General features: G+C 43.4%; 3 protein-coding genes across 7 annotated transcripts in view; 2 read left to right on the forward strand and 1 right to left on the reverse strand.

Annotated features, from left to right (window-relative positions):
• The first annotated feature begins 269 nt into the window (after positions 1 to 269).
• LOC124010188 (myosin heavy chain, fast skeletal muscle-like) lies at positions 270 to 24,924 on the forward strand. Its single transcript, XM_046322588.1, has 41 exons — positions 270 to 358; positions 856 to 901; positions 1,035 to 1,262; positions 1,793 to 1,939; positions 3,190 to 3,346; positions 4,686 to 4,713; positions 4,926 to 5,034; positions 5,154 to 5,246; positions 5,397 to 5,457; positions 5,587 to 5,685; positions 6,307 to 6,410; positions 6,708 to 6,846; positions 8,674 to 8,792; positions 8,961 to 9,110; positions 9,205 to 9,375; positions 9,577 to 9,880; positions 11,270 to 11,334; positions 11,428 to 11,515; positions 11,627 to 11,744; positions 12,064 to 12,187; positions 12,438 to 12,574; positions 13,257 to 13,512; positions 13,716 to 13,958; positions 14,737 to 14,913; positions 15,006 to 15,151; positions 15,325 to 15,415; positions 15,729 to 16,118; positions 16,241 to 16,367; positions 16,577 to 16,695; positions 16,843 to 17,039; positions 17,130 to 17,313; positions 17,416 to 17,581; positions 17,888 to 18,012; positions 18,182 to 18,490; positions 18,713 to 18,916; positions 19,019 to 19,144; positions 19,293 to 19,463; positions 21,237 to 21,341; positions 21,545 to 21,640; positions 24,034 to 24,165; positions 24,811 to 24,924. The coding sequence occupies exons 3-41, from the start codon at positions 1,047 to 1,049 to the stop codon at positions 24,829 to 24,831; spliced, it is 5,814 nt and encodes a 1,937-aa protein (XP_046178544.1). The 5' UTR covers positions 270 to 358; positions 856 to 901; positions 1,035 to 1,046; the 3' UTR covers positions 24,832 to 24,924.
• Positions 24,925 to 40,338: 15,414 nt separating this feature from the next.
• On the reverse strand, positions 40,339 to 53,563 carry LOC124010103 (crystallin J1A-like). 2 transcript variants are annotated; one of them, XR_006834369.1, is made up of 10 exons: positions 53,347 to 53,563; positions 52,943 to 53,009; positions 52,305 to 52,481; positions 52,039 to 52,137; positions 51,696 to 51,788; positions 51,429 to 51,585; positions 44,185 to 44,300; positions 43,985 to 43,998; positions 43,609 to 43,748; positions 40,339 to 40,697 (listed from the first exon to the last, which is right to left on the reverse strand). XR_006834369.1 is itself a non-coding variant. In XM_046322452.1 (10 exons), the coding sequence occupies exons 2-10, from the start codon at positions 53,007 to 53,009 to the stop codon at positions 40,593 to 40,595; spliced, it is 1,032 nt and encodes a 343-aa protein (XP_046178408.1). In that variant the 5' UTR covers positions 53,347 to 53,539; the 3' UTR covers positions 40,339 to 40,592. The 2 variants fall into 2 exon arrangements, 1 of the variants encoding a protein (XP_046178408.1); XM_046322452.1 differs by having other exon boundaries at positions 43,921 to 43,998; positions 53,347 to 53,539.
• An 8,378-nt stretch (positions 53,564 to 61,941) lies between these two features.
• vav3b (vav 3 guanine nucleotide exchange factor b) overlaps positions 61,942 to 71,361 on the forward strand; it is a 120,184-nt gene continuing 110,764 nt past the window's right edge. For all 4 annotated transcript variants that reach the window (XM_046322344.1, XM_046322347.1, XM_046322345.1 and 1 more), the window contains exons 1-2: positions 61,942 to 62,346; positions 69,380 to 69,496. In XM_046322344.1, coding sequence (XP_046178300.1) covers positions 62,143 to 62,346; positions 69,380 to 69,496 — 321 coding nt within the window. In that variant the 5' untranslated portion in view covers positions 61,942 to 62,142. The remainder of the gene's footprint in view (positions 62,347 to 69,379; positions 69,497 to 71,361) is intronic.

Consider the following 71,361-nt stretch of genomic DNA (forward strand, 5'->3'; position numbering starts at 1 on the left):
TTTTGCATAACCTTGCATAAGTGAGGGCTATTTATACTTTACAAACGTTTCGAATGACCAGTGTAATTGCGCGCAAAAAGACATGCCATTTGTGGACATTCCTGCAGTAGGTTACCTGATGCTCCTTAATGTATGTCTCGGAATAGCCTAGAACATATCAACAGTAAAATAATAAGGAGTGTGATGCTCCTTGACGTGGGAGGGGCTAGTGAAACACAGACACACAGAGGTCTCTCATCCAATCCATTTCCTTCACCAGGGTGGTCCATAATTAACTTTTGCTTGGTTGGCACTTCCAACCAGATATAAGGAAGCTGAGGCCCCAGCATCCATAAGTCAGATACCTTCTTCTTCTCTGGTAAGACTCTCTCTCAACCTCCTAAGATTTGTTTATTTGTCTCATCTTTGCGCTCAGCGTCTGAGGTAGTAGCTAACTGCATTGTCTGAATTGAGTTTTACATTAAGAAATATTTTGCCTGTCTCTTGTAATATTGACAAAATGCAATGAAGTGGCATTGATTTAAAATGTAAAAAAATATTTGTTTTACTTAAAATCTGGTACTATAATTCACAGTCAAACGTGGTGCTTCTGCACTTGTTTGTAAATTGAGGGGGTGGTCTCGAATGTAACTGGGTTTTCAGAGGTATTTATTTAAATTCTTGACAGAATGTCTAGTAACGTAAGTTGCTAAAATAATAATAATAATAAATTAAAAAGTTACCAGTTGAACCTGTAGTTGAATTGGACATGGCTGTAATGATTTGGGTTGAATGTTGGCATTCAAATTGTTTTCTAGCCTTTCAGGGGACTAAATGATAAGGCTTCAGAATTCACAACACCCTAATGTTTCACAGGCTCAACCAAGAAGTACAACTTCATCTGTAGGAGGGGAAAACGAAGGTGAGACATTGTTTGAGTCTTCATATAAAAACGATGAAAATATACTGTGAGGGATATCGCTCATCTAACTCTGTTGACTGTGGAGGAAGCACCACAGAGTCATTCTAGTTTCCTTGTTTCATCTCTTTCCTAGTAATCCGTCACCATGAGTACGGACGCGGAGATGCAAATTTACGGCAAGGCTGCCTTGTACCTTCGTAAGCCTGAGAGGGAGAGGATGGAGGCACAAGCCGCACCTTTTGATTCAAAGAACGCCTGCTATGTGACAGATGTCAAGGAGCTGTACCTAAAGGGTTTGGTCACTGCCAGGGCCAATGGCAAGTGTACTGTGACAGTCACGAAACCTGATGGGACTAAGGAGGTAAGTCTGATCTGAAAAGTATTCAAGTTGAAGTTTGTGCAATTACTCTATTTCTTGAGGGGGAAAAAAATTCATAAAAATTATAAAAAACAAAAACGATATGAAAATCAGTAACAAAAGACAGATTAGTATTGTTTTTGTATAAACAGAATATAACCTTCAAGCACACCATTTTTCTTACTGCTATTTAAAAATGGCATTAATTATTGATATTGATTAGTCAAGAATAACCATGTATGTGTCAATGGGTGACAACAGAGTAGTTGGATTAAATGGCAGTTTAATTGTTTTGAACTAATTCAGGAGCAAAACGCATTCAGTCCTGTCCAGTTTGGTCTGTGTGTAAGGTCCTTCTGTAGAGCTGTTGGTAGAGCATGGCGCTTGTAACGCCAGGGTAGTGGGTTCGATCCCCGGGACCACCCATACGTAGAATGTATGCACACATGACTGTAAGTCGCTTTGGATAAAAGCGTCTGCTAAATGGCATATATTATTATTATTATATTAATGTAGATTTCTGACTGTTTCAGGAAGGAAAAGAGTTCAAAGAAGCAGACATCTATCAGATGAACCCCCCTAAGTACGACAAGATTGAGGACATGGCCATGATGACCTACCTGAATGAAGCCTCTGTGTTGTATAACCTCAAAGAGCGTTATGCAGCATGGATGATCTATAAACATACACACACACATACATCAACATAAGTAAGAAACCTCAACATAATAAACACACACACACACATACATCAACATAAGAAATACACACTTCTAGGACTACACATACAGTGAGCTCCAAAAGTATTGGGACAGTGACAGATTTTGGGGATTTGAAATTATACAATGACTATGACGTTAAAAGTGCAGACTATCCGCTTTAATCTGAGGGTATTTTCATGAATATCGGGTGAACCGTTTGGAAATTACAGCACTTTATGTACATAGTCCCATTTTAGTGGACCAAAAGTATTGGAACACTTATGTATATTAAAGTAGTAAAAAGTTAAAGTATTTGGTCCCATATTCTTAGCGTGCTATGATTAAATCAACATTGTGGTTGGATGCATTTGCTGTTTGTTTTGGTTATGTTTCAGATTATTTAGTGGCCCAAGAATCATTTTGGAGTCACCTATTGTAAATAAGATTTGAATATGTTTCTAAATACTTCTACATTAACTTGGCTCCTACTATAATTACAGATAATCTTGAATAAATTGTGAATAATGATGAGTGAGAAAGTTACAGACGAACAAATATAACCCCCCCGCCCCCAAAAAAACTAACAAATGCTAACCTCCCCTGTTACTGTAATGGTGAGAGTTTAGCATGTCTTGGGGGTATGCTAACCTCCCCTGTTATTGTAATGGTGAGGGGTTAGCATGTCTTGGGGGTATGCTAACCTCCCCTGTTATTGTAATGGTGAGGGGTTAGCATGTCTTGGGGGTATGCTAACCTCCCCTGTTATAGTAATGATGAGGGGTTAGCATGTCTTTGGGGTATGCTAACCTCCCCTCTTATTGTAATGGTGAGGTGTTAGCATGTCTTGGGGGTATGCTAACCTCCCCTGTTATTGTAATGGTGAGGGGTTAGCATGTCTTGGGGGTATGCTAACCTCCCCTGTTACATTACATTACATCTGTTATTGTAATGGTGAGGGGTTAGCATGTCTTGGGGGTATGATAAATTGACAGTCTGCTCTTTAACCTCATTGTCATTTGTATCATTTCAAATCAAAAAGTGCTGGAGTACAGAGACAAAACAACAAAATATTTGTCACTGTCCCAATACTTTTGGAACTGTAAATTAAATGGTAGAATACAGTAGACCAACATAAGTATACCAAAGTACACCCACATCCTCACATGAATCCAGGTAAAAGTAATTCTGATTTACTAATCCCCGAATTCAAATGAATCCCTTTCATCCAGACCTACTCTGGGCTCTTCTGTGCTACGGTGAACCCCTACAAGTGGCTCCCCGTGTACGACGAAGAGGTTGTCAATGCCTACAGAGGGAAGAAGAGGATGGAGGCTCCACCCCATATCTTCTCCGTCTCTGACAACGCCTTTCAGTTCATGATGATTGGTACGAGCTCTCATGGATGGATGGATGGATGGATGGATGGATGGATGGATGGATGGATGGATGGATGGATGGATGGATGGATGGATGGATGGACGGATGGGGGTAGGGAATCTACTGTTTTCTCATGTATGTTAGTTTCATTAGTCTCCAATTGTAAAATATTGCTGTTACATTGTACAACCTTCAATGTTATGTCATAATTATGTACAATTCTGGCAAATGAATTACGGTCTTTGTTAGGAAGAAATGGTCTTCACACAGTTCGCAACGAGCCAGGCGGCCCAAACTGCTGCATATACTGATTGCACGGAACGCAAGTGACAAAATTTCACTCGTTAAAAGAAAGTCATGTTAGCAGGAAATATTAACTAAATATACAGGTTTAAAAATATATTCTGTATTGATTTTAAAGAAAGGGGCGGCAGCGTAACCTAGTGGCTAGAGCGTTGGACTAGTAACCGCAAGGTTGCGAGTTCAAACCCCCGAGCTGACAAGGTACAAATCTGTCGTTCTGCCCCTGAACAGGCAGTTAACCCACTGTTCCCAGGCTGTCATTGAAAATAAGAATTTGTTCTTAACTGACTTGCCTGGTTAAATAAAGGTAAAATGTAAAAAATATATATATTTTTTAAAAGGCATTGATGTTTATGGTTAGGTACACATTGGTGCAATGACAGTGCATTTCGCGAACGTGATTGTTAAATCATCACCCGTTTTCGAGAAGTAGGCTGTGATTCAATGAGAAATCAACAAGCACCCCATTGATTATATGCAATGCAGGTCACGCTAGATAAACTAGTAATATCATCAACCATGTGTAGTTTACTAGTGATTATGTTAAGGTTGATTGTTTTTTATAAGATACGTTTTATGCTAGCTAGCAACTTACCTTGGCTTCTTGCTGCACTCGCGTAACAGGTAGTCGGCCTGCCACGCAGGCTCCTCATGGAGTGCAATGTAAGGCAGGTGGTTAGAGCGTTGGACTAGTAGCCAGAAGGTTGCAAGATTGAATCCCCGAGCTGACAAGGTAAAAATCTGTTGTTCTGCCCCTGAACAAGGCAGTTAACCCACTGTTCCTAGGCTGACGTTGAAAATAAGAATTTGTTCTTAACTGACTTGCCTTGTTAAATAAAGTTAAACAAAATAAATAATGATGAATAAATCAAATCTGCCACAATCGGTGTCCAAAAATGGCAATTACCAATTAATATGAAAACTTGAAATCGGCCCTAATTAATCGGTCATTCCGATTAATCGGTCGACCTCTACTATGAATGCAATTATGTACCCATAATGTTGCAGGAGTATGATAAGCAAAATGTTTTTTTTTTGGTTACAGATAAGGAGAACCAGTCTGTCCTGATTACGTAAGTTTTTATAAAATACATGACATTAAGAATGACCCCTGGATCAATGTGCATCAATGTGCAATAATACATCAATGAGTGGGAATATTTGTTAATTATTTACTTCTGTTAGAAAATAGGTCAACAGTGTATATTTTAATGCTATTTCTTAGTGAAAGCCAATCTGAAGCAATCTGTGACTAAAGCCCCTCTTTCTCTGTCATATTAACCAGTGGAGAATCCGGTGCAGGAAAGACTGTCAACACCAAGCGTGTCATCCAGTACTTCGCCACCATTGCGGTATCTGGTGCCAAGAAGGAAGTCGACCCCAGCAAAATGCAGGTAGGTTGTGCCTTTTTAACACATTTCAGTTTGGTGTAAACGTTTTTCTCCAGCGGTGAATCTTGTTTCGAGAAAGGGTTTACCAGTTTCTAAGCAACTTGTGTGTTTGTCTCAATCAGGGGTCTCTTGAGGATCAGATCATTGCAGCTAACCCTCTGCTGGAGTCTTACGGTAATGCCAAGACAGTGAGGAATGACAACTCGTCTCGCTTTGTAAGTTTGAAGGACATACTGTGGAAGTGACATTATATTTGGAAGAAAAAAGACATGTCAGTAGTTCCTTATAGTTATAACAGTCCAACAAACTAACATGTCAAGGGGTTCTATCAAATACCTATTTCTAACCCCCATGCTCTACTACAGGGTAAATTCATCAGGATTCACTTCCAAGCAGGCAAACTGGCTAAAGCTGATATTGAGACCTGTGAGTTGGATTTTATTGTTTCTCAATGCTTTCTTTAATTTACACAGAATATTTTTGGGAGATCATGTCATCGTATGTAATGTTCTCATGTTCTCTCTCTCGCGCTCTGTCTCTCTCTTTGTCTCTCAGACCTGCTGGAAAAGTCCAGAGTGTCCTTCCAGCTGCCCGATGAGAGAGGCTACCACATCTTCTACCAGATGATGACAGGCCACAAACCTGAACTAGTTGGTAAGGAAAAGTAGAGGTTAGGGGGAAACCATCTCCATCTTGGAAATCTTCTCCAGCATCACCCCAACATCAACATTATGTGAAAATTGTGCATTTCTGTGTTTTGTAGTAAAACATATAGAGGAAGTGTTTCCAATGACATCATCAACCAATTAGTAGACAACTAGTAGATTCAAATCACTTGATGCACATCGATGATGTCATCGGAGACACTTGTCTTCCTCCTTTTTAACTACAAAACAAACACGGCAATTTCATTTTTGTTGATGTTGGGGTGATGCTTTATTTTATGTTGAGATGATGAGGAAGGAAGATACTGAGATGATGAATATTTTAGACATTTGTATTAAAATAATCATAGTCCATCTATTAATACTATTACAATGAGAACATCCAAGATAACAAGGCATCTAGACATGTGTCTGGTCTTTATAGATCTTTCATGGGAAAGACTGTGATGCACTACTCTAGGAGCTTGAGTCCAGTCTTTTGATGCTATTTATTATATACAACATATATCTTTGAGTCCATCTACTGACTAAAGGAGGGTGAGATACTGTAAAGGTAGGACAGTGGAATTCTACGAGATTTAACTGAGAAGCCGTTTTCCGTTGTGCACAGAAATGACGCTCATCACTACCAACCCCTACGACTATCCCATGATCAGCCAGGGTCAGATCACTGTGGCCAGCATCAACGACAAGGAAGAGCTGGATGCCACAGACGTGAGTTATACAAAGGGCTAACCAAACTCTAGACATGGAACGGGTAGGAACATTGTGCAATTCCAACTTGGTGACAGATGGGCACCTTTGAGTTAGTTGACATTTGTCTCAAACCACTTGTCACGCCTCCACACTTCACCAACACTTAGTGTTGGCCAAAGGTAATCATGTGAAACAGAGAAGCCAGTCAATTCTATCCATCCTGTTTGTTCTGGAGTGAACACAGAACTGTAGTGTTCTGTAACAGACCAACCTACTGTTGAGTTCATCACTGTTGTACTTCCTCTCTAATTCCAGGATGCCATTACGATCCTGGGCTTCACTAATGATGAGAAGATGTCCATCTACAAGTTGACAGGTGCTGTAATGCATCATGGCAACTTGAAATTCAAGCAGAAGCAGCGTGAGGAGCAGGCCGAGCCAGAAGGCACAGAGGGTGAGTCGCACTCATAGATATACCGTTTGATTTTATTTTATTAGTTGAAGTCGGAAGTTTACATACACTTAGGATGGAGTCATTAAAACCTGTTTTTCAACCACTCCACAAATTTCTTGTTAACAAATTATAGTTTTGGCAAGTCGGTTAGGACATCTACTTTGTGCATGACACAAGTCATTTTTCCAACAATTGTTTACAGACAGAGTATTTCACTTATAATTCACTGTATTAAATTCCAGTGGGTCAGAAGTTTACATACACCAAGTTGACTGTGCCTTTAAACAGCTTGTAAAATTCCAGAACATGATGTCATGGCTTTAGAAGCTTCTTATTGGCAAATTGACATAATTTGAGTCAATTGGAGTTGTACCTGTGGATGTATTTCAAGGCCTACCTTCAAACTCAGCCAAAGCCTCTGAAAAAAATGTAGACCTCCACAAGTCTGGTTTATCCTTGGGAGCAATTTCCAAATGCCTGAAGGTACCACGTTCATCTGAACAAACAATAATGGGTATTAACACCATGGGACCACGCAGCCGTCATACCGCTCAGCAAGGAGACGCTTTCTGTCTCCTAGAGATGAACGTACTGTGGTGTGAAAAGTGCAAATCAATCCCAGAACAATAACAAATGACCTTGTGAAAATTCTGATGGAAACAGGTACAAAAGTATCTATATCCACAGTAAAACAAGTCTTATATCGACATAACCTGAAAGGCCGCTCAGCAAGGAAGAAGGCACTGCTCCAAAACCGCCATAAAAAAGCCAGACTACGGTTTGCAACTGCACATAGGGACAAAGATCAAACTTTTTAGAGAAATGTCCTCTGGTCTGATGAAACAGAAATAAAACTGTTTGGCCATAATGACCATTGTTATGTTTGGAGGAAAAGGGGGAGGCTTGCAAGCCGAAGAACACCATCCCAGCTGTGAAGCATGGGGGTGGCAGCATCATGTTGTGGGGGTGCTTTGCTGCAGGAGGGACTTGTGCACTTCACAAAATAGATAGCATCGTGAGGATGGAAAATTATGTGGATATATTGAAGCAACATCTCAAGACATCAGTCAGGAAGTTAAAGCTTGGTCGCAAATGGGTCTTCTAAATGGACAATGACCCCAAGCATACTTCCAAGTTGTGGCAAAATGGCTTAAGGGCAATGAAGTCAAGGTATTGGAGTGGCCATCACAAAGCCCTGACCTCAATCCAATAGAAAATATCTTGGCAGAACTGAAAAAGCATGTTCAAGCAAGGAGGCCTACAAATCTGACTCAGTTACACCAGCTCTGTCAGGAGGAATGGGCCAGAATTCACCCAAGGTTGTGTTAGGCTACTTATTGTGGGAAGCATTTGGAAGGCTACCTGAAACATTTGACCCAAGTTAAACAATTTAAAGGCAATGCTACCAAATACTAATTGAGTGTATGTAAACTTCTGACCCACTGGGAATGTGATGAAGGAATTAAGAGCTGAAATAAATCATTATCTCTACTAATATTCTGACATTTCACATTCTGAAAATAAAGTGGTGATGCTAACTGACCTAACACAGGACATTTTCCATGGATTAAATGTCAGAAATGTGAAAAACTGAGTTTAAATGCATTTAGAAATAGAAACGGTAAGAGAGACAGTACCACATGAAAGTCAGTTAGAGATAAACGATGCAGACTAAATTCCAACCTCCACAAATGATTTGAAGCAATGGTTGAGGATGAAATTCAAAACTTATCCCACAAAAGAGTTTGATAAACTATGTTGTCAGTGTAACATCAGAAACAAGCTATCTTGAGTGCCTGAGTCTGTTGATGTTGGTTCTCTCTCCAGTGGCTGATAAAATCGGCTACCTGCTGGGCCTGAACTCAGCGGAGTTGCTGAAATGTCTGTGCTACCCCAGAGTGAAGGTTGGCAACGAGTATGTGACCAAGGGACAGACTGTGCCTCAGGTATGGTGGTCAAACCAGCGTCAAACACTTTCTGAGCACCGTAATTCTGTTGGGGACGAGTGCATTTCTTTTTTGTTTTACAGTACTTTTGTTTTTCCAAACACTTCTCAATTAATCACGAGACATGGTCAATATCTCCTGTATTCATTTGAGGTATTATCTTTGCAGGTTTATAATGCAGTCATGGCTCTGGCCAAGTCCATCTATGAGAGGATGTTCTTGTGGATGGTCATCCGTATCAACGAGATGTTGGACACCAAGAATCCAAGGCAGTTCTATATCGGTGTGCTCGACATTGCCGGGTTTGAGATCTTTGATGTGAGTACGAGACCAGAACAAGACAATTAGTTGTGATTGAGAGGGATTACAGCCTTGTACGATGAAATGATCCCTTTTGAAATTGCTTCAACAGTACAACAGTATGGAACAACTGTGCATCAACTTCACCAATGAGAAACTGCAACAGTTTTTCAACCACACAATGTTCGTCCTGGAGCAAGAGGAGTACAAGAAGGAGGGAATTGTCTGGGCCTTCATTGACTTCGGCATGGACTTGGCTGCCTGCATTGAGCTTATTGAGAAGGTAAACTGTCTGTGAAGATTATAATGGACCACAACAGCAAAGCTCATAGCGAGTGATGTGTGATATATTATCACAGAGGTACAATGTATCTGACGGTTGAGAACTCAATACGTCTCCATATATGTGACCCTAAAAGAATTGAATCCTATAATAGCATGTTTACTAAAGGAATAAATGTTTCTTAAACCTCTTTTCTTAAAGCCATTGGGCATCTTCTCCATCCTTGAAGAGGAGTGCATGTTCCCCAAGGCTTCAGACACTACCTTCAAGAACAAGTTGAACGACCAGCATCTTGGCAAAACCAAGGCATATGAGAAGCCCAAACCTGCCAAAGGCAAGGCAGAGGCCCACTTCTCTCTGGTACACTACGCCGGCACTGTGGACTACAACATCACTGGCTGGCTGGAGAAGAACAAGGACCCCCTGAACGAATCTGTCCTTCTGATGTATGGGAAGGCCTCAGTCAAACTGTTGGCTGCCCTGTACCCTGCTGCCCCACCTGAGGGTAAGACTAGCATCACGTCAAAAGATTTAACTAAGCACCAGTTAAAACTCAGACCCACATTTTCCTTAAAGGAATATTTCAGGATTTTGGCAATGATACCCTTTATATACTTCCCCAAAGTCAGATAAACTTGTGGATACCATTTCTATGTCTCTGTGTCCAGTAAGAAGGAAGTTAGTTATGTTTGTTATCTATCCTGCTGCCTAGCCACTTCACCATAACTATAGACCCAGACGGTATTAGATAGAACGCCACCACCCTACCCGCCTGTGGGGAAAACAACATATGGTTACCTAGGTTACCCTATTGGCTCAAAGTAAATACTTGGCCTTTTTCAAACAAAATTGACTTTTTGTCTGCTTGTTTTAGTCAATTACAAAACAACATTTATGCAAAGTACATGTGTAAAGATGTATTTTCAACATTGCCTACTCCAGAGTATTCTCACTACTTAAAATAATATAATATTGTAGGGCTTCCCTCATGCCCCTTTTCATGACGTTGCTAGCAGCCACATGAGTGAGTGGATGCTAGTTAGCTATCAACCTAGACCAACAATACAAACAGACTATACAGCCTCTGGTAGTGAGTGGAAATACAAAACAGACTTTACTAAACTAGTGAAATGTCTTATGGGTGATGAAATGTTTTCCACACATAAATGCTATGTGTAGCCTAATTGGACACCAGGTCCCCACATTTCCGTACAGCCAGAAACCACAAGGCTCTTCTTGCAGGATCTATTTCCCTGTGGGAGCATTGTGAACCGGGTCTGGATTTTTGACCTGGTTACAACACGGGAAGCTTTTGGGGATGTTTTGTTATTTCTGTATAATAAAAGATTTTACACCGGGGATCAATGGGATTTTTTTTTAAAAATCTCCACAATTTGTGGGTGTGGTCGAGGGGGAATTCAGTATTATTACGTTTATATTGACTGACTATATGTGCATATATACCTCAATGACCTTGTGTAGCTCAGTTGGTAGAGCATGGTGCTTGTAATGCCAGGGTAGTGGGTTCGATCCCCGGGACCACCCATACATAGAATGTATGCACACATGACTGTAAGTCGCTTTGGATAAAAGCGTCTGCTAAATGGCATATATTATTATTATTACCCCTGCAAATGGACTCAGTACTGGAACCCCGTGTATATAGCCAAGTTATTGTTACTCATTGTGTATTTTTACACTCTTTTTTTTTCTCAATATTTTTCTCTCTGCATTGTTGGGAAGGGTTCACTGTTGGTCTACAACTGTTGTTTAAGAAGCATGTGACAAATACAATTTGATTTGACTTTGAATGTATCACTATTTCTCAGGGTTATTCAGATAAGAGTGTTTATCGAGTTTATAGTTATCTTTTACTTTCCCCTCATGTGAACAGATACAACCAAGAAGGGAGGAAAGAAGAAGGGTGGTTCCATGCAGACTGTGTCGTCCCAGTTCAGGGTGAGCTTCTGAAATGTGTCTATTCAATCCTTCAAAAGGTGCAATGATAATCACGAATGATTTCTGAGAAAATGGTTTGTAACCCTCTTACAGGAGAACTTGGGCAAGCTGATGACCAACTTGAGGAGCACTCATCCTCACTTTGTGCGCTGCCTGATCCCCAACGAGTCAAAGACTCCAGGTGTATATTGAGTTAAATAGGACATCTTATCAGTACAGTATCACTAACCTTAACCATCTGAATCTTTAACCTGTTTATGAGTATTAAATGAGACTTGGTTTGTGTTTCCAGGTCTGATGGAGAACTTCCTGGTTATCCACCAGCTCAGGTGTAATGGTGTTCTGGAGGGTATCAGGATCTGCAGAAAGGGCTTCCCCAGCAGAATCATCTATGCTGACTTCAAGCAGAGGTACATGCATATAAACACTAATGTACACACAGAATTTCTGCTCCAAGGGTTTCCCGGCATCAGAATAGGCTCAGGGATTGACATAACTTTTTAGCAACTTATCTGCACCCGGAGGACACTTCAATCTAATTCTTCTGAGTAGTCTAAATGCTTGATATTGTGATCTTTTTTAATTCTCCATTCTGACAACTTAAATCTATAATCTGCTTGTCCCCCCAAAAATGTATTTGCCCCGGACAAGTGCCCTGAGGCTTACCTTTTACGTCATTTAACCAAGCTATTGCAACTTGGCATATGTTAAAAATGTCTCCTCATTCAGGTATAAAGTACTGAATGCCAGTGTCATCCCCGAGGGCCAGTTCATGGACAACAAGAAGGCTTCTGAGAAGCTACTTGGGTCCATTGATATAAATCACGAGGATTATAAGTTTGGACACACCAAGGTCAGTCAAATACAACCCAGCCATGGCTGACAACAAAACACAACTACAAAAATGTTAACCACAATGTAACTAATGGAGTATAAAGGTGGAAAAACATTGTACTGTTTATGTTTTGTTTTTCAAAGTCAAACATTACTAATAATATAGAAGATAAACTCAATCAGTCTACTGGTGTTGTTCCCCTCTTTTGTTCCCCTCCCTTTCTATGTGTTACCACTGTACTTCCATTGACCATGTTAACCTGTGTCAGGTGTTCTTCAAAGCCGGTCTGCTGGGTGTCCTGGAGGAGATGAGAGATGAGAAGCTAGCAGCTCTGGTCGGCATGGTCCAGGCTCTCAGCCGTGGATTCCTCATGAGGAAAGAGTTCACCAAGATGATGGAGAGGAGGTGAGGAAGAGTAGACATCTTGGCAGAAGCTTTCTGTGAACCACCTGTATGTAATTCATCATGATTATATACTGTATATGATGTGAGTTGATCATAATGAGAAAGTAAGTTTGGAAAGCTGTTCAGTTTTCCTTTCAGTCCTTGCATCAAGAACGCTGTCTATGAATTTACGAAGGGGGTTGGGCAATTCCATGGAAACGGAAACTCCCGACTTTTCACTTTAAAATGTATGCCAAACAAAGAAACATTCTCAAAATGTAACAATCCATACAAATCTAAGCACAATGATGTCACAATGCTTTCAAGAATGTAAATACAGCAAATACAAAATGTCAAATGTGCTGGAAAAACTGTGCCTTTACAAATTTCGGTAATAGAATTAAGGTAAAATCTCCTTTCGATTGATACTGTTAACTAACTTTGTATTTGCACAGTTCTTCCTGTGAAAGTGTTTTTGTGAAATGTGTCCTTGTGCATAGAGTCGTATGGTTTGTTCAACTTTGAAACCAATGGTTTTTATTTAGTAAATATTTTAAAAGTGAAAAACCTTTCATTGTTATGCCTGGTTACAACTGTATACCAAAAGTGGGACAGGGCTCCAAATTGTTATTCTTTGACTCCCAGAATGTAGATTTATTAAGCATGTTACTCAACATGCCAATCTATCCTTTCTGTCGACCAGAGAGGCGATCTTCTCCATCCAGTACAACATCCGCTCATTCATGAATGTGAAAACCTGGCCATGGATGAAGTTGTACTTCAAGATCAAGCCCCTGCTGAAGAGTGCTGAGACTGAGAAGGAGCTGGCCAACATGAAGGAGAACTATGAGAAGATGAAGACAGACCTGGCCAAGGCTCTGGCCAAGAAGAAGGAGTTGGAGGAGAAGATGGTGTCCCTGCTGCAAGAGAAAAACGACCTGGCACTCCAAGTCACATCTGTGAGTGAGCAACAACCCTCAAAGGGAACATTTACAAACACACACACTGTGAAAGAAGTATGTGGCTAACTCACACATTTTAATAGCCCATGAATATATTTAATCCATTTATATTAATTTGCTCTGATCTCTGACTAAATTATGTCTATATTTTGATACACAAAGTGAGGCCTCTGATTTTTTTTCTCCTGTTCTGAAAACAGGAATCAGAGAATCTGAACGATGCTGAGGAAAGGTGCGAGGGGCTCATCAAGAGCAAGATCCAGCTGGAGGCCAAACTCAAAGAGACGACTGAGAGGCTGGAGGATGAGGAGGAGATGAATGCTGAGTTGACTGCCAAGAAGAGGAAGCTGGAGGACGAGTGCTCTGAGCTGAAGAAGGACATTGATGACCTGGAGCTCACCCTAGCCAAAGTGGAGAAGGAGAAGCACGCCACTGAAAACAAGGTCTTGTGTTTTTACCAGAGACAGTCTAACCACCAAACAATAATCAACTGAAAACATAGCTTAACAGAAATGGAATTCAAGTCGCATTGTGGGTGCAGGAAAAATGAAAAATAGTAGAATTTAAGTTGCGTAGTACTTCCCACACTCATTGCACGTTCCCCCCTTCTTTATGAGTTCCACTCAGTACACTGGCATGATGTACACCGGTTGAATATATAAGTACAGTACTTGTTGACATTTCTGAATGAAACTAATGCAGGTAATTAACAAAATAAAACACTTGAGTGAATGAGGGATACAAAAGTATATTGAAAGCAGGTGCTTCAACACGGTTGGTTCATGAAAACAAAATGAAGCAATTAACATTCCATCATGCTTAGTGTCATGTATGTTAGAGGAGATCTCAGTGACTTTGAAAGAGGAGTCTCAAAGGAGGGGTTTTAAAGGGTGTGTGTGTGTGTTTGAATCTCAGTGCCCAGCTGGATTGAACACTTACAGGAGATGCTTGTGTGGTGCCTGAGACATTTTCCACAACCATCAACAAAACACCAAATTGGGACATTTCTTGTGGAAGAATGTTGTTACATCCCTCCAATAGATTTACAGACACTTGTAGAATCTGTCAAAGAGCATTGAAGCTGATTTGGCAGCTCGTGGTGGCCAAACACACTATGTTGGTGTTTTATGTTTTTGGGCAGTTACCTGTACATCAAACCACTGTAAATGTCCCCTTCATGGTGAAGAGATCAAAGACAAATTTTGTTGTGGCGGTTTTCAGGTTAAAAACCTGACAGAGGAGATGGCGTCTATGGATGAGAGTGTTGCCAAGCTGACCAAGGAGAAGAAAGCCCTCCAAGAGGCCCACCAGCAGACACTGGACGACCTGCAGTCAGAGGAGGACAAAGTTAACACTCTGACCAAGGCCAAGACCAAGCTGGAACAGCAAGTGGACGACGTGAGAGGAGTTTGACATTTTGGCCATGATAGTATGTGAGATGATATTATCTTCAGTTGTTAAGATTTGAACATTGTGGTTATATCTTGTAGCTTGAGGGTTCTCTGGAGCAAGAGAAGAAGCTCCGTATGGACCTTGAGAGAGCCAAGAGAAAGCTGGAGGGAGATCTGAAACTGGCCCAGGAGTCCATAATGGACCTGGAGAATGACAAGCAGCAAGCCGATGAGAAAATCAAGAAGTAAACACACAGTCCTACCTGCCATAATGATCAAAATAATGGTTGTTCTTGACTAATCCTTGTAATTATGAATTACCATTTGCATGTGATTCTTTAAAGAAAACTGAATGGTATGATACTCTCTTTACATTATCAAATCAAAACAATGCAATCTACGTGTTTGTGTTTCTTAGAAAGGAGTTTGAGACCAGCCAGCTCCTCAGCAAGGTTGAGGATGAACAGTCTCTGGGAGCTCAGTTGCAGAAGAAGATCAAGGAACTCCAGGTACAGTACAGAATCTCAGCTCCAGTACAGGAAAGCCAACACCTGAATCATTTCCTTCATTTCCTGAAAACAATTAATCTGGCAGCACACATTTTTCCTGGTGGCTTCTGATGGCTCAGTAGGATGGAAGATGGTGCTTCTTACTGGTCCTTCTTACCATTGTAAAGATGGTGCTTTTTACCATTGTGGTTTTGGTTCCTGCGTGGGAAAGTTTCTACAGAATATATTAGTGGAACTGGCTTTGTGTGAACACATTCAATTGTTTCAACTGCATTGTAGTGTTCATTCCTCCTGGTCCTGCCCCCTGTTCTAGGCCCGTATTGAGGAGCTGGAGGAGGAAATTGAGGCTGAGCGTGCTGCCAGGGCTAAGGTTGAGAAGCAGAGGGCCGATCTCTCCAGGGAACTTGAGGAGATCAGCGAGAGGCTGGAGGAGGCCGGTGGCGCCACTGCTGCTCAGATTGAGATGAACAAAAAGCGTGAGGCTGAGTTTCAGAAGCTGCGTCGTGATCTTGAAGAGTCCACTTTGCAGCATGAGGCCACAGCCGCCGCTCTGCGCAAGAAGCAGGCCGACAGTGTGGCTGAGCTCGGGGAGCAGATCGACAACCTGCAGCGTGTCAAGCAGAAGCTAGAGAAGGAGAAGAGCGAGTACAAGATGGAGATTGATGACCTTTCCAGCAACATGGAGGCCGTCGCCAAGGCTAAGGTGAGTAGTGATATTTTGATCAAGCAGCGTTGAGGAGGGTTAAAATACATTACCATTCAAGAGAACTGCAGCTGACAGGAGTCCCATATATAAAGTAATGATGGAACATGTTTCACTAACAGGGCAATCTGGAGAAGATGTGCCGTACTCTTGAGGACCAGCTGAGTGAGCTCAAGACTAAGAATGATGAGAATTCTCGCCAGATCAACGACATCAGTGGACAGAGGGCCAGACTCCTGACAGAAAATGGTACCATCATCAACAATGAACAACAAGCAAATGGTTTCCTTCAGTAAAACACAAGAACATGTAATGGGGGCTATATCCTGATAGTCCAGTCCACAATAGTTTCTAGTGTGCTATTCACCACATCACAATGCCCTACAATACCTAAAAATACATTTTCAATCTTAGGAGGTCAGAGACCCCATTAACAAGGTATCCCTCTATCCCTGCAGGTGAGTTTGGACGCCAGCTGGAGGAGAAGGAAGCCCTGGTGTCTCAGCTGACCAGAGGAAAACAGGCCTTCATCCAACAGGTGGAGGAGCTGAAGAGGCAGATTGAGGAGGAGGTCAAGGTAAGGGACATAAAACGGACACTACCGACCACAGAGTTAATAGCCATATCTTCATATAGATAGATGGTGACTACGCCACCCTCAGAGACTTCTACTGTCATTTGCTGTACTATCTCTCTAATATCTCTTTGTCGTTCTCTTTCACAGGCTAAAAACGCCCTGGCCCACGGTGTCCAGTCTGCCCGCCATGACTGTGACCTCCTGAGAGAGCAGTTTGAGGAGGAGCAGGAGGCCAAGGCAGAGCTGCAGCGCGGCATGTCCAAAGCGAACAGTGAGGTGGCTCAGTGGAGGACTAAGTATGAAACTGATGCCATCCAGCGCACAGAGGAGCTGGAGGAGGCCAAGTGAGTCACACGCAACAGCAACAACTCAAATATAGAGGTGGATGGTGAGGGTCCATATGTAACATTCCTACACCTTCTGTCGTCAAACAGGAAGAAGCTGGCCCAGCGTCTGCAGGACGCTGAGGAGACCATTGAGGCGACCAACTCCAAGTGCGCCTCTCTGGAGAAGACCAAGCAGAGGCTGCAGGGAGAGGTGGAGGACCTCATGATTGACGTTGAGAGAGCCAACGCAATGGCCGCCAACTTGGACAAGAAGCAGCGGAACTTTGACAAGGTGAAAATAAATAAACTTACCCTAGGTTCTGCTATATGATTAATTGTAGTGTAATTGTAGCATTCAATCCCTTCTAATGAAAATCCCATGGATTCGCCCTAGGTCCTGGCAGAGTGGAAGCAGAAATATGAGGAGAGCCAGGCTGAGCTGGAAGGAGCTCAGAAGGAGGCTCGCTCTATGAGCACTGAACTCTTCAAGATGAAGAACTCCTACGAGGAGGCTCTGGATCATCTGGAGACTCTGAAGAGAGAGAACAAGAACCTGCAACGTGAGCATTTGACAGCAGTTTTACTTGGCTCATGTTTGACTGGGGTATTGAAGATGGAGAAAACTGTAACCATTAACATTTTGATAACACCATTTTAGAAAGGTATAAAATATCATTTTTTGAACTTGTAATCGGTATTCCATTGAAAAACCCAAGGAAGCAGGAGCAATTAGATTTGCAAGACCATATTAACTACTGAGTAAATAATGAATGAATCATTATGATTCAATGTCAACTTCAGCGCACTGGAGATATCCACTGAAAATCTCCACCAAGTCTAAACTGCTCCTGTGCTTGTGTGTGCAGAGGAGATCTCTGATCTGACTGAGCAGATCGGAGAGACTGGCAAGAGCATCCATGAGTTGGAGAAGGCCAAGAAGACCGTGGAGACAGAGAAGTCTGAGATCCAGACCGCTCTGGAGGAGGCTGAGGTACAAACTGCAGCTGTTTGATGGGAAAAGCAGTGTTACAATAGCCAACACCAGCTACAGTTCAATGCTCCCTGTATTTGTGTTTATTGTAGTTATACATATTTAATTCCTTGTGTTATACACATCCAAATGTATTGAACACAATTTACCCGACCTTCTCCTTGTCCAGGGAACACTGGAGCACGAGGAATCCAAGATTCTGCGTGTGCAGCTGGAGCTGAACCAGATCAAGGGTGAGGTGGACAGGAAGCTGGCTGAGAAGGACGAGGAGATGGAGCAGATCAAGAGGAGCAGCCAGAGGATGGTTGACTCCATGCAGAGCACCCTGGACTCTGAGGTCAGGAGCAGGAATGACGCCCTGAGGGTGAAGAAGAAGATGGAGGGAGATCTGAATGAGATGGAGATCCAGCTGAGCCACTCCAACAGGCAGGCCGCTGAGGCCCAGAAACAGCTGAGGAACGTCCAGGGACTGCTCAAGGTAAAGGGACTGGGATATCAGGCTCAAACATCTGAACATGGGGAGGGATTTGTTTGTGAATCTGTAGAAAATATTGGAACAGAGGAATTGAATAGTGTTGACTAATATACTGTAGAAAGGTAGGGATATTGGGGAAATTCTTACCAATGAACAGTTCTATCACAAATCCTATCGCCTCTACTTCCACAAGTCCTAATGAACCTATGTCATTTTGAACCCCAGGATGCCCAATTGCACCTTGATGACGCTGTCCGTGCCTCAGAGGACATGAAGGAGCAGGTAGCCATGGTGGAGCGCAGGAACGGTCTGATGGTGGCTGAAATTGAGGAGCTGAGAGTTGCTCTGGAGCAGACTGAGAGAGGCCGCAAAGTGGCTGAGACTGAGCTGGTTGATGCCAGCGAGCGCGTTGGACTGCTGCACTCCCAGGTGCGGCTCTAAGCCATTTCTCAATAAACTCAACCAAGCATACCTTTTCTGCCTTGTAAGTTCTCTTGAGATTCAAACAAATGGTTTTGTTTCATCTTCCAGAACACCAGCCTTCTGAACACCAAGAAGAAGCTGGAGACTGACCTGGTGCAGGTGCAGGGAGAGGTGGAGGACATTGTCCAGGAGGCCAGGAACGCAGAGGAGAAGGCCAAGAAGGCCATCACTGACGTGAGTCCTTATGATCTATTGAATTACATCCACTTGATTTGTCACCAAGGGCCAATGGTAGCTGAGCTGGTTTACCACAACAAAGATCTCAGTTGGGTGTTATGATTGGTGCTAAATGGTGCATAAATTAAACAAACTACCATTCCAGGCGGCCATGATGGCTGAGGAGCTGAAGAAGGAGCAGGACACCAGCTCTCACCTGGAGAGGATGAAGAAGAACCTGGAGGTCACAGTCAAGGACCTGCAGCACCGACTGGATGAGGCTGAGAATCTGGCCATGAAGGGAGGCAAGAAGCAGCTCCAGAAACTGGAGTCCAGGGTGAGTTAACAGCAGGGTGTGTTAGCGTGAATTATGTCTTGCATAGCCATACTTCGAAATCACATCGTCGCCACACCTCCTTTGGAGGTCTGGATAATTTTGTATTAGCCGAAACGCCTAGAATGGTCTGCTGGAAGCTCCATTTTTATTGGATGTTACATTTCCAGAACCAACCCCCCCCCCCAGATGAAGGCATTACAACTCCTTTGGACACTCTGCCCAAACAAGTCATTTGATTGTTTTGGTGTGTTGTGAGGCGTCAATGATTTACACCAGATTTACACCCTTTTTCTTTATAGCAAATTCATGCCATTTTCATCAGGCTTCCGATTCATGAAGTCTGGTTCTCAATGAGGCTAGGGTGGACTGATTGCTGGAAATGTATTTGATTATATACAGTGCATTCGGGAAAGTTTTTCAGATCCCTTTACTTCAACAACAAAAAAATAATCAATCTACACACGATACCCCATAATGACAAAGAAAAAAACAGGTTTTCAGAAATGTTTGCTAATTTATTATAAATAAAAAAGTTGAAATATCACATTTACATAATTATTCAGACCCTTTACTCAGTACTTTGTTGAAGCACCTTTGGCAGCGATTACAGCATTGAGTCTTCTTGGGTATGACGCTACAAGCTTGGCAAATGTGTATTTGGGGAGTTTTTCCAATTCTTCTCTGCAGATCCTCTCAAGCTCTGTCAGTTTGGATGGGGAGCATCGATGCACAGCTATTTTCAGGTCTCTCCAGAGATGTTCAATCGGGTTCAAGTCCGTGCTCTGGCTGGGCCACTCAAGGACATTCAGAGACTTGTCCCAAAGCCACTCCTGCATTGTCTTGGCTGTGTGCTTAGGGTTGTTGTCCTTTTGGAAATCCTGAGTGCTCTGGAGAAGGTTTTCATCAAGGATCTCTCTGTACTTTGCCCCCTTCATCTTTCCCTGACTAGTCTCCCTGCAGCTGAAAAACCTCTCCACATCATGATGCTTCCACCACCATGCTTCACCGTAGGGATGGTGCCAGGTTTCCTCCAGATGTTACGCTTGGCATTCAGGCCAATGAGTTCAATCTTGGTTTCTTCAGACCAGAGAATCTCATGGCACTGCCAACTTTGGGACCTTATATAGACAGGTGTATGACTTTCCAAATCATGTCCAATCAATTGATTTTACCACAGGTGGATTCCAATCAAGATGTAGAAACATCTCAAGGATGATCAATGGAAAGAGGATACAACTTAGCTCATAGCAAAGGGTCTGAATACTTATGTAAATAAGGTATTTGTGTTTAGTTTTATAATACATTTGCGAACATTAAAAAAAATGTTTTCGCTTTGTCATTATCGGGTATTGTGATGTCATTATGGGGTATTGTAATGTCATTTTGAGGTATTGTGATGTCATTATGGGGTATTGTGATGTCATTATGGGGTATTGTGATGTCATTATGGGGTATTGTGATGTCAGATTGATGAGGAGAAAATAAGGCTGTAATGTAACTAAATGTGGAAAAGGGGAAAGGGTCTGAATATTTTCTGAATGCACTGTAACAATACACAGGAGCGTAATGACTTTTTCTGTCAATAACCAAACTACATAATGAAAAGCTTTTATCAATACAGACCCCTTCAATGAAAATTGCAAAAGTATATAGGAACAGACAACAATTTTGCCTCCTTGACTGAGTAGAAGAATATACATCGGTTTAACAAAGATTTGTTATGTCTGATTTCACCCCCTCAAACAAATGCCTACGTTCATCTATTTCACAAAGGTTCGTGAGCTCGAGACTGAGGTGGAGGCCGAGCAGAGAAGAGGTGCAGACGCAGTCAAGGGAGTCCGCAAGTATGAGCGCAGAGTCAAGGAGCTCACTTACCAGGTAAGAGAAAGCACCTTCTTTAAACACTTCCCACTGAGCACACTGGTTAAATCAACATCGTTTCCACATCATTTCAATGACAATACATTGAACCAATGTGAAATAGATGTTGAATTGATGCCTTTGCCCAGTGGGTTGATGCAAACACAGACAGGTTTGTGTATGAATCTACTGGGCTTTGATTCTTTGATCTTCTCCCACAGACTGAGGAGGATAAGAAGAACGTTGGCAGACTTCAGGACTTGGTAGATAAGCTGCAGATGAAAGTGAAGGCCTACAAGAGACAGGCTGAGGAAGCGGTGAGCAGCCTTCATTAGTCAAATACTCTGAAAGCATACATTCAAAAACATATTTCTTCCCTAGGAGACATTAGGAGTGTTGCTATTGCACGTCAGCCACCAATGACTCAATTGATAGTGCAAGTAATTGCTGAAGAAATGATGCACATGTTTTGAGTTACTCCCATGTTTACATTTGACCAACTTGAAGGAGTGGGACTAGTCTAGTGGTCGATCAGCCTTCTATAAGTATTCACCCCCCCTTGGATTCTTTTCACATTTAGTTGTGTTACAAAGTGGGATTGAAACAGTTTTTTTTTTTAGGGGGAGGTCACAAACTCTACATAATGTCAAAGTGAAAGGAAAAGATGTAATTGAGCTGAGCCCGATTTTTTTTTTAACTTTAAAATGCCAAACAAAAAAACATTGATTTATACATTTTAACATAGCAACCAACTCTATGCACAATTACTATTTTTAACAATTTACACAATTATTATTATTTTTTTTTAATTACACATTTACTGGAAAAACTGTGCAGATGCAAAGTTTGGTAAGAGAATTACAGTAAAATGTCCAAAAGGTTTTAATCTGTTACATTTCATATCTGCACAGTTCTTCCTGGGTTGTTCCACTTGATTTGAATCACCTTTTGATTTGAACATAACTTGCCATACATATTTGCCCATGGTAGAAGTGGTCAGAAAGTTACGTTTTGGAACTGAATGTCAAAACATTATGAAGATAGGGGTATTAAAAGTTGACCTATTTTGACCTCACTACCATGAGACAGCCATATTTTCCTCATTGGAAAAGATAAACGGTTGAGTTTGATATCATTGGAAAGCTTACAAACTATTATAGAATTTGTGTGGTGTATCAATACACCCAGTCAATACAAGGATAAAGGCGTCCTTCTTAACTCAGTTGCCAGAGAGGAAGGAAACTGCTCATGGATTTCACCATGAGGCCAATGGTGACTTTAAAACAGTTACAGAGTAATGGCTGTGATAGGAGAAAACTGAGGATGGATTAACAACATTGTAGTTACTCCACAATACTAATCTAATTGACAGAGTGAAAAGAAGGAAGCCTTTACAGAATATTCCTAAACATGCATCCTGTTTGCAACAAAGGCACTAAAGTAAAACTGCAAAAAATGTGACAAAGGAATAGCCGTTTTTTTCCAGAATAGAAAGTGTTAGGTTTGGGGCAAATCAAACCCAACACATCACTGAGTACCACTCTCCATATTTTCAAGCATGATGGTGGCTGCATCATGTTACTGGTATGCTTGTCATCGACAAGGGCGAGGGAGTTTTTCAGGGGGGGGGGGAATGGAATGGAGCTGAGCACAGGCACAATCATAGAGGGAAAACCTGATTCAGTCCTGCTTTCCACCAGACACTGGGAGATGAATTTACCTTTCAGCAAGACAACCTAAAACACAAGGTCAAATCTACACTGCAGTCACTTACCAAGAAGACAGTAAACATTCCTGAGTGGCCTAGTTACAGTTTTGACATATAATTGCTTAGACATATATTGTGAGACTAGAAAATGGCTGTCTAGCGATGATCAACAACCAAATTGACTGAGCTTGAATAATTTTTTGAAGAATAATAGGCAAGTATTGCACCATTCAGATGTGCAAAGCTCCTATAGACTTAGGATAGCCAACAAATACTAATTGTAATTGTTGCTAAATTAATTTGTTTATAGCATGTGTTGACTCAGGGGAGTGAATACTTATCTAGTCAAGATATAGTGTTTTATTTTTCAATAATTCTTAAAAGATGTTCCATCACATACATAATAAAATATATAATCACGAGTTCATTTACAAAATATACCCCAAAACGCAATTGTGTCATTCATTTGGAATGGATAACATTGCTTAGTTCATCATCAACAATAATTCATATATTTGCCAGTTTTATGTACAATTGATTAACACTTTGCGTGATGATCCCTTCCAAGACAGTTTGAAGAATATTTCTCCATAAATAATGCAATGAGAAATCATACCACATAATGAAAACAAATCAAAATGTTACCAGTTCAACTGAAAAAAACATACTCCATATAGTTTTGCATATGTTCCAGACAATTATGTGTAGCTCGTTGACAATTTAATTTTTTTAAACCATTTTAATACCACTTTGTATCACAAAATGTGAAGAGGGGTGAATACTTACAATAGGCACTGGAGGCAGTGGTTGGATGCACATTTACGACACCCACTTTCTCTACTGTATCATCTATCTCCCTATATACAGTGTAACCCTAAATCTGTCAATAAAAATACAATTAAAATACCTTTACATTTTTTAATTTTCTTTTTTAAATGTGCTACCTGAAGCTTCAAACTTTGAATGCTGATGTTGTGCTCTCCCTCTCTGTTCCTCACACAGGAGGAACAAGCCAACGGCCACATGTCTAAGTTCCGGAAGGTTCAGCATGAACTGGAGGAGGCTGAAGAGCGGGCTGACATCGCTGAGACTCAAGTCAACAAGCTCAGAGCCAAGACCCGCGACACTGGAAAGGTACAGAGCTGCTACTAATTCTACATCTGACTCATTCTCAGATATGACCACATCAACACCACCTATGATTCGGTCTTCACAGAAGTCAATAAATCCTCTTACACTCAATAAAACATATTTAAGATACACTATATACACAAAAGTATGTGGACACCCCTTCAAAATAGTGGATTTGTTTATTCAGCCACACCAGTTGCCACACCAGTTGCCACACCAGTTGCTGCCAGGTGTATAGAATCCGTGCACAAAGCCATGCAATCTCCATAGACAAACATTGGCAAAACTGAGGAGCTCAGTGACTTTCAACGTGGCACCGTCATAGGATGCCACTTTTCCAACAAGTCATTTCTAAAATGTCTGCCCTGCTAGAGCTGCCCGGTCAACTGTAAGTGCTGTTATTGCGAAGTGGAAACGTCTAAGAGCAACAACGGCTCAGCCAAGAGGTGGTAGGCCACAAGCTCACACGTAGCGTGTAAAAAATATTCTGTCTTCGGGTTGCAACACTCACTACCAAGTTCCAAACTGCCTCTGGAAGAAATGTCAGAACAAGAACTGTTCGTCGTGAGCTTCATGAAATGGAATACATAGAGTATATATTGCATGTTCATTGTTAATACTGATCCATTCTTTTCTTTCTTCTTACAGGGAAAAGAAATGGCTGAATAAACAAGACCGAAGTCTTATATCATTTTCCTGTGTTGCATAAAATATGATTTCCATGGTGAAAATGATCGTTGATTAAAAACATGTAGGCCTACATACCCCTTGTGACGGTGGACTTATTACTCAGCACACAGTTTGTTCATACCATAAAAACACTGTACTTTAATTAAAGCAGCACACAGTTTGTTCACACCATAAAAACACTGTACTTTAATTAAAGCAGCACACAGTTTGTTCACACCATAACAATACTGTACTTTAATTAAAGCAGCACACAGTTTGTTCACACCATAAAAACACTGTACTTTAATTAGAGGAGCAAACAGCTGTGGGATGAGGCTGGAGAAATGCAACCACTTTCAAATTCATAGACAGCAATGGATTCAAGGACTTACGATCCATAAATCTAAATTATTGTTTGACAGTGAGAGTAATTTCCCTATTCCTATTTGCTATAGCCTACTTCAATAAATATGTTAAATACAGAACGCAATAGGAATGTGGGCCAGACGGAGCCGGAGAATTCCACCAAAGCAGAGCTAAATGTCCAGGTAGTAACCATGGTTTCTCTCTCTGACGGATGCATGGGCCTTAGACTATATTTTTCATAACGGACACACCTTAACTATCTTGTATATCTATCTATATTCCCTTCTCTCTCTATTCGATAGAGAACCAATAACCGATCCTCCTACTAGGCCAATCATAAAAAGCTTTAAGAGAAGTTAAAGGAGTTATATGTAATATTTTTGCATTGTAATTTCAGAAATGTTCCTTAATATATCTACAGTAATAGTGGAATGATAGGTTCACAATATTTGTTTCCACACAAAATTGCATTCTAATGATGCAGTCTTCTTATTGGTCAACAAAATACTTCTCAAATTGACTGGGGTGAGCAAAGGGTAAGCATCAAACATGTAAAAACCGCTCTGCCCCAGTTCATTCAACAACAGATTTGCTGGCCCCAGTTCATTCAACAACAGATTTGCTGGCCCCAGTTCATTCAACAAAAGATTTGCTGGCCCCAGTTCATTCAATAACAGATTTGCTGGCCCCAGTTCATTCAACAACAGATTTGCTGGCCCCAGTTCATTCAACAACAGATTTGCTGGCCCCAGTTCATTCAACAACAGATTTGCTGGCCCCAGTTCATTCAATAACAGATTTGCTGGCCCCAGTTCATTCAACAACAGATTTGCTGGCCCCAGTTCATTTGACAACAGATTTGCTGGTCCCAGTCAATATGACAACAGATTTGCTGGTCCCAGTCAATATGACAACAACAGATTTGCTGGTCCCAGTCAATATGACAACAACAGATTTGCTGGTCCCAGTCAATATGACAACAACAGATTTGCTGGTCCCAGTCAATATGACAACAACATATTTGCTGGTCCCAGTCAATTTGACAACATATTTGCTGGTCCCAGTCAATTTGACAAAAAGACGTGGTCTGTTGTTGAATTGTTACATATAATACCTTTAAAGGTCAAGTGAACCTTTAAAGTTATGAACAGTAGCTTACTTCCCAAATGTTCTAGCATAAGAAGGTGCTATCCTAAAGTGCTATTATCCATCTCTGAGGACGGTAGACTGCTTCTCTCCAGCCCATGTTGTATAACCTAAAGGCCAATTTATGCTTGATCAGAAAATGGGGTTGGAGGCTCTTATATGGAGGGTGTGATGCAATTGCAGAGCCTCCGGATGTATGCAGAGGTCAAAATGTGCTCCATACCGCATCACCTTGCGACTCCCAAATTTTTTAACAATGGAGAAGGGCTCTGTAAAGCTCCGCATTGACGTGATTGGTTGACGGTAGCTGGGATGACAGGTCCTGTATAAACACTAACACACTTCCTTGACAACAGCTCTGCGTTGCTCCGCGAAGCACAATATGTATGAATGTCGTGACCTCTGTAGAGGCCGTATCACCATAAATTTATTTTACTAGGCAAGTCAGTTAAGAACAAATTCTTATTTTCAACAACGGCCTAGGAACAGTGAGTTTACTGCCTGTTCAGGGGCAGAATGACAGATTTGTACCTTGTCAGCTCGGGGATTTGGACTTGCAACCTTTTGGTTACAAGTCTAACGCTCTAACCACTAGGCTACCCTGCACGGGCCAATGCAGATGTCAGATTGACCACGCAGCGGTCCTTTTATTCACTGCTGTCAGACCGTTTCTCATCACTGTCACTGATCCATCGTGTGTACGCCACACAGGCATTGGGAGAATCTTAATGGCATACTTCTCGCGTCCCTCTCACTTCGGCTTCCTTCTCAAAACCCATTGGAGGTGGTCAGAGTAGAGGGACCGCTGGCTTTCTCATCCAATGGGTTTTGAGAAGGAGGCCGAAGTGAGAGGGCGCGAGGAGAAGGCAATTGAGATTCTCCCAGACACACACACACACACACACACACACACACACACACACACACACACACACACACACACACACACACACACACACACACACACACACACACACACACACACACAACCCTGTTCCATAAAGCCCCTCCACCAGATAGGAGTACTAGAAATATTTGCCTGAACCTAGCCTCTGCCCAGGCTTTCAACAACATCACATTTCGTCATGATTCGTCCAGCTGTAGAATTCTAGTTCACTGTTTTTATTTATTATTATTGGCCAATAGGGGGCGATACCATCATATCACAATGTTTAATTGGTACATAATCATGATCGGACAAAGGTTGACATCGCCCTTAACCCATATATGAAATAACTTTACATATATAGGAAATTAAACTCTGAATGATATTCACTAAATAACAAAAACACAGCCAAATACAACAAAAGGTAGTATTTCAATCTCATCCATGAACACACTAAGAACATTCACATAATGTTCCAGTCTAGTATAGAAAGCCCCTTCATTTCATGACGACAGAATCAGCACGACACCAGTTCAAAAGGATTATAATAGAACCATGACAGTGATTTACAGTAAAACCAGCACAACTACATTCTGCATCTCCCTTTAAAACATGAGATAACATATTCTCCCTTTTATACAATTATACAGTCTGATACATTGACTGCAATATGTATTACAAAATAGTTGTTTGAATATGGACACGCATACCCAATATTCACTGGTGGCACCCCTCTAAAACTAGCTAGCAGTCCCTCTTGATAGCTAGATATCTTAGCTCCAGAGCTTATTAGCTTCATTGCATTCTGGTCAAATGTATTCATTTGTTACCGATAAACATCTTAAAGAATGTCACACCATGTTCCTTATAAATTCTCGACACTCTCGGTTTGGACAAATAAAGGAATCTTTACCTGAAACGCAGTGGGAAAAGTAAGCACATGGGAATGATTCAACTACATCAAGTGACAGTTCAAAAGTCATTTGCCTTGATCTCTAGTCCAACAAAATAGTAAGAGCGCCCTCTTGTGTCCTGACTCCATATTGTAATTCAATCTACTGCATAACACGCCTGACCGTGAAGGAATGAATATACTCAGACCAGCAAAATAAGAAAAGATATCACCTGAATATCATTTACTTTGAGTTATACCGCAAATAACCCACTACACATATGCATAACCATGATAGCAATTGAAATGGAACACTTTGGAAAATGTGAGAATTCTCAGAACAAAGTTCTCAGGAAACAACAGACCGGATTTTTGCATTTCCCATGGCCAGATTTCATTCAACCTTTTGTATGCGAGTAAAGTACATGTCGGATAAGAAAATGTCATGTAAGGCAGGATGGAAACATGTTTTTTCTTCAAATGTAGACAAAGCTAAACATGATAGACATGGTGGGATGTTTTTGTGTCAGTAAAATTAATTATGCGAGAAATGTTGGAATCACTCGTTGTCATGTGGTGCGAACTTTCGGGAAAGCGTGCAGTTTATTAGGCTACAGATTATATAAATGATGATCAAAATTCACAGGGTGGTAAAAGTGTAAAGTGATGAAGCTTGGTGCTCCTTTCCGATGCTTGGCTGCCATTTGACAAATACAAAGAATCTCGCTCTTTTGTCCATACTAATCTCATCATTTAGGCCAGTGGTTCCCAACCAGGGGTACTTTGGAAGACTCGTGAGACCATAGGCCTAACAGTAAAATGTACATAAGGAGGCACTTCAGGGGTACTGGTGGTACAGTAACCGAAAAGGTCGGGGAACCACTGATGTAGGCTATACCCACACTGTATCTGCGAGCTGTTGGCTGGAGCGCAGGTGTCCACACCAGAGTGGGCACACGCTATATAATGCTACATTTTCTGTGAGAGAACAACCAGCAGGGTTGAAAATGCAAGGGAAACCCATGTTTTAACCGCAAAAGGTATTTTTATGTGCACTACCTCATCACGCACATACCCCCCCCCCCCGCAACAACTAAATTTGATGTAAACATCTCTGGTGGGAAAATGAGCATGACGTTTTTATGAATATTTTTTTTGAATATTACCATGAAAATGTATTGCCAATTGGATGAAAACCTGGATAATTTTGTTACAGATTATGCACACAATAATATATTGTGGGCAGACCATGACAGGGTTCCCTAACGAAGGATTTAAAAAAACAATAGTAAATCATTTGTTGGACATAAACGACTGTACAAACACCAGCAAATGAGCTCCACGTGATTTTAATTTTGGAAATACGTTCTAAAGTATTCCCACGCATATTAGAGAAATATACAGCGCTTCATACCCGTTGTCACCTTAGTAAATATATATTTTGGTGTATAGTATGTATTTGACCTTGTCTTGTTGAAAGGTGAATTGTTCTCCCCAGTGTGTGCTGGAAAGCAGTCTGAACCATGTTTTCCTCTAGGATTTTGACTGTGCTCAGCTCTATTCCGTTTCGTTTCATCATAAAAAAATAAAAAAATAAACTCCCTAGTGTCCTTTTGGATGGTGTTATAAGAATAAAACAAATTGTATAGCCTACACTCTGGGTGAAAAGGGACCATATCAGGGGATATCTTTACATGACAAGTGTTTGATATTCTAGACCAGTGTTTAGGCTATACACACCATTTCCAATGCATCTTTGGAGTTTTGTGGATATGCATCTGTAACAGTATAACTCTAAACCGTTCCCTCGCCCATTCCCGGGCACGAACCATGGACCCTCTGCACACATCAACAACAGTCACCCACCAAGCATCGTTACCCATCGGTCCACAAAAGTTGCGGAACCACTACTTCAAGGTCTCAGAGCAAGTGACGTCACAGATTGAAACGCTATTTAGCGCGCACCACCGCTAACTATCTAGCCGTTTCACATCCGTTACACATCATATCCATATACTGTCTTTTTAGATATACACTACCGGTCAAAAGTTTTAGAACACCTACTAATTCAAGGGTTTTTCTTTATTATTGTACTATTTTCTACATCGTAGAGTAACAATGAAGACATCAAAACTAATAAATAACACATATGGAATCATGTCGTAACCAAAAAAGTGTTAAACAAATCAATATATATTTTATATTTGAGATTATTTTATAAATAGCCAACCTTTGACCTTGATGACAGCTTTGCACACTCTTGGCATTCTTTTCACAACACAAAACTATTTTCACAACACATCCGGTGTGTTCCCTTAAGCCACTACTCTATCATGTATCTACAATACAAAATCCACGTGAACGTGTGTGTCTGTCTCTTCACATATATATCTTTTTGATGTGCTAGTGTAACAGTATAATTTTAAACCGTCCCCTCGCCCATACCCGGGCGCGAACCAGGGACTTTCTGCACACATCAACAACAGTTACCCAAGAAGCCTCGTTACCCATCGCTCCACAACAGCCGCGGTCCTTGCAGAGCAAGGGGAACTACTACTTCAAGGTCTCAGAGCAAGTGACGTAACCGATTGAAACGCTATTTAGCGTGCACCGCTAACTAAGCTAGCCGTTTCACATCCGTTACACTAGATAATTATTTGAGTTTTGAGGACATGTTCAATCATTTGAAGAATATTAAATTCATATCATTCTGTCAGACATCAGTTATAGAGGCCATAAGCTCAAAGCACTGTAACTGGTAGACTAGCCTCGTTCCAACTGAGTGTGTAAAATGGTCGAACTGACAACTTGAGAAACAACGAAATTAGAATCTGTTCTGAAAATACCTCAAAGAAGAAGTTAACGCTAAAGTAAGTAGCTAATTTGAGATGTTTTATTTATTTTAGTATCTAGAATCAAGCTATCTAATAAATAATGAAATTAATTCCCCTTCAGGGTCATTTTGTTTTTACCCGCTATCAAGCCTTAATGTGACAGCTAAGTTAACGTTTTAAAACTTTTAAGCGTATTTTGTATTACTGGTTGATATAAACTAGCTTGCTAACTTAATTAGCAACTTGGCTAACTAAGTTGTCTAGCTAGTTTATTCAAGTTAGTTTTCTCGTCATGAATGAAGACCTTGTGGTATGGTTATGTGAAAGGCCAATATTTTCTTGCAATAGACACCATTTTGATTCATGATTTATGCATTGCCAGTTTGGAGTGGATCACACACCAACACTACCACCACGACAGGAAGATCACGTCAGTGACTCAACCCACTCAAGTGACGCACCCCTGCTCGGGACGGCATGGAAGAACACCAGTAAACCAGTGACTCAGCCCCTGTAAATAGGGTTAGAGGCAAAGAATTCCAGTGGAGAGAGGGGAACCGGCCAGGCAGAGACAGCAAGGGTGGTTCGTTGCTCCAGTGCCTTTCCATTCACCTTCCCACTCCTGGGCCAGACTACACTCAATCATATGACCCACTGAAGAGATGAGTCTTCAATAAAGACTTAAAGGTTCAGACCGAGTCTGCGTCTATCACATGGGTAGGCAGACCATTTCATAAAAACGGAGCTCTATAGGAGAAAGCCCTGCCTCCAGCTGTTTGCTTGGAAATTCTAGGGAAGAATAAAAATGTTCAACTTATTTCTATCATGGGTAAAGAATCCAAGCAGTACATCTCTCCACAATAGTGTAAAATCCTCCTAAACGTGTTTAATTATTCATTTACTGATGTCTTGCCACAGTTTCCTTACATGAATACAATGCCCCCAAAAATATGCAACACACGTTTCTGGGTGGTCATTACAAAAGGCACAATTTAAGTTTGATATTTTTCTTAAACTTCTTCATTTAGTGATTGGCAGGATAATATGTATGAATAATTTTAACGGAAACTTCCTTCATTTTGTTAACAAGTAGGTACTGTGTGTGCTTTATCTTCTATTGGTTGCCCTCCACAGATGATGTCATGAAAAGGTTCCCAGCGTGCAACAAAAGGGCTTAAAAATGGCTTAAAGAATGGCTTAAAACCGTAAAATGGCTGAATTGAGAAGTAATGAGAGAATAAGATTAAATTATGTTTTTTTAGTGTTTTGTGTTCGATTGTTTCATTACCATTAATTACATTTTATTTATTTTAATTTTACTAGGCAAGTCAGTTAAGAACAAATTCTTATTTTCAATGACGGCCTAGGAACAGTGGGTTAACTGCCTTGTTCAGGGGCAGAACGACAGATTTGTACCTTGTCAGCTCGGGTGATTTGAACTTGCAACCTTGTGGTTATTAGTCCAACACTAACCACTAGGCTACCTGCTGGTTATTAGTCCAACACTCTAACCACTAGGCTACACTACCGCCACAACTGTTATGTTAAGTAGATAAATAAAGGAAATTGTTCATCTAGGTAAGTAAAATGACTCACTGTATTTCACAATCCTGAGACCAGCTGTGGATCGGGCAGTGTGAAATGGGCTCTGAAAAAAACATTAAGGAGTCAGTGCTGCTGTGGGGTTGGGTTCAGAACCACAGAGTCAAGTCAGTGCTGCTGTGGGGTTGGGTTCAGAACCACAGAGTCAAGTCAGTGCTGCTGTGGGGGTTTGGGTTCAGAACCACAGAGTCAAGTCAGTGCTGCTGTGGGGGTTGGGTTCAGAACCACAGAGTCAAGTCAGTGCTGCTGTGGGTTTGGGTTCAGAACCACAGAGTCAAGTCAGTGCTGCTGTGGGGGTTGGGTTCAGAACCACAGAGTCAAGTCAGTGCTGCTGTGGCGGTTGGGTTCAGAACCACAGAGTCAAGTCAGTGCTGTTGTGGGGGTTGGGTTCAGAACCACAGAGTCAAGTCAGTGCTGCTGTGGCGGTTGGGTTCAGAACCAGAGTGAAGAGAGACAGGAGGCAGATCACTTACCTTTTCACTGTGGCCTTGTAGTTCTGCCGGGGGAGAAAATGGTAAATTAATACAAAATACTTTTTCTGAAATCAAATCAGTCACAATAATTCTTACTTATTACAGAGATAATAACATTTGTAAAGTGCTTTTAATTATACAAGAATAATCTCAAAGTGCATAAAATAAAAGATCTAGGAGAAAAATAAAGGTCTAGGAGGAAGGGTTGGCCTGACAAAAAATCCTGCTTTAAAAGCCCCAACCGTCTCAAGGCCTGCTTTAATAAAAGCGCCAACCGTCTGAGTCTCAAGGCCTGCTTTTAAAGCCCCAACCGTCTGAGTCTCAAGGCCTGCTTTAATAAAAGCCCCAACCGTCTGAGTCTCAAGGCCTGCTTTAATAAAAGCCCCAACCGTCTGAGTCTCAAGGCCTGCTTTAATAAAAGCCCCAACTGTCACACCTTGGTCATTGTATCTTGTGTTTTTGTTATATGTTTGGGTAGGCCAGGGTGTGACATGGGTTTATATGTTGTATTGGGGTTTGTATTAATTGGGAGTGTGTATTATTAGGGGTGTGTCTAGTTAGGCTTGGCTGCCTGAGGCGATTCCTATTGGAGTCAGCTGATTCTAGTTGTCTCGGATTGGGAACCGTATTTAGGTAGCCTGAGTGCGCGTTGTATTTCGTGGGTGATTGTACCTGTCTCTGTGTTAGTCACCAGATAGGCTGTATTAGTTTCACTTGTTTGTTGTTTTCGTATTTTCAGTTATTTCATGTACCGTATTTTCTTCATTAAAAGTCATGAGTAACCTATACGCTGCATTTCGGTCTGACTCTCTCCAAACAACAGACAAAGTTCATTACAGAATCACCCACCACCATTCACAGACCGAGCAGCGTGTGAACTGGCAGGATCTAAAGAAGGACGCTATGGATGGCAGAAGCAGGGACGTGGGAAGAAAATAAATCGACAGGTGGGCGGCCGACCCAGAGCGAGTGCAGGAGCCCGCCTGGGATTCCCTACAGCAATGCGAAGAGGGCTATACACGTATGGAATCAAGAAGGAAAGCATTGCTATACAGAGCGAAAACTGAAGGTAACAGGGGAAAGCGCAGAGAGAGAGTGGCTGAGTCAGGAAACAGACCTGAGCCTACTCTCCCTGTTAATCGTGAAGAGCAGTTGCAATGGGAGAGAATGCATCATTTGGAGATTTGGACATGGGAGGAGGAATTAGACGGTCAAGGACCCTGAGAGCAGCCGGGAGAATATCGCCGTCCCAAGGAGGAAATAGAGGCAGCTAAAGCGGAGAGGCGCATGTATGAGGAGGCAGCACGGCGACGTGGTTGGAAACTGGAAAGTCACCCCCAAAAAATATTGGGGGGGGGCTAAAAGGGAGAATAGTTATGCCAGGTAGGAAACCTGCGCATACTCCCTGTGCTCACCGTTGGGCTAGAGAGACCGGGCAGGCACCGTGTTATGCTATGGAGCGCACGGTGTTTCCAGTGCGGGTGCAGAGCCAGCTGCGACACACACCAGCCCTTCCTATTGGCCGGGCTAGAGTGGGCATCGAGCCAGGTAAGCTTGGGCAGGCTCGGTGCTCTAGAGCTCCAGTGCGCCTGCACGGTCCGGTCTATCCAGAGCCACCTCTACACACCAGTCCTCCGGTAGCAGCTCCCCGCACCAGGCTTCCTGTGCGTGTCCTCGTGCCAGTACCACCAGTTCCAGCACCACGCACCAGGCCTCCAGTGCGCCTCGCCTGTTCAGCGCAGCCAGTGCTTTTCTCCCCTCCTGCGCTGCCGGAGTCTCCCGCTTGTTTAGCGCAACCAGAGCTGTTCTCTTCCCCTGCGCTATTGGAGTCTCCCGCCTGTTTAGCGCAGCCAGAGCCTTTCTCCTCTCTTGCGCTGCCGGAGTCTCCTGTCTGTCCAGCGCCACCAGTGCTCCCAGTCGGCCCAGCGCGTCCAGTGCGCATCGCCTGTTCAGCACAGCCAGTGCTTTTCTCCCGTCCTGTGCTATCGGAGTCTCCAGCCTGTTCAGCGCAGCCAGAGCCTTTCTCCTCTCCTGCGCTGCCGGAGTCTCCTGTCTGTCCAGCGCCACCAGTGCTACCAGTCGGCCCAGCGCGTCCAGTGCGCCTCGCCTGTTCAGCGCAACCAGAGCTTTTCTCCTCTCCTGCACTGTTGGAGTCTCCCGCCTGTTCAGCTCAGCCAGAGCCTTTCTCCTCTCCTGCGCTGCCGGAGTCTCCTGTCTGCCCAGCGCCGCCAGTCGTCCCAGCGTCACCAGTCTGCCAGGATCCGCCAGAAGTGCCAGTCTGCCAGGATCCGCCAGAAGTGCCAGTCTGCCAAGATCTTCTAGATCAGCCAGACAACCTGAATCATCCAGGTCCACCAGCCAGCCAGGATTTACCGGAGCCTACTACCTGCCTGAGCTTCCTCTCAGTACTGAGCTTCCTTTCAGTACTAGGCTTCCTCTCTGTACTGGGCTCCCTCTCAGTACCGGGCTTCCCCTCAGTACTGGGCTGCTTCGGTCCCGGGCTGCCCCTCTGTCCCGGGCTGCCCCTCTGTCCCGAGCTGTCCCTCTGTCCCGAGCTGCCCCTCTATCCTGAGATGCCCCTCTATCCTGAGATGCCCCTCTATCCTGAGATGCCCCTCTATCCTGAGATGCCCCTCTATCCTGAGATGCCCCTCTATCCCGAGATGCCCCTCTGTCCCGAGCTGCTGCCCCTCTGTCCCGAGCTGCTGCCCCTCTGTCCCGAGCTGCTGCCCCTCTGTCCCGAGCTGCCCCTCTGTCCCGAGCTGCCCCTCTGTCCCGAGCTGCCCCTCTGTCCCGAGCTGCCCCTCGGTCCCGAGCTGCCCCTCAGTTATGTGGGGATTTGGGTGAGGACTATTAGGCCATGGTCGGCGGAGAAGGTGGATTATCCTAGGACGCGAAGGGGAGGAACTAGGACATTTATGGAGTGGGGTCCACGTCCCGAGCCAGAACCGCCACCATGGACAGACGCCCACCCGGACCCTCCCTATGCTCTTGAGGTGCGTCCCGGAGTCCGCACCTTAGGGGGGGGGGTTCTGTCACGCCTTGGTCATTGTATCTTGTGTTTTTGTTATATGTTTGGGTAGGCCAGGGTGAGACATGGGTTTATATGTTGTATTGGGGTTTGTATTAATTGGGAGTGTGTATTATTAGGGGTGTGTCTAGTTAGGCTTGGCTGCCTGAGGCGATTCCTATTGGAGTCAGCTGATTCTAGTTGTCTCGGATTGGGAACCGTATTTAGGTAGCCTGAGTGCGCATTGTATTTCGTGGGTGATTGTACCTGTCTCTGTGTTAGTCACCAGATAGGCTGTATTAGTTTCACTCGTTTGTTGTTTTCGTATTTTCAGTTATTTCATGTACCTTATTTTCTTCATTAAAAGTCATGAGTAACCTATACGCTGCATTTCGGTCTGACTCTCTCCAAACAACAGACAAAGTTCATTACAGAATCACCCACCACCATTCACAGACCGAGCAGCGTGTGAACTGGCAGGATCTAAAGAAGGACGCTATGGATGGCAGAAGCAGGGACGTGGGAAGAAAATAAATCGACAGGTGGGCGGCCGACCCAGAGCGAGTGCAGGAGCCCGCCTGGGATTCCCTACAGCAATGCGAAGAGGGCTATACACGTATGGAATCAAGAAGGAAAGCATTGCTATACAGAGCGAAAACTGAAGGTAACAGGGGAAAGCGCAGAGAGAGAGTGGCTGAGTCAGGAAACAGACCTGAGCCTACTCTCCCTGTTAATCGTGAAGAGCAGTTGCAATGGGAGAGAATGCATCATTTGGAGATTTGGACATGGGAGGAGGAATTAGACGGTCAAGGACCCTGAGAGCAGCCGGGAGAATATCGCCGTCCCAAGGAGGAAATAGAGACAGCTAAAGCGGAGAGGCGCATGTATGAGGAGGCAGCACGGCGACGTGGTTGGAAACTGGAAAGTCACCCCCAAAAAAATATTGGGGGGGGCTAAAAGGGAGAATAGTTATGCCAGGTAGGAAACCTGCGCATACTCCCTGTGCTCACCGTTGGGCTAGAGAGACCGGGCAGGCACCGTGTTATGCTATGGAGCGCACGGTGTTTCCAGTGCGGGTGCAGAGCCAGCTGCGACACACACCAGCCCTTCCTATTGGCCGGGCTAGAGTGGGCATCGAGCCAGGTAAGCTTGGGCAGGCTCGGTGCTCTAGAGCTCCAGTGCGCCTGCACGGTCCGGTCTATCCAGAGCCACCTCTACACACCAGTCCTCCGGTAGCAGCTCCCCGCACCAGGCTTCCTGTGCGTGTCCTCGTGCCAGTACCACCAGTTCCAGCACCACGCACCAGGCCTCCAGTGCGCCTCGCCTGTTCAGCGCAGCCAGTGCTTTTCTCCCCTCCTGCGCTGCCGGAGTCTCCCGCTTGTTTAGCGCAACCAGAGCTGTTCTCTTCCCCTGCGCTATTGGAGTCTCCCGCCTGTTTAGCGCAGCCAGAGCCTTTCTCCTCTCTTGCGCTGCCGGAGTCTCCTGTCTGTCCAGCGCCACCAGTGCTCCCAGTCGGCCCAGCGCGTCCAGTGCGCATCGCCTGTTCAGCACAGCCAGTGCTTTTCTCCCGTCCTGTGCTATCGGAGTCTCCAGCCTGTTCAGCGCAGCCAGAGCCTTTCTCCTCTCCTGCGCTGCCGGAGTCTCCTGTCTGTCCAGCGCCACCAGTGCTACCAGTCGGCCCAGCGCGTCCAGTGCGCCTCGCCTGTTCAGCGCAACCAGAGCTTTTCTCCTCTCCTGCACTGTTGGAGTCTCCCGCCTGTTCAGCTCAGCCAGAGCCTTTCTCCTCTCCTGCGCTGCCGGAGTCTCCTGTCTGCCCAGCGCCGCCAGTCGTCCCAGCGTCACCAGTCTGCCAGGATCCGCCAGAAGTGCCAGTCTGCCAGGATCCGCCAGAAGTGCCAGTCTGCCAAGATCTTCTAGATCAGCCAGACAACCTGAATCATCCAGGTCCACCAGCCAGCCAGGATTTACCGGAGCCTACTACCTGCCTGAGCTTCCTCTCAGTACTGAGCTTCCTTTCAGTACTAGGCTTCCTCTCTGTACTGGGCTCCCTCTCAGTACCGAGCTTCCCCTCAGTACTGGGCTGCTTCGGTCCCGGGCTGCCCCTCTGTCCCGGGCTGCCCCTCTGTCCCGAGCTGCCCCTCTGTCCCGAGCTGCCCCTCTATCCTGAGATGCCCCTCTATCCTGAGATGCCCCTCTATCCTGAGATGCCCCTCTATCCTGAGATGCCCCTCTATCCTGAGATGCCCCTCTATCCCGAGATGCCCCTCTGTCCCGAGCTGCTGCCCCTCTGTCCCGAGCTGCTGCCCCTCTGTCCCGAGCTGCTGCCCCTCTGTCCCGAGCTGCCCCTCTGTCCCGAGCTGCCCCTCTGTCCCGAGCTGCCCCTCTGTCCCGAGCTGCCCCTCGGTCCCGAGCTGCCCCTCAGTTATGTGGGGATTTGGGTGAGGACTATTAGGCCATGGTCGGCGGAGAAGGTGGATTATCCTAGGACGCGAAGGGGAGGAACTAGGACATTTATGGAGTGGGGTCCACGTCCCGAGCCAGAACCGCCACCATGGACAGACGCCCACCCGGACCCTCCCTATGCTCTTGAGGTGCGTCCCGGAGTCCGCACCTTAGGGGGGTTCTGTCAAGCCTTGGTCATTGTATCTTGTGTTTTTGTTATATGTTTGGGTAGGCCAGGGTGTGACATGGGTTTATATGTTGTATTGGGGTTTGTATTAATTGGGAGTGTGTATTATTAGGGGTGTGTCTAGTTAGGCTTGGCTGCCTGAGGCGATTCCTATTGGAGTCAGCTGATTCTAGTTGTCTCGGATTGGGAACCGTATTTAGGTAGCCTGAGTGCGCATTGTATTTCGTGGGTGATTGTACCTGTCTCTGTGTTAGTCACCAGATAGGCTGTATTAGTTTCACTCGTTTGTTGTTTTCGTATTTTCAGTTATTTCATGTACCGTATTTTCTTCATTAAAAGACATGAGTAACCTATACGCTGCATTTCGGTCTGACTCTCTCCAAACAACAGACGAAGTTCATTACACCAACCGTCTGAGTCTCAAGGCCTGCTTTAATAAAAGCCCCAACCGTCTGAGTCTCAAGGCCTGCTTTAATAAAAGCCCCAACCGTCTGAGTCTCGAGGCCTGCTTTAATAAAAGCCCCAACCGTCTGAGTCTCAAGGCCTGCTTTAATAAAAGCCCCAACCGTCTGAGTCTCAAGGCCTGCTTTTAAAGCCCCAACCGTCTGAGTCTCAAGGCCTGCTTTAATAAAAGCCCCAACCGTCTGAGTCTCAAGGCCTGCTTTTAAAGCCCCAACCGTCTGAGTCTCAAGGCCTGCTTTTAAAGCCCCAACCGTCTGAACAGCCCTGAGTTTGTCAGGAAGGGAGTTCCAACTGTGTGGTGAATAGGAGGAGTCAGGTCCTGGGGCCATGGAGCAGTTTGACCTGAGTTGAACATAGCGTGGGTGGAGGTTCATAGGGGGAGAGTAGGTCTGACAGATAGGCAGGTTCAATTCCATTTAGGGATTCGTAGACAAGGAGAATTGTTGAACGCGGTTTTAGATGAGCTATAATTTGACCCCTAAATACTGCATTTCCATAATCGATTGGGGAGAAACTGAATGAATGAAAACGCTTTTCTGTGTCAGATGTGGTGAAAGAGGGTCTTAGGTGGGAGAATAATAATCCCATGTTGAATAAAATACATTAAATGACATGAGAACATGCCATACTCTTTCTGCAGTTCATTGGGGAACTCATATCATTGCAATGGTGTTTTTATTTTAATTTTTTTAAATTTAACCTTTGGCTGTGTGTGTGTGTGTGTGTGTGTGTGTGTGTGTGTGTGTGTGTGTGTGTGTGTGTGTGTGTGTGTGTGTGTGTGTGTGTGTGTGTGTGTGTGTGTGTGTGTGCAACCATGCGTGTTCGCAAGTTCAACTTGTGTGTATGAGTTCAGAGATTGGAATGGACAGTGTCCAGGAAGGGTGGTTCTGGCCAATATGTTCTTGTTCAAGAAATGTAGGAATGTTCTGGGAATGTTCTCTAAACATTAGGAAAAAGAACATGGTTTAATCTCAGACAGACTACAGTGTAATCCTGTGGTAAGGAGTTGTGGTCATAGACTGACTGAACAGACTGGGCTTTAGGCCAGTGCATATCTAATGGAGGGGGCATTTTAACCTACATTTCACCTCACGTTAAACCCACTTTTACCAGATCTTTCTTTAGGCATCTGTGTCATCTTCACATTACACCAGGAGCATATCTCCTAGACATGGTGGGCTTTACAAACATCAAGTCACAGAGGAAGTGTTTATAAGGATGGCTTTATTATAGAAATGCCTTCATTGAAAATAACAAGTAGAAACATCTTCATACAACATGCTGCGAGTCAACAGAATCAAGAGCATCCAGTTCCAACCCACTAGTTTAGGCCGGGCCCTTCATTTAATGTTCTGTCAAAGTGCACCAGTCAGTGAAGATAGTGGGAACGGGTGGTAATAAGGTTACATTACATACGTGGTCATCTAGAATGTGAATAATAAACTGTCAGAAGTAGTTGGATTACATTTGGTGATAACGTTCAGTCACTTTTTTGCCGAGTTCCAGGAGAGAGTTGTACCGTAGTGTCTTGGTCTTCCATGAGTTAGGGATGCCTTGAAGCCCAATCTGTACGGATAAAAACATTGAATAAAAACGTTAGTAATATAAATTTTTGAGTTCATAAAAAAAATATTAAAAAAACATCTAACCATAATGAAATGTATATTTAATATGGAGACCCGAGTTTTTCATGACCATACGTGACTTGAACAGCCTTAGTAGTAGTCCTTCCCAGCCAAGTCATAAACATGGCCAGGAAACTGCTGACCCTAGAACATCAGATTATACAGAAGAGATCCACTAAAGGTATGTCCCCGAGTTGACAAGGTACAGCCCTGTTTGATAGTGTCCATAGTTACCTGACCAGGTACAGCCCTGTTTGATAGTGTCCATAGTTACCTGACCAGGTACAGCCCTGTTTGATAGTGTCCATAGTTACCTGACCAGGTATAGCCCTGTTTGATAGTGTCCATAGTTACCTGACCAGGTATAGCCCTGTTTGATAGTGTCCATAGTTACCTGACCAGGTATAGCCCTGTTTGATAGTGTCCATAGTTACCTGACCAGGTATAGCCCTGTTTGATAGTGTCCATAGTTACCTGACCAAGTAAAGCCCTATTTGATAGTGTCCATAGTTACCTGACAAGGTAAAGCCCTGTTTGATAGTGTCCATAGTTACCTGACCAGGTAAAGCCCTGTTTGATAGTGTCCATAGTTACCTGACCAGGTACAGCCCTGTTTGATAGTGTCCATAGTTACCTGACCAGGTACAGCCCTGTTTGATAGTGTCCATAGTTACATGATCAGGTACAGCCCTGTTTGATAGTGTCCATAGTTACCTGACAACCAGGTAAAGCCCTGTTTGATAGTGTCCATAGTTACCTGACAACCAGGTAAAGCCCTGTTTGATAGTGTCCATAGTTACCTGACCAGGTACAGCCCTGTTTGATAGTGTCCATAGTTACCTGACCAGGTACAGCCCTGTTTGATAGTGTCCATAGTTACCGGACCAGGTACAGCCCTGTTTGATAGTGTCCATAGTTACCTGACCAGGTATAGCCCTGTTTAATAGTGTCCATAGTTACCTGACCAGGTACAGCCCTGTTTGATAGTGTCCATAGTTACCTTCCCAGGTAAAGCCCTGTTTGATAGTGTCCATAGTTACCTGACCAGGTATAGCCCTGTTTAATAGTGTCCATAGTTACCTGACCAGGTATAGCCCTGTTTAATAGTGTCCATAGTTACCTGACCAGGTATAGCCCAACTCAATCATCAAGTTTGCGGACGACACAACAGTGGTAGGCTTGATTACCAACAACGACGAGACGGCCTACAGGGAGGAGGTGAGGGCCCTCGGAGTGTGGTGTCAGGAAAATAACCTCACACTCAACGTCAACAAAACTAAGGAGATGATTGTGGACTTCAGGAAACAGCAGAGGGAACACCCCCCTATCCACATCGATGGAACAGTAGTGGAGAGGGTAGCTAGTTTTAAGTTCCTCGGCATACACATCACAGACAAACTGAATTGGTCCACTCACACTGACAGCGTCGTGAAGAAGGCGCAGCAGCGCCTATTCAACCTCAGGAGGCTGAAGAAATTCGGCTTGTCACCAAAAGCACTCACAAACTTCTACAGATGCACAATCGAGAGCATCCTGGCGGGCTGTATCACCGCCTGGTACGGCAACTGCTCCGCCCTCAACCGTAAGGCTCTCCAGAGGGTAGTGAGGACTGCACAACGCATCACCGGGGGCAAACTACCTGCCCTCCAGGACACCTACACCACCCGTTGTTACAGGAAGGACATAAAGATCATCAAGGACATCAACCACCCGAACCACTGCCTGTTCACCCCGCTATCATCCAGAAGGCGAGGTCAGTACAGGTGCATCAAAGCTGGGACCGAGAGACTGAAAAACAGCTTCTATCTCAAGGCCATCAGACTGTTAAACAGCCACCACTAACACTGAGTGGCTGCTGCCAACACACTGTCATTGACACTGACCCAACTCCAGCCATTTTAATAATGGGAATTGATGGGAAATGATGTAAATATATCACTAGCCACTTTAAACAATGCTACCTTATATAATGTTACTTACCCTACATTATTCATCTCATATGCATATGTATATACTGTACTCTACATCATCGACTGCATCCTTATGTAACACATGTATCACTAGCCACTTTAACTATGCCACTTTGTTTACTTTGTCTACACACTCATCTCATATGTATATACTGTACTCGATACCATCTACTGTATGCTGCTCTGTACCATCACTCATTCATATATCCTTATGTACATGTTCCTTATCCCCTTACACTGTGTATAAGACAGTAGTTTTGGAATTGTTAGTTAGATTACTTGTTGGTTATCACTGCATTGTCGGAACTAGAAGCACAAGCATTTCGCTACACTCGCATTAACATCTGCTAACCATGTGTATGTGACAAATAAAATTTGATTTGATTTGATTTTAATAGTGTCCATAGTTACCTGACCAGGTATAGCCCTGTTTGATAGTGTCCATAGTTACCTGACCAAGTAAAGCCCTGTTTAATAGTGTCCATACTTACCTGACCAGGTATAGCCCTGTTTGATAGTGTCCATAGTTACCTGAGTCATATCAGTAAGTCACCAGAACATCCAGAAGAGATCCACAGTTAGTTAGGTCCTAGTTAGGTCCTAGTTCGGTCCTAGTTAGGTCCTAGTTTGGTCCTAGTTCGGTCCTAGTTAGGTCCTAGTTAGGTAATAGTTCGGTCCTAATTAGGTCCTAGTTATGCAGTGTTCCATACCAGAGCCCTGATACATTTTTACATTGTAGTCATTTAGCAGATGCTCTTGCCCAGAGCGACGTACACGTTGGGCATTCATCTTAAAAAAGAAACGAAGCATTTTCTTCATTAAGTAACTATTAGCAAAGTCAGTGGTAGATAAGAAAAGACTAGTGTTAAGTGTCCATGGTACCTGAGCCCCTAGACAAGCACCGATGAATGAGCTCCTGCTGCAGGTGCATCCTCCGCACACCATGGTGTCCCTGATAGCTTGATCAAACTCCTTAGCCGTCAGCACCCCATGCAGCGCCGCTTGGAACGAACCGGGCAAACCTAAGAGATGGAGACCATACTTAAAACCCACTCAAAGACAACTGACAGACCGAGACCAAGACGAGGACGGACAACCATAATTTAATTCTGTTTATATTTCATATCCCCCAGAAAAAAGTAACATCAAACAGATTAAATTACAAGTGAATGAGTGTTAAACGACATAGCTGACCACAGCTGTTGGGGAACACACTGGGGATCAGATCCTGGTGAGCCGTGGACAGATTCTCCCTCACCTGGTAAATGTGGCCTAAAACAGAGTAGAATTGATAAGAAATGTGTTAGATCACTACATATTTATTCTAATAGAATTACTTTTTTTTCATGGTAACTATTCATACAGGATGCATGAATAGTTAGTAGTGGACGATTGCACACTTTAAGAGAAAGTACAGATTATTGGGACACAGCCTCTCTCTCTCAGTGAGTCACATACCAACCACAGCTTTGTCCAAGTCCTGTGGCTGTTTCCTGTTCGGGTCAGTGAGCTGATCAAGCACAGAATCCAGGACCTTCTCATCAGGACCATTCAGGATGAAATGCTCTAGGATCCTGGAACAGAAAGAAGGACCATTCAGGATGTAATGCTCTAGGATCCTGGAACAGAAAGAAGGACCATTCAGGATGAAATGCTCTAGGATCCTGGAACAGAAAGAAGGACCATTCAGGATGAAATGCTCTAGGATCCTGGAACAGAAAGAAGGACCATTCAGGATGAAATGCTCTAGGATCCTGGAACAGAAAGAAGGACCATTCAGGATGAAATGCTCTAGGATCCTGGAACAGAAAGAAGGACCATTCAGGATGAAATGCTCTAGGATCCTGGAACAGAAAGGAGGACCATTCAGGATGAAATGCTCTAGGATCCTGGAACAGAAAGAAGGACCATTCAGGATGAAATGCTCTAGGATCCTGGAACAGAAAGAAGGACCATTCAGGATGAAATGCTCTAGGATCCTGGAACAGAAAGAAGGACCATTCAGGATGAAATGCTCTAGGATCCTGGAACAGAAAGAAGGACCATTCAGGATGAAATGCTCTAGGATCCTGGAACAGAAAGAAGGACCATTCAGGATGAAATGCTCTAGGATCCTGGAACAGAAAGGAGGACCATTCAGGATGAAATGCTCTAGGATCCTGGAACAGAAGGAAGGACCATTCAGGATGAAATGCTCTAGGATCCTGGAACAGAAAGAAGGACCATTCAGGATGAAATGCACTAGGATCCTAGAACAGAAAGAAGGACCATTCAGGATGAAATGCTCTAGGATCCTGGAACAGAAAGAAGGACCATTCAGGATGAAATGCTCTAGGATCCTGGAACAGAAAGAAGGACCATTCAGGATGAAATGCTCTAGGATCCTGGAACAGAAAGAAGGACCATTCAGGATGAAATGCTCTAGGATCCTGGAACAGAAAGAAGGACCATTCAGGATGAAATGCTCTAGGATCCTGGAACAGAAAGAAGGACCATTCAGGATGAAATGCTCTAGGATCCTGGAACAGAAAGAAGGACCATTCAGGATGAAATGCTCTAGGATCCTGGAACAGAAAGAAGGACCATTCAGGATGAAATGCTCTAGGATCCTGGAACAGAAAGAAGGACCATTCAGGATGAAATGCTCTAGGATCCTGGAACAGAAAGAAAGACCATTCAGGATGAAATGCTCTAGGATCCTGGAACAGAAAGAAGGACCATTCAGGATGAAATGCTCTAGGATCCTGGAACAGAAAGAAGGACCATTCAGGATGAAATGCTCTAGGATCCTGGAACAGAAAGAAGGACCATTCAGGATGAAATGCTCTAGGATCCTGGAACAGAAAGAAGGACCATTCAGGATGAAATGCTCTAGGATCCTGGAACAGAAAGAAGGACCATTCAGGATGAAATGCTCTAGGATCCTGGAACAGAAAGAAGGACCATTCAGGATGAAATGCTCTAGGATCCTGGAACAGAAAGAAGGACCATTCAGGATGAAATGCTCTAGGATCCTGGAACAGAAAGAAGGACCATTCAGGATGAAATGCTCTAGGATCCTGGAACAGAAAGAAGGACCATTCAGGATGAAATGCTCTAGGATCCTGGAACAGAAAGAAGGACCATTCAGGATGAAATGCTCTAGGATCCTGGAACAGAAAGAAGGACCATTCAGGATGAAATGCTCTAGGATCCTGGAACAGAAAGAAGGAAAAAGCATTTGGGTTTTAAATGAATAAATAAATGAATAACGTGTTGTGTTTTGCTCTGTGTATAACCCGTTATTAGGTCTGTAATGTTGTCCTCTGTGTATAACCAGTTATTAGGTCTGTAATGTTGTCCTCTGTGTATAACCAGTTATTAGGTCTGTAATGTTGTCCTCTGTGTATAACCAGTTATTAGGTCTATAATGTTGTCCTCTGTGTATAACCAGTTATTAGGTCTATAATGTTGTCCTCTGTGTATAACCAGTTATTAGGTCTATAATGTTGTCCTCTGTGTATAACCAGTTATTAGGTCTATAATGTTGTCCTCTGTGTATAACCAGTTATTAGGTCTATAATGTTGTCCTCTGTGTATAACCAGTTATTAGGTCTATAATGTTGTCCTCTGTGTATAACCAGTTATTAGGTCTATAATGTTGTCCTCTGTGTATAACCAGTTATTAGGTCTATAATGTTGTCCTCTGTGTATAACCAGTTATTAGGTCTATAATGTTGTCCTCTGTGTATAACCAGTTATTAGGTCTATAATGTTGTCCTCTGTGTATAACCAGTTATTAGGTCTATAATGTTGTCCTCTGTGTATAACCAGTTATTAGGTCTATAATGTTGTCCTCTGTGTATAACCAGTTATTAGGTCTATAATGTTGTCCTCTGTGTATAACCAGTTATTAGGTCTATAATGTTGTCCTCTGTGTATAACCAGTTATTAGGTCTATAATGTTGTCCTCTGTGTATAACCAGTTATTAGGTCTATAATGTTGTCCTCTGTGTATAACCAGTTATTAGGTCTGTAATGTTATGTTGTCCTCTGTGTATAACCAGTTATTAGGTCTATAATGTTATGTTGTCCTCTGTGTATAACCAGTTATTAGGTCTGTAATGTTATGTTGTCCTCTGTGTATAACCAGTTATTAGGTCTATAATGTTATGTTGTCCTCTGTGTATAACCAGTTATTAGGTCTGTAATGTTATGTTGTCCTCTGTGTATAACCAGTTATTAGGTCTGTAATGTTATGTTGTCCTCTGTGTATAACCAGTTATTAGGTCTATAATGTTGTCCTCTGTGTATAACCAGTTATTAGGTCTATAATGTTATGTTGTCCTCTGTGTATAACCAGTTATTAGGTCTGTAATGTTATGTTGTCCTCTGTGTATAACCAGTTATTAGGTCTATAATGTTATGTTGTCCTCTGTGTATAACCAGTTATTAGGTCTATAATGTTGTCCTCTGTGTATAACCAGTTATTAGGTCTATAATGTTGTCCTCTGTGTATAACCAGTTATTAGGTCTATAATGTTGTCCTCTGTGTATAACCAGTTATTAGGTCTATAATGTTGTCCTCTGTGTATAACCAGTTATTAGGTCTATAATGTTGTCCTCTGTGTATAACCAGTTATTAGGTCTATAATGTTGTCCTCTGTGTATAACCAGTTATTAGGTCTATAATGTTGTTGTCCTCTGTGTATAACCAGTTATTAGGTCTATAATGTTGTCCTCTGTGTATAACCAGTTATTAGGTCTATAATGTTGTCCTCTGTGTATAACCAGTTATTAGGTCTATAATGTTGTCCTCTGTGTATAACCAGTTATTAGGTCTATAATGTTGTCCTCTGTGTATAACCAGTTATTAGGTCTATAATGTTGTCCTCTGTGTATAACCAGTTATTAGGTCTATAATTTTGTCCTCTGTGTATAACCAGTTATTAGGTCTATAATGTTATGTTGTCCTCTGTGTATAACCAGTTATTAGGTCTATAATGTTGTCCTCTGTGTATAACCAGTTATTAGGTCTATAATGTTATGTTGTCCTCTGTGTATAACCAGTTATTAGGTCTGTAATGTTATGTTGTCCTCTGTGTATAACCAGTTATTAGGTCTATAATGTTATGTTGTCCTCTGTGTATAACCAGTTATTAGGTCTGTAATGTTATGTTGTCCTCTGTGTATAACCAGTTATTAGGTCTATAATGTTATGTTGTCCTCTGTGTATAACCAGTTATTAGGTCTATAATGTTGTCCTCTGTGTATAACCAGTTATTAGGTCTGTAATGTTATGTTGTCCTCTGTGTATAACCAGTTATTAGGTCTATAATGTTATGTTGTCCTCTGTGTATAACCAGTTATTAGGTCTGTAATGTTATGTTGTCCTCTGTGTATAACCAGTTATTAGGTCTATAATGTTATGTTGTCCTCTGTGTATAACCAGTTATTAGGTCTATAATGTTGTCCTCTGTGTATAACCAGTTATTAGGTCTATAATGTTATGTTGTCCTCTGTGTATAACCAGTTATTAGGTCTGTAATGTTATGTTGTCCTCTGTGTATAACCAGTTATTAGGTCTATAATGTTATGTTGTCCTCTGTGTATAACCAGTTATTAGGTCTGTAATGTTATGTTGTCCTCTGTGTATAACCAGTTATTAGGTCTGTAATGTTATGTTGTCCTCTGTGTATAACCAGTTATTAGGTCTATAATGTTGTCCTCTGTGTATAACCAGAGTTATTAGGTCTATAATGTTGTCCTCTGTGTATAACCAGTTATTAGGTCTATAATGTTGTCCTCTGTGTATAACCAGAGTTATTAGGTCTATAATGTTGTGTTTTGCTCTGTGTATAACCAGTTAATAGGTCTGTAATGTTGTCCTCTGTGTATAACCAGAGTTATTAGGTCTATAATGTTGTGTTTTGCTCTGTGTATAACCAGTTATTAGGTCTATAATGTTGTCCTCTGTGTATAACCAGAGTTATTAGGTCTATAATGTTGTCCTCTGTGTATAACCAGTTATTAGGTCTATAATGTTATGTTGTCCTCTGTGTATAACCAGAGTTATTAGGTCTATAATGTTGTGTTTTGCTCTGTGTATAACCAGTTATTAGGTCTATAATGTTATGTTTTGCTCTGTGTATAACCAGTTATTAGGTCTGTAATGTTGTGTTTTGCTCTGTGTATAACCAGTTATTAGGTCTATAATGTTATGTTGTCCTCTGTGTATAACCAGAGTTATTAGGTCTATAATGTTATGTTTTACTCTGTGTATAGCCAGTTATTAGGTCTATAATGTTGTCCTCTGTGTATAACCAGAGTTATTAGGTCTATAATGTTGTCCTCTGTGTATAACCAGTTATTAGGTCTATAATGTTGTGTTTTGCTCTGTGTATAACCAGTTATTAGGTCTATAATGTTGTCCTCTGTGTATAACCAGTTATTAGGTCTGTAATGTTATGTTGTCCTCTGTGTATAACCAGTTATTAGGTCTATAATATTGTCCTCTGTGTATAACCAGAGTTATTAGGTCTGTAATGTTGTGTTTTGCTCTGTGTATAACCAGAGTTATTAGGTCTGTAATGATGTGTTGTCCTCTGTGTATAACCAGAGTTATTAGGTCTATAATGTTGTGTTTTGCTCTGTGTATAACCAGTTATTAGGTCTATAATGTTGTCCTCTGTGTATAACCAGTTATTAGGTCTGTAATGTTATGTTGTCCTCTGTGTATAACCAGTTATTAGGTCTATAATATTGTCCTCTGTGTATAACCAGAGTTATTAGGTCTGTAATGTTGTGTTTTGCTCTGTGTATAACCAGAGTTATTAGGTCTATAATGTTGTCCTCTGTGTATAACCAGAGTTATTAGGTCTATAATGTTGTGTTTTGCTCTGTGTATAACCAGTTATTAGGTCTATAATGTTGTCCTCTGTGTATAACCAGTTATTAGGTCTGTAATGTTATGTTGTCCTCTGTGTATAACCAGTTATTAGGTCTATAATATTGTCCTCTGTGTATAACCAGAGTTATTAGGTCTGTAATGTTGTGTTTTGCTCTGTGTATAACCAGAGTTATTAGGTCTGTAATGATGTGTTTTGCTCTGTGTATAACCAGTTATTAGGTCTGTAATGTTATGTTGTCCTCTGTGTATAACCAGAGTTATTAGGTCTGTAATGATGTGTTTTGCTCTGTGTATAACCAGTTATTAGGTCTATAATGTTGTCCTCTGTGTATAACCAGAGTTATTAGGTCTGTAATGATGTGTTTTGCTCTGTGTGTAACCAGTTATTAGGTCTATAATGATGTGTTTTGCAATGTTGAAACGTCAGTCATTTGTTCGCATCCTGTACAATGGATTAAAGTGAGCAAAACATTTAGTCTGTTTGGCTGTCTGTGTGGAGTACTCCCAACTCCTTTCTACCTAGTCTGTTTGGCTGTCTGTGTGGAGTACTCCCAACTCCTTTCTACCTAGTCTGTTTGGCTGTCTGTGTGGAGTACTCCCAACTCCTTTCTACCTAGTCTGTTTGGCTGTCTGTGTGGAGTACTCCCAACTCCTTTCTACCTAGTCTGTTTGGCTGTCTGTGTGGAGTACTCCCAACTCCTTTCTACCTCTACCTAGTCTGTTTGGCTGTCTGTGTGGAGTACTCCCAACTCCTTTCTACCTAGTCTGTTTGGCTGTCTGTGTGGAGTACTCCCAACTCCTTTCTACCTAGTCTGTTTGGCTGTCTGTGTGGAGTACTCCCAACTCTTTTCTACCTCTACCTAGTCTGTTTGGCTGTCTGTGTGGAGTACTCCAACTCTTTTCTACCTCTACCTAGTCTGTTTGGCTGTCTGTGTGGAGTACTCCAACTCTTTTCTACCTCTACCTAGTCTGTTTGGCTGTCTGTGTGGAGTACTCCCAACTCTTTTCTACCTCTACCTAGTCTGTTTGGCTGTCTGTGTGGAGTACTCCAACTCTTTTCTACCTCTACCTAGTCTGTTTGGCTGTCTGTGTGGAGTACTCCCAACTCTTTTCTACCTCTACCTAGTCTGTTTGGCTGTCTGTGTGGAGTACTCCCAACTCTTTTCTACCTCTACCTAGTCTGTTTGGCTGTCTGTGTGGAGTACTCCCAACTCCTTTCTATCTCTACCTAGTCTGTTTAGCTGTCTGTGTGGAGTACTCCAACTCCTTTCTACCTAGTCTGTTTGGCTGCCTGTGTGGAGTACTCCAACTCCTTTCTATCTCTACCTAGTCTGTTTGGCTGTCTGTGTGGAGTACTCCAACTCCTTTCTACCTCTACCTAGTCTGTTTGGCTGTCTGTGTGGAGTACTCCAACTCCTTTCTACCTAGTCTGTTTGGCTGTCTGTGTGGAGTACTCCAACTCCTTTCTACCTCTACCTAGTCTGTTTGGCTGTCTGTGTGGAGTACTCCAACTCCTTTCTATCTCTACCTAGTCTGTTTGGCTGTCTGTGTGGAGTACTCCAACTCCTTTCTATCTCTACCTAGTCTGTTTGGCTGTCTGTGTGGAGTACTCCAACTCCTTTCTATCTCTACCTAGTCCGTTTCGAAGTCTTTCTTGGTAAGTCCTTCACATGATTTCTGTCATTGTTGTTGAGCACCCGTTCCTTTATTTACTGAAGCGCGAAGGCCCGCCTGAACTCAGAGCTCTTGTGATCACCATGTCCTGATACCTGTACATGCTATACAGTATGTTTCCTTCATACAGGAAACTGACCTTGCTGCTGCCAGTGTCTCAGCCACACACGCGTCATTGTTCTGCGTGACTCGGACAGCCTCCTCTACCTTCTCCAACATGTCAGGCTTCCCAGCATACAACGCCACGATCGGAGCCAGCTTTGCTATGCCATCCGGCTGAAAGTCCGTCTCACATCCTAGAAGAAGACCAGAGAGACATTACGCAACATTAGAGCTGGTAAGGCTTTATTTGACATCTATCACGTACGTATAGTATACCCATAATGTTGTTTTTATTATTGTTTACCTGTGTCTTCCTGGCCTGCGTCCATGTTTTTCATGAAGCTCTTTATACTTCCATGTCGCCATGGTCCCTCAATGGGCAGCTGGGGTCTGGGTCCTTACACGACACACAATACAACACATTCAGCTTTTTGACAATCATTAACGTGCATGGTCGGGGGCCAGTTTCCCTGACATAGAGGAAGGGGTGAGGTAGCTGGTCGTATATATCCACAGCCTAATATATATATATATATATACAGTCCTGTCATGTTTGTTTTATATTAGATGCAACTATATTGATCCACTACGTGATCCTGAATGGAATGTATTAATTCCTTTCAGCCTTCATCACCAGGTTTCCTTACCACTCCTATCCCTGTACGGGTCATTGACAGGGGTGTCATACTCAGACCTGGGCCCAAAGAAGTTATACGTCCTCTTTCTCAGATCATTGACGTTCAGACCTGAACAAATAGGAGAGGAAAAAAAACACCAAAAAAAACAACGAGGTCTGAATCTATGCAGATGCTGTGTAGCTAAAGCAATAGTTTCGAGGTTAATCTTAAAAGAACAGTTAGTTTAAAAAAAAACAGTTGCATACTGTGCCACACTATAATAGAACAGACTATACCTCCACATTCAGACAGTGATTCCAGCAACACGAAGGCCTGGTCCCCGTAGCAGCTCTGGTTACCCGTGTCACGGCGGTAGAAAGGGTTGGCTGACTTGGGCCTGAACTCAGGTGTCGGGGCCTCATTCAGGAAGCCATCCAGTTTATCCAGGTCGTACACCCAGTGCAGGGGCTGGGCTGGGATGGGATTGATAGTCAATTTGACGTCATGTCATGAGGGGAAGCTGATGGCCAAAGTAAATATCTGTCTATTATGTGTATGCTTCTTTTTTTTTATCCTTAAAATGAAAATTGAAGGGATGGTTTTTTCAACATTATTTCACAGAGTTATTAATACACACTGATGCTGAATACAATGACGCCGCCATTTTATGTTCTAAATCATACTTTTGAGCACTTATCTATGTTTGCCTCTGAGAAGAGACCATGTGATGGGAGCTCTATAAACCAAATTCCAACAACATTATAGAAAATCTGTAAAAAAAAAATCAAATAAATAAAAATGACAAAAAACTGCGCTCTATTTACAGGCTGAAACTATAGCACCTAGAGTTGGTCAAGAAAAACTCCCTATTTATACAAAAAAAAAAGTCCAAACTATTTATACAGTAACGCCAACGATTTGTATGAGTTATTACCTGCTGCGTCGGCTACAGCTGATCCAATGATGGCTCCTAGAGCTCTGTCGGCCAGAGACATGGCCATCTGGGGGGGACACGTCAACCCAGGATCAATCCAATCTGGCGTAATTCATGTCTATTGGACATATGACGCTGGAATCTATGCCTGTAGGACATTTACTTTAGATCTACTATAGCACTGTGACTAGAATAGTGACAGTGCTATAATAGCCTATCTACCATTAGGCTAAAGACGATTCAATGGGGCAGAAATAGATACAGGCAACAGTCTACAGACGATTCAGGGGGGCAGAACGAGATACAGGCTACAGTCGCTGGATACATTTTGGTTTGCTGAAGACGCGCTACAACACTGATTGTCATATATATATATATATATATATATATTTTAATTGTCTTACCGTGGAAAACCTCTTCAGATTGTTCTAGATACAGGGCCTATTTACACCATGCAGCTGTCTGACGTTATAAAAGAATAACTTCAGCCGTTCTCTCATTGGACAGACTCAAAGAGAATCTACATTTGCGTAAAGCCGCTCCTCCTTACGCTATGCGGCTCCATACTTTACATTAAGTGCGCGCATGGCACTTTCATTGATCTATACAACAAATTCATAGCCCAAATTATAACATCATCACGTGTCTGACTATCTAGATGATTTGTAGATTCATACATTTACGCAGCAGAACAACGACCCGGTGAAGCGAAAAGGAAACCCGAATTACACCGCCATTGCTCCAGATTCCAGAGTACATTATTCAGTGATTGGTCCTTCTGTGTGAGCTAAACGCTTTCATTGGTCAGCTGTGTGGAGGCGGGACAGAGATATTATAGGAGGCGGGCGAGACAGAGGGTGTAGCCCCCCCCCAAAATTGTATATATAAATATATATACTTTTTTTTTTAAACGTAGGCTGTTGCCAGAAAATAAAAAACATATCAGTTTCAAATACATTACATTGCAAATTGAAAACCAAAACACACACACACACACACACACACACACACACACACACACACACACACACACACACACACACACACACACACACACACACACACACACACACACACACACACACACACACACAGGTGAAAGTAAAGAACTCAATTCAGACAGCTCTTATTTGATATTATTTCTCTCTTTCAGTCATTTGTTGCTCTTGCAAATTATTTTATGACTCAAAATTCCTGTTTGTGCATGTTTGTGTATGTGTACAGTAAACTGAGCTTACAAAACATTATGAACACTTGATCTTTCAATTACATAGATAGATTGACCAGGGTAATACAGATGAAAGCTATGATCCCTTATTGATGTCACTTGTTAGGATTCCCCAATCCAGTCTGTTCCTATGAATTTAATAACAATATACTGGAAATCACATGAAGCTTATTGTTTCTACAGAAAAGTATTTGCAACCCCCAGACACACGTGTTTGGTGTTAAGGATGAACAAAAATTCAGGAGAACAGACCAGACTTGAACGCAACACTTAACTAGTTGCCTTGAACGCAACTCAACAAGCACCGGGCTGCTAACCATTTCCAATGAGCCTCCACTACTTTTACCACCCTTAACTATTTGCCTTGAACATAGCTCCCAAGCAACTCGACAAGCTCCAGCTGATACTAACTGCTAATCAGCCTCAACACCTGTTCTCACTCTCATTACTCATCACCACCACCCTACTTTCCCCTGCCCAAACAGTCATTCCTTCTCTCTGTTTTGTGTCGCATGCTGTGTGACAAGCCTTGAGTTAGCTAAAAAGGTCTCCTCAAAGTTGAGTCTTTATGAGTCCTGTAACACCACCGTTCCAGGCCTCACAAAGAACTGGAATGCGGTGGTCAGCCTCCAGGCTAATCAGCCTCTCCACATGCGGCCCACAACCTGTAAACATCCTGGACGCCATGCCTCTGCCCCTGCCAAGGGCCTTCAAATTATTTCTGTTCCCGCTAACTTCTCTACCTTATCGTCAGCTTTTCCTACTCTCTAACCCACCCTCCCTGCCCTTGTCTCCTCCTCTGCCAGCAGTGCCTGCCCTCCTTGTACGCCTGCTCTGGCCCCTCAGCTTCCTTCCCTCTTGCTCCTACTTCTCCCCCCGGCCTCGCTGGCCCTGTAACCGTTGCCTCGGCAGTGGCTTACCCACTTTCTCTGCTAGCGACCGCCTCTCTCTGTCGCCACCGGCGTTGCAACTCATCATCTGGTTGCCCGCTCTGGCCTCCCATCTACCAACGACCTCTCACAGCTCCACCTCCTCAGCCAGTTACGGGCCCACAGCCATCCAAGCTACGATCCTGTCCCAGTTCAATGAACAGACTGCCTCTGTTCAAGTCCTCACTGCCGGCTGCAGACCAGCCCTCCTCTGGCCCACCGCTCCCTCTCTACAACCACCCTGGCTCATCCTCCACCCAATGCCCTGATCTTCACCCTGACCACTCCTGAATTGAGTTGTTTCTCCCGGCCTCATCTCTACTCCTTGCACTTCCGCTTCAAAATCTGCTTGACCTTGATGAGTTAGGAGTTGTCACCACCCTCCTGGCCAAGGAGGTGAAACAGGGGTTTATGATTGGCCCCTTCCCATTCCTGCCATTCCCCACCTCAAAATTGGCAAGAAGCTTAAAATTGGCAAGAAGCTTATCGATTTCTCCACCCCCCCCACCCCACAAATCTTAAGTCTCCAATGTTAACAACCTCATCCCCAAACCTGACTTCTCCTTACAGTATGCCACAATCAACCATGCCATCACTCACATTAAACTTGCTGGCCGTGGAGCCTTGCCAAGGACGACACCATCTCCGCTTTAATGGTGCTGCCCCTCCATCCTGACACCTGGCATGTTTTCGGAGTCTGCTGGGAGGAGTGGTACTACTTCTGTCTGCCTGACAATTGGATGCAATCGCACTCCTCGAATATTCAGTACCGGAGCCTTTGGGTCTTGCTGAATGTCAACAGGCTTCCTGTATGTTCTCCACCTCCTCGCCAATTTCCTCACTTTTGGCGACCCTTCAATCTCTTCAGCCCTGGGCCTCTTCACCATAACCTTCAGCCGCATTGGCATACCTCTCTCTGAGGAGAAGACAGAAGGTCCCTCCACTCGCCTCAAATTCTTCGGCATCATACTGGACACTGTCTCCTTTCAGATCTCCTTGCATCTTGCCCAACTTCAGCGCATTTCCCTTCTGTCCAATTACCTGGATTCTCCGCACTGCACTAAACGTCAGTAGCTTTCACTGCTGGGCCACCTGAATTAGGCCATCAGGATCATCCCTCAAGACCGCTCCTTCTTGTCCCACCTCTACCTGGCTGCCTCTGTGCCTACCCTGCTTCACACCGTGGTCTTCAACGTCCTCTCGGAGCTCAGGCTTTCGGGCACCTTCTCTTCAGTTATTAGAACGGAATCACCTTTTTCTATGATGAATGTGTCTCTTCTCCTGAAGACATACAACTGTTCACCAACGCTGCCCCTTTCATCGAGTATGGGGGGTTTCTACAGCGGCCGTTGATTTGGCCTCCCTCTCCTGTTGCTCCCGTCCTCCGCTCTGTTCGAGTAGTAGTCAATCGCCGTAGCCGCTTCTCTCCGGGGGGCACTTCTTTAACTTCTTTATCAAATTGCTTTTTGGGTCTCCATGCTCCTCCCCCTCACCCGCAAGTCTCCCTTCTACTCAAGGGCATCCAATGAACCAAAGTCCACCACCACCCCCCGTCCCTCACCGCCAGCCTATCCCACTCAACATCTTGTCTGCCTGCATGGAGATGCTGCAGTCTGGCTACATCTCCATCGCCGTGTCTTCCACACTAGAATCAATGTTTCTTTTGGAATTCCTGCTATGTTCAGTGTTTACATCCTCGTCTGCTATCTAAAATCCTTCGATCTCCACCCAGCGTGTCAGACGTCACCATCCTTGACAAAGAAACCTTCATCTTCCCCATCAAACACAGCAGAACCGATCAGTTTGGCAGAACCACAGTCTACCTGTTCCGGCTACCATCTACCCTTACGAACAACTCACCTACTTCCTGCAGCTCAATATCAACATGTCTCTCCATCCGATCTAGTATTCATCACGATTTTGGTTCCATCGCCTCACTCCTGTGGTTCCATTCCCATCTGAGACCAATGATATACCAGTTTTTCTGACCAATTCTCCAAAGCTAACTAAAAAGCAGCATTCCCCAAGACAGGATGGCTTTCACTTCAGCAGTGATAAATTCATGAACTTCCATGACGAAAAGATGATCATCAGAAAGCAAATTATTCCTCTTAAATCTGCACATTTCTCCAAAGCTCAGTTGTCCTGAGTCTGCACAACACTGCCAGGACCTAGGATCATGGGAGACACTCAAGTTTTTTCAATATTATATCTATTAACACATTGATGAACATAGTCATGGCCTCTAAACCTTCAAGCTGTATACTGGACCCTAGTCCAACTAAACTACTGAAAGAGCTGCTTCCTGTGCTTGGCCCTCCTATGTTGAACATAATAAATGGCTCCCTATCCACCGGATATGTATCAAACTCACTGAAAAGTGACAGGAATAAAGCCAAACTTTGACCCAGCAAATATTTAAAAAACTAATCTGCCTATATCAAATCTTCCATTCCTCTCAAATGTTTGAAAAAGCTGCATTTTACCTCTTGGTGATGTCATTCGGAAACACAATGTTAACTTTCACTGCTATGCGAATGATACACAGCTGTACATTTCGATGAAACAAGGTGAAGATCCAAAATTTACCGACCTGGAAGCCTGTGTTTCAGACATGAGGAAGTGTATGGCGGCAAAGGTTTTACTTTTAAACTCAGACAAAACAGATGCTAGTTTTAGGCCCCAAGAAACAAAGAAATCTAATGCTTTGTAGGTTAGCAGTAAAACCTTGAAATCAGCCCTAGCCTTAACAGGAAGCCAGTGTAGAGAAGCTAGCACTAGAATAATATGTGGTTTGGTTCTAGTTAAGATTCTAGATCTGATAATTAATCTTGATGGTTGTACAGTCGTCTTAAATAAAACTGTGAAGGACCTCTGCGTTACTCTGGACCCTGATCTCTCTTTTGACAAACATATCAAGACTGTTTCAAGGACAGCTGTTTTCCATCTACGTAACATTGCAAAAATCTGATACTTTCTGTCCAAACACGATGCAGAAAAATGTATCCACGCTTTTGTCACTTCCAGATTAGACTACTGCAATGCTTTCCTTTCCAGCTACCCTGATAAAGCACTAAATAAACTTCAGTTAGTGCTAAATATGGCTGCTAGAATCCTGACTAGTACCCCAAAATGTGATCATATTACTCCAGTGCTAGCCTCCCTACACTGGCTTCCTGTCAAAGCAAGGGCTGATTTCAAGGTTTTACTGCTAACCTACAAAGCATTACATGAGCTTGCTCCTACCTATCTTTCCAAATTGGTCCTGCCGTTCATGTACACACGTACGCTATGGTCAAAAGACTCAGGCCTCCTTATTGTCCCTAAAATTTCTAAGCAATCAGCTAGAGGCAGGATTTCTCCTATAGAGCACCATTTTTATGGAATGGTCTGCCTCCCCATGTGAAAGACGCAGACTCTGGAGTGCGTCACTTGAGTGGGTTGAGTCACTGACGTGATCTTCCAGTCCGGGTTGGCGCCCCCGTCGGGTTCGTGCCGTGGGGAGATCTTTGTGGGCTATACTCGGCCTTGTCTCAGGATAGTAAGTTGGTGGTTCGAAGATATCCCTCTAGTGGTGTGGGGTCTGTGCTTTATCCTGCCTGGTTGGCCCTGTCCGGGTGTATCGCCAGACGGGGCCAGTGTCTCTCAACCCCTCCGGTCTCAGCCTCCAGTATTTATGCTGCAATAGTTTGTGTCGGGGGGCTAGGGTCAGTCTGTTATCTGGAGTATTTCTCCTTTCTTATCCGGTGTCCTGTGTGAATTTTAAGTATGCTCCCTCTAATTCTCTCTTTCTCTCTTCTCTCGGAGGACCTGAGCTCTAGGACCATGCCTCAGGACTACCTGGCCTGATGACTCCTTGCTGTCCCCAGTCCAGGTTTCTTCCTAGTTTCCTGCCTTTCTAGGTAGATTTTCCTGGCCACTGTGCTTCTACATCTGCATTGCTTGCTGTTTGGGGTTTTAGGCTGCGTTTCTGTATAGCACGTTGTGACATTGGCTGATTATAAAAAGGGCTTTATAAATACATTTAATTGATTGACTCCTTCCGCATCTGCACTGCCTCCATGGCATCCTGGACTTGACCATACAACTCCTCGGCCGCCGGTCCTCTCAAGCTTATCATTCCTACATCCAATCTGACATCAACATCCGGACAGCCTACAACATGCTCATCTCTCAAACTGCATTATCTCAGGCACAGTCTTCCAGCCTATGCCTCACTTCACGGACACCAATCCACCTCACGCACCGTTATCCTACCCAACCAGCCCCCCCCCTCCCCAAAAAAAAGGATTGGCTCCCCAGCTGATTCAATCGGTTCTGAATCTTCAAAAACGAACTGCCTCAGGCCAGTCAGCTGAAGCTCCCTGTTTAGCTGATTCAATCGGTTCTGAAGGTTTTCTTCCTTCAAGGGAGTTTTACTTCTTCTTGCCACCGTCGTTTCTGCTCGCTCGCTCTGGGGTCTAAGGTTGGTTTACTCCTTGGGCATTTAGTCCATATGAATGTACTACCTCAACTATATTGTCAACCATTCAGCATCTGCAGTCCAGAACAGCTTACTTCTGTCACGTTCTGTCCATCGTTCGTATGTGTTTTCCTTGTTTTGGTGTTGGTCAGGACGTGAGCTGGGTGGGCATTCTATGTTGTGTGTCTGGTTTGTCTATTTCTATGTTTGGCCTGATATGGTTCTCAATCAGAGGCAGGTGTTAGTCATTGCCTCTGATTGGGAACCATATTTAGGTAGCCTGTTTTGTGTTGGGTTTTGTGGGTGATTGTTTCTGTCTCTGTGTTTGCACCAGATAGGACTGTTTAGGTTTTCACTTTTCTTGTTTATATAGTCTGTTCATGTATAGTAGTCTTTATTAAAAACATGAATAACCACCACGCTGCATTTTGGTCCGCCTCTCTTTCACCAGAAGAAAACCCTTACAACTTCCACTCCAGGTTCTGACTAAGTTGACGTTATGTTTTAGGGGGATCGCATTGACCACAGAAGCCTTACTTCCACTACAGGTTCTGACTAACTTGACGATATCTTTTAGGGGGATCGCATTGACCACAGCACCCTTACTTCCACGGCCTGGCAGTGATGTCTACCTGAGACTCCAAGTCAAACCCTACGGGGTCAACCCCTCTGGATCTGTAAAGCGATGCTACTGGCAGCAGAGAAGTCAGGCGCAGGAGAGCGGAAACTGATTTACAACGGCGTCGTTTAATATCCATAAACCACCGTCAACAGAACAACACAATAAACGGGTCAAACAGAACCCGGTCAATACCAGCATACCGTTGCACAAGAAACAATTACCGGCAAAGACATGCGGGGGACAGAGGGTTAAATACACAACATGTGATTGATGGAATTGGAACCAGGTGTGATGGAAGACAAGACAAAACCAATGGAAAATGAAAAGTGGATCAATGATGGCTAGAAGGTTGGTGACTTCGACCGCCGAACGACAGGCCCGAATAAGGAGAGGGACCAACTTCGGCGGAAGTCGTGACAGGATCCTTCATCTGCAGCCCTTGGCTTCATCCGTCCATTCTCATTTCCTCACTGAATCCTCATTCACACATCCATTTCATTTCCTCAATAAATATTCTAAAAGTATTTGCTGTCTGGTCCTTAAACTCCAATGTTATGGATTCATAAAAAAACAGACTTGAATGTAACACCAGACTTGAACGCAACACTTAACTAGTTGCCTTGAACGCAACTCAACAAGCACCGGGCTGCTAACCATTGCCAATCAGCCTCCACTACTGTTTGCAACACTTAACTAGTTACATTGAATGTAACTCCTCAAACAGGCTCCAGCTGCTACTAACTGCTAATCAGCCTCAACACCTGTTCTCACTCTCATGAATCACTACCACCTCCCTACTTAACCCTGACCAAACAGTCATTCATTCTCTCTGTTTTGCATCACATCCCTCCTCCCCTGTTTTTCTCTTTTTTTTGTTGTCTTTTTTAAATTTGATTACTTAGGCTGCTGTGGTGAAGGAAATCCCCCACAGAAGATTATTGATAAAACTTAACTACCATAGACATCCCTATCAGGCCATCTGAGACTAAAGGCCAAAACCTAGAGTTTCAACTTCTCGGGATCCTTCATCTGCAGCCCTTGGCTTCATCCGGCCCATTCTCATTCTCCCACTGAATCCTCATTTGCACACCCATTCCATCTCCTCAATAAATATTCTAAACCCATTTCATGTCTGGTCCTTAAATGTGTGAATTTTCTTTATAGCAGGCCTATTCCAGTATTGTCTCAGACTGTAGTTTCATGAAACAAAAATATATTTCTGGTTCCTTTCACCAAATCCCTTACTTTAAAGTGAACAGGCACCATGTAAAGCCATTTACAGTGTAATCCAGAAGGAATGTCTGCTTTAAAACAAGGTTGTTCTTTCTCAATGTTTCACTGCTTTACCTTTTATTTTTTATATAGCAATGAAGTGTTTCTAGAAATACAGTTGTCACAATCTGTATGTATGCCTTAATGATAATAAACGTTTGCATTGATTGTCATAGTAATTCGGGGATTATGTATCATATAGTGTATTATGGTGTGGTAATCCATTAAATTCCACTCGCTCAGTGCATTTCAGTGAATTTCCCACAATAATATTTGGCCATTTGTCAATTGACATTTTTTTTTTAATGAATGAATGACATGTCCAAATATGTCACTTCTTTAGAGAAGCATTTAGTATTTGTCATACGAATTCAACAAATACAAAAAAACATGTAGACGGAAGAGGAAGTGAAATAGAGTTTTGACGTTTCGGAGCTCGAATTCATGTGCAAAAGTATCAGGCTCCATAAACACACTGCAAACCAGTTCAGTATCGCGCACCTCGCGATTCTGATGGAGTGGAGCAGAAAGTAGCGTCACTTTCTTCATCGTCACAAGGAACAGAACCAGAGTGACAGCTTTCAAACGTCCAGTTCTTCGTTTACAATGTCGTTTCAAACACTTATTGAATAGACATAACTATTTTTGAGTTATTCATCTACTTTGTTTCGACTCTCGAAAGCGGAGATGAAGTACTGGCGGCAGTGCGCATTGTGGCTGATAAACTGCAAGGTGCTTCCTCCGAACCATCGGGTAACCGGGGACAGTGCCCAGGTATTTGATTTGGCTCAGACGCTCCGGGACGGGGTGCTGCTCTGTCAGCTGCTCAACAACTTGAAACCACACACCATCAACCTGAAGGAGATTAACCTTAGACCACAGATGTCTCAGGTAAAGACAACTGTTATTTTGCTTGGTGTGTAGCCTAGTAGGCTAGCTACAGGGACAAGTCTTAAAAGTGTGATAAATTCAATGGCGACCAAACCATTTATTTTTATTCAAGGATTATTTGGTGCGAGCAACATTTTTTTGTGTGTAAATGATGAAATACATACATTTATTTCATGATTGATTTGAAATTGATAGTCCTTGATGTCATACACACGTTTTAAATAATTGTCATTAGTTTAAACTATTTTATGCGATTTCGGGTTTGGCTAGTTTATTCATCATCACAGATAAATACCATCTGCCACTATAATTATATTAAACATATAGGCCTATTTCATCTAGTGAAACTGGTGCCTGAGTCAGTGAGAGGTAAACCATCTCATGGATTTCTGTTTCTTGTCAAACAATATTATTATGTTGACACAAAGCCAAGTAGGTTTGCTAATTTCTATTCTAAAATCCTCAGCGCTCTTCTTAGTAATGACAGTCAGTATACTCAACTTACTTATGGACATGTTTGTTATACATAATGAAGTGGTCTATACTACCCAGCTACAACTAATACTTCAAATACACACATGTATTTCCTAGCTGTTATTAATGAATAATGTTGACTCTATTGGCCAACAGTCTTATAAACCTTGTTGGTTTTCAACCTCGGGTTCCTCTTAACTACTTCAACTCATCACGTTGAGGAAGTTTGTAAAAAGCTTCAGCCCCATGGGGACACAGGAATGCTGTCCAGAGTGTGCGTCCCAACTGGCACCCTATTACCATAGGGGCTCTGGTCAAAAGTAGTGCACTACATAGGACATAGGGTAGATCGCTGCTCTCTACCCAGAAGCCTCCATCCTCTCCACCACAACACTCATTCCAGGGGACAGATAACATCCCAGCTTTGATCCACCCTTTAGTTACACACACACACACACACACACACACACACACACACACACACACACACACACACACACACACACACACACACACACACACACACACACACACACACACACACACACACACACACACACACACACACACACACACACACACACACACACACACAGATGTGTGTCGGCTGCATGATTTATACTACATCTGTCAGGAGCCTTTTACTAGTTGTAGACTTTATTGAAATGACCACCAGGCCTTGTAGTTTTTTGACAGATTCTCTTAAAATCAAAATGGCAGATTTACAGTGAGTGGACAAAACATAAAAGACACCTGCTCTTTCCATGACATGGACTGACCAGGTAAATCCAGGTGAAAGCTATGATCCCTTATTGATGTCACTTGTTAAATCCACTTCAATCAGTGTAGATGAAGGGGAGGAGACGGGTTAAAGAATAATTTTTAAACCTTGAGACAATTGAGACATGGATTGCGTACGTGTGCAATTCAGAGGGTGAATGGGCAAGACAAACGATTGAAGTGCCTTTGAACGGGGTGTGGTGGTAGGTGCCAGGAACACCGGTTTGGGTCTTTGAACGGGGTATGGTGGTAGGTGCCAGGAACACCGGTTTGGGTCTTTGAACGGGGTATGGTGGTAGGTGCCAGGAACGCCGGTTTGGGTCTTTGAACGGGGTATGGTAGTAGGTGCCAGGCGCACCGGTTTGGGTCTTTGAACGGGGTATGGTGGTAGGTGCCAGGCGCACCGGTTTGGGTCTTTGAACGGGGTATGGTTGTAGGTGCCAGGCGCACCGGTTTGGGTCTTTGAACGGGGTATGGTTGTAGGTGCCAGGCGCACCGGTTTGAGTGTGTTAAGAACCGCAACACTGCTGAGTTCTTCACACGCAACAGTTTCCTGTGTGTATCTAGAAAGGTCCAACACCCAAAGGACATCCAGCCAACTTGACACAACTGATGAGAATCATTGGAGTCAACATGGGGCCAGCATCCCTGTGGAATGTTTTTGACACCTTGTAGAGTCCATGCCCCCGACAAACTGAGTCTGTTCTGAGGGCAAAACGGCGATGCAACTCAATGTACTAGGAAGGTGTTCTTAAAATGTTTTGGTGTACTCTGTGTAGAACTTATTGAACAACTTTATTGTTGTCGAAACATTAAACGCACACAACATGTTATATGTGGTGCCATTGCCATGTGCTAAAACCATATTATAACCTTCTGTGAATCTGGCACCTGTTTGTGGCCTTGGTCAAAGAGAAAGCTGTTTTTAAAGTGTATGTTTAGCTGTGAATCTGGCACCTGCTTGTGGCCTTGGTCAAAGAGAAAGCTGTTTTTAAAGTGTATGTTTAGCTGTGAATCTGGCACCAGCTTGTGGCCTTGGTCAAAGAGAAAGCTGTTTTAAAAGTGTATGTTTAGCTGTGAATCTGGCACCAGCTTGTGGCCTTGGTCAAAGAGAAAGCTGTTTTAAAAGTGTATGTTTAGCTGTGAATCTGGCACCTGCTTGTGGCCTTGGTCAAAGAGAAAGCTGTTTTTAAAGTGTATGTTTAGCTGTGAATCTGGCACCTGCTTGTGGCCTTGGTCAAAGAGAAAGCTGTTTTTAAAGTGTATGTTTAGCTGTGAATCTGGCACCAGCTTGTGGCCTTGGTCAAAGAGAAAGCTGTTTTTAAAGTGTATGTTTAGCTGTGAATCTGGCACCAGCTTGTGGCCTTGGTCAAAGAGAAAGCTGTTTTTAAAGTGTATGTTTAGCTGTGAATCTGGCACCTGTTTGTGGCCTTGGTCAAAGAGAAAGCTGTTTTAAAGGTGTATGTTTAGCTGTGAATCTGGCACCAGCTTGTGGCCTTGGTCAAAGAGAAAGCTGTTTTTAAAGTGTATGTTTAGCTGTGAATCTGGCACCTGCTTGTGGCCTTGGTCAAAGAGAAAGCTGTTTTAAAAGTGTATGTTTCGCTGTGAATCTGGCACCAGCTTGTGGCCTTGGTCAAAGAGAAAGCTGTTTTAAAGTGTATGTTTCGCTGTGAATCTGGCACCTGCTTGTGGCCTTGGTCAAAGAGAAAGCTGTTTTTAAAGTGTATGTTTAGCTGTGAATCTGGCACCTGCTTGTGGCCTTGGTCAAAGAGAAAGCTGTTTTAAAAGTGTATGTTTCGCTGTGAATCTGGCACCTGCTTGTGGCCTTGGTCAAAGAGAAAGCTGTTTTAAAGGTGTATGTTTAGCTGTGAATCTGGCACCAGCTTGTGGCCTTGGTCAAAGAGAAAGCTGTTTTAAAAGTGTATGTTTCGCTGTGAATCTGGCACCTGCTTGTGGCCTTGGTCAAAGAGAAAGCTGTTTTAAAAGTGTATGTTTCGCTGTGAATCTGGCACCTGCTTGTGGCCTTGGTCAAAGAGAAAGCTGTTTTTAAAAGTGTATGTTTTGCTGTGAATCTGGCACCTGCTTGTGGCCTTGGTCAAAGAGAAAGCTGTTTTTAAAGTGTATGTTTAGCTGTGAATCTGGCACCAGCTTGTGGCCTTGGTCAAAGAGAAAGCTGTTTTAAAAGTGTATGTTTCGCTGTGAATCTGGCACCTGCTTGTGGCCTTGGTCAAAGAGAAAGCTGTTTTTAAAAGTGTATGTTTCGCTGTGAATCTGGCACCTGCTTGTGGCCTTGGTCAAAGAGAAAGCTGTTTTTAAAAGTGTATGTTTCGCTCAAGAGTGTCACTGCATTGAGCAACCGACAATTTGTGCAGAAACACCCACAGTCAGACCACCCACTATAGATTAGGATGTGTTTTAATCTTTCCGTTTCTGTAATATGTCACAACGCCAGTGTCAACGTTTACATCTTTCCCCTGAATGGACAATCAATTCATTTATTATCAGTGTTGTCTTTATCTCATGGCTGTTTCATGATCTGTGTGGATTCGTATTGGATTTGTAAGCTTTTCCCATTGTGTGTTTATCCATTCTGGACTATAGAATAGAATAGAGCTCCGGTCCAGGCATATCTTACTGGACAATGCAGAAAGCTGTAGCCTACAGCAGTAGGTCATCTGATGCATTAGGTCATCTGTGTAGTAAGTCCAGATAGGAAATGGCTTTGTCATTGTGCGCTACCACTGTTTTAGCCATACAATGTGGGTGGTTTAATACAAGCAGAAGTCTATCATAATGGATTGAAGGGAGGGAGGGATGGAGAGAGAGAGAGGGGGAGGGAGGGAGAGAGATAGAGGGGGAGGGAGGGATGGAGAGAGAGGGAGGGAATGGGGAGAGAGAGATGGATAAGCGGGCAGTGTACTGTGATTAAGTAGTTATAGCCTACTGAACTGCTATTTTTAGCCAAGTACTGCATCTAGGGGTAGGTAGTGTAAAATCTGCATTTTGTGGAGCAGGCAGTGGAATGTGTATGTGTGGGTGACGATATGCATTATCAACGTTGGTGCCAACCTATATTGTACCATTTTGATATATTTCACATTTAAATGTGGAATACTCACAGTAGTTGAGACATGTCTTTGACAGAGATGATTCTTCAACCAAAAACAGTGTATTCATACAGAGAGCGAGAGAATCAGAGACCAAGAAAAATAAATGAATGACTTGAAAGAGAAGAAGAAAGAAGAGAGGGAGAAAGAAGAGAGGGAGAAAGAAGAGAGGGAGAAAGAAGAGAGGGAGAAAGAAGAGAGGGAGAAAGAAGAGAGGGAGAAAGAAGAGAGGAAGAAAGAAGAGAGGGAGAAAGAAGAGAGGGAGAAAGAAGAGAGGAGAAAGAAGAGAGGGGAAAGAAGAGAGGGAGAAAGAAGAGAGGAAGAAAGAAGAGAGGGAGAAAGAAGAGAGGAAGAAAGAAGAGAGGGAGAAAGAAGAGAGGGAGAAAGAAGAGAGGGAGAAAGAAGAGAGGGAGAAAGAAGAGAGGGAGAAAGAAGAGAGGGAGAAAGAAGAGAGGGAGAAAGAAGAGAGGGAGAAAGTGGATTACTTTGCGCTGTGACGTTCAGATTGATCCTGTGGAGTAAAACCGAGACCTTTAGGCAGACACACTTTAAAACAGTACAATATAATAAAGAATATAGTGTGTCTACAGTACCTAAATTGATTAGGCCTACATATCGATTCCCCCCCCAGTGTTGTTATATGGCAGAGTCTCCTAGTCTCCTCCTGGGTCTCCTTATCATAACAGTTGATCACAAAGATGCCTGTGATTTATCCTCTAACCCCAGGGGCCCCCTCTCTCTCTCTCTCTCTCTCTCTCTCTCTCCATCTCTCTCTCTCTCTCTCTCTCTCTCTCTCTCTCTCTCTCTCTCTCTCTCTCTCTCTCTCTCTCTCTCTCTCTCTCTCTCTCTCTCCGTCTCTCTCTCTCTCTCTCTCTCCGTCTCTCTCTCTCTCTCTCTCTCTCTCTCTCTCTCTCTCTCTCTCTCTCTCTCTCTCTCTCTCTCTCTCTCTCTCTCTCTCTCTCTCTCTCTCTCTCTCTCTCTCTCTCTCTCTCTCTCTCTCTCTCTCTCTCTCTCTCTCTCTCTCTCTCTCCGTCTCTCTCTCTCTCTCTCTCTCTCTCTCTCCGTCTCTCTCTCTCTCCGTCTCTCTCTCTCTCTCTCGTCTCTCTCTCTCCGTCTCTCTCTCTCTCCTCTCTCTCTCTCTCTCTCTCTCTCTCTCTCTCTCTCTCTCTCCGTCTCTCTCTCTCTCTCTCTCTCTCTCTCTCTCTCTCTCTCTCTCTCTCTCTCTCTCTCTCTCTCTCTCTCTCTCTCTCTCTCTCTCTCTCTCTCTCTCTCTCTCTCTCTCTCCGTCTCTCTCTCTCCGTCTCTCTCTCTCTCTCTCTCTCTCTCTCTCTCTCTCTCTCTCCGTCTCTCTCTCTCTCTCTCTCTCTCTCTCTCTCTCTCTCTCTCTCTCTCTCTCTCTCTCCGTCTCTCTCTCTCTCTCTCTCTCTCTCTCTCTCTCTCTCTCTCTCTCTCTCTCTCTCTCTCTCTCTCTCTCTCTCTCTCTCTCTCTCTCTCTCTCTCTCTCTCTCTCTCTCTCTCTCTCTCTCTCTCTCTCTCTCTCTCTCTCTCTCTCTCTCTCTCTCTCTCTCTCTCTCTCTCTCTCTCTCTCTCTCTCTCTCTCTCTCTCTCTCTCTCTCTCTCTCTCTCTCTCTCTCTCTCTCTGTCGGTGGAGGAAGTGGAAGAGCGCTGCCCAACAGTCAAAGTCACAGCTATTTAACTCACAAAGGGCTTTATTAACTAAATGTCTAGTTGTACTGTGTTTCCAGCTCTGAGCAGCTCTGGGCATGTTGAGAATGAATATTGTGTAGTATTCCTGTTCCAACTTCCTGCCACACTGTAATAAGACTGGATTTCCTGACCCCCAACTGAGTGTGATAATTGGTGAAAATGTATAAAGCCCAACCAGATAACCCCCCCCCCCCCGTAGCCCCACATTTCTTATCCGGTCAATCACATTGCCATGATTGAATACATGTATATATTAAATCCCATTACAGTATATCATTTTTTTTACACATAAAAATAAATAAATGGAAAGCTGAAAGTTAAAAAGTCATAAAAAACATAAAATCAGTGTTGATGTTGTCCTGGACTGGCCCTCAGACTGGTGTTCACAAGTGTGATGTGTCCTGATTTATCCTAATGGAATAGATTTGTTGGAAAACTCCACTTTGCTAAAGGTTTAACCTTCTCCAGCAATCAAATATCATCATTTCTCAGTCATTAATGTTCAAGAAAGAGTATGTAGGAACTTAAAAGTCCCTCAAAAGCTTTGAAGTACAGTGTGTGTTCTTTGAGTCTGTTTGATACATTTGATGAATTTTCAGAAATAGGAACAGAGATAAATGTTAGAGTTCACCAGGAGGTTATTAATAAATGTATTAACATCTAATGTCTTATGTGTTATAAATGTATTAACATCTAATGTAGGTCTTATGTCTTATGAATGTGTTATAAATGTATTAACATCTAATGTATGTCTTATGAATGTGCTATGAATGTCTTTTAACATCTAATTTATGTCTTATGAATGTGCTATGAATGTCTTATTGTGCAAACCGGTCTCATTAGAATATGTCTAAATACTGACGTTTAACAGTTATTTGTCACCTGTGCAGACGTATTAGTTATAGAACACTAACCAATATGTCTTAGTGTTCTATTTTGAACTATTTTTGTTCTTCTGTTCCCAGTTCCTCTGCTTGAAGAATATCCGGACCTTCCTGACATCCTGCTGTGAGGTGTTTGGGATGAAGAAGACTGATCTGTTCGAGGCCTTCGATCTGTTTGATGTCCGGGACTTTGGAAAGGTAACAAAGACATACCGCTGCCAACTCTCCTCTCTGTTTGTTCTTACCTTAACAAAAAAAGTCATACAGGAAGTCCTGCAGAATATATCACAGGATTATCGTGGCCACTTTCCTGTCGGACAATTCCTGCAGGAATCCTGCAGAATCATGTAGGACTCTTGCAGGTAGACCTCAAATAAATCTTGCAGGATTGTTTCCTGAATGACTAGCTGCAGGAAATGTCCTACACCAAAATGGCCCCCAAATCCTGTGGGATATCCTGCGGGTAAGAATCCTCCAGGTAATTCCACAAGATTTCCAGGGCGGCCATTTTCCTGTAGGAACACCTGCTGGGTTCCTTCCTCATCTTTCAGAGAATTTCATGTTGGACAATTCACATTCTTTCCAAAGAATGGACACATTGCACAAGATATAAGGTTGCATGGCGATGTTATTATCCCATGAAGCAACAGCTGACGTGTTGGATTGTCCATTTCACCAGCACTGCATAAAATATAATTTGATGTAGATTTTGAATAAATATGGTAAAAGCACATTTTGTGACAAGAGTGAGAATAACGATGACATCACGAGAATAGCGTATGTGTATTGGTGTGTATTGGTGTGTATCGGTGTGTATCGGTGTGTATCGGTGTGAATTGGTGTGAATTGGTGTGTATCGGTGTGTATTGGTGTGTATCGGTGTGAATCGGTGTGTATCGGTGTGTATCGTGTGTATCGGTGTGTATCGGTGTGAATTGGTGTGTATCGGTGTGTATCGGTGTGTATTGGTGTGTATTGGTGTGTATCGGTGTGTATTGGTGTGTATCGGTGTGTATTGGTGTGTATCGGTGTGAAGTGAAACGGATATCTGCAATGGTAAACATGGTGAGAGTTTGTTTTAATATGGCTGGTACAACAGCAACATCTGACAGTGAAGCATGTGTGTTCGGCTCAGGTTTAAAGGGAGAAATGAGAAGTTGAAACTGTGTTGTGGTGTTTCCTTCGCCTGCATGGCTGTCCGGTGCTGCCTTCTGTGGTAGTCGGTCTCACTTTAACAGGCTCTGTCTTAACTGAGGAGGACAGGAGACAGATGACAGGGGCAGAGTTATCACTACAGAACATCAGAATATCAGTAGCAAGGGGAGTGACAAGGGGAGTAGCAAGGGGAGTGACAAGGGGAGTAGCAAGGGGAGTGACAAGGGGAGTGACAAGGGGAGTGACAAGGGGAGTAGCAAGGGGAGTAGCAAGGGGAGTGACAAGGGGAGTAGCAAGGGGAGTGACAAGGGGAGTGACAAGGGGAGTAGCAAGGGGAGTGACAAGGGGAGTAGCAAGGGGAGTAGCAAGGGGAGTGACAAGGGGAGTGACAAGGGGAGTGACAAGGGGAGTAGCAAGGGGAGTAGCAAGGGGAGTAGCAAGGGGATTAGCAAGTGGAGTGAGCAAGGGGAGTGACAAGGGGAGTAGCAAGGGGAGTGACAAGGGGAGGGGAGCAAGGGGAGGATTAGCAAGGGGAGAGTGACAAGGCAAGGGAGTAGCAAGTGGAGTGAGGGGAGTAGCAAGTGGAGTGACAAGGGGAGTAGCAAGTGGAGTAGCAAGGGGATTAGCAAGGGGAGTGACAAGGGGAGTAGCAAGTGGAGTAGCAAGGGGATTAGCAAGGGGAGTGACAAGGGGAGTAGCAAGGGGATTAGCAAGGAGAGTGACAAGGGTAGTAGCAAGGGGAGTAGCAAGGGGAGTGACAAGGGGAGTAGCAAGTGGAGTAGCAAGGAGAGTGACAAGGGGAGTAGCAAGGGGATTAGCAAGGGAGTGACAAGGGGAGTAGCAAGGGGAGTAGCAAGGGGAGTAGCAAGGGGAGTAGCAAGGGGAGTAGCAAGGGGATTGACAAGGGG

Source organism: Oncorhynchus gorbuscha, linkage group LG22 (genome assembly GCF_021184085.1).
Source record: "Oncorhynchus gorbuscha isolate QuinsamMale2020 ecotype Even-year linkage group LG22, OgorEven_v1.0, whole genome shotgun sequence".
Lineage (NCBI taxonomy): Eukaryota > Metazoa > Chordata > Actinopteri > Salmoniformes > Salmonidae > Oncorhynchus > Oncorhynchus gorbuscha.

Coding starts and splice junctions, on each gene's coding strand:
- LOC124010103 (XM_046322452.1), bottom strand. CDS start 53,009: ATGGCCATGTCTCTGGCCGACAGAGCTCTAGGAGCCATCATTGGATCA. Junction 51,586..51,695: donor CGCAGGCCAGGAAGACACAG/GTAAACAATAAT, acceptor GTCTTCTTCTAG/GATGTGAGACGGACTTTCAG. Junction 43,999..44,184: donor CTTGGACAAAGCTGTGGTTG/GTATGTGACTCA, acceptor ACTCTGTTTTAG/GCCACATTTACCAGGTGAGG.
- LOC124010188 (XM_046322588.1), top strand. CDS start 1,047: ATGAGTACGGACGCGGAGATGCAAATTTACGGCAAGGCTGCCTTGTAC. Junction 5,247..5,396: donor ATGACAACTCGTCTCGCTTT/GTAAGTTTGAAG, acceptor GCTCTACTACAG/GGTAAATTCATCAGGATTCA. Junction 18,013..18,181: donor CCGCTCTGGAGGAGGCTGAG/GTACAAACTGCA, acceptor CTCCTTGTCCAG/GGAACACTGGAGCACGAGGA.